The sequence below is a fragment of the Cnephaeus nilssonii genome, assembly GCF_951640355.1.
Source record: "Cnephaeus nilssonii genome assembly, chromosome: 20".
NCBI classification, from domain to species: Eukaryota; Metazoa; Chordata; class Mammalia; order Chiroptera; family Vespertilionidae; genus Cnephaeus; species Cnephaeus nilssonii.
Genome location: NC_137091.1, coordinates 48,631,711 through 48,696,369, shown reverse-complemented (window position 1 = coordinate 48,696,369; position 64,659 = coordinate 48,631,711). Strand labels below are relative to the sequence as shown.

The 64,659-nt window shown below is 55.3% G+C and overlaps 3 protein-coding genes across 5 annotated transcripts; 1 reads left to right on the top strand and 2 right to left on the bottom strand.

Annotated features, from left to right (window-relative positions):
• Nucleotides 1–2,878: 2,878 nt before the first annotated feature.
• Nucleotides 2,879–3,273, top strand: LOC307115951 (large ribosomal subunit protein eL30-like; the record flags this gene model as incomplete). Its single annotated transcript, XM_079799524.1, has 1 exon — nt 2,879–3,273. The coding sequence occupies exon 1, from the start codon at nt 2,926–2,928 to the stop codon at nt 3,271–3,273; it is 348 nt and encodes a 115-aa protein (XP_079655650.1). The 5' UTR covers nt 2,879–2,925.
• An 8,921-nt stretch (nt 3,274–12,194) lies between these two features.
• Nucleotides 12,195–23,348, bottom strand: CACNG6 (calcium voltage-gated channel auxiliary subunit gamma 6; the record flags this gene model as incomplete). 3 transcript variants are annotated; one of them, XM_079799512.1, is made up of 4 exons in its annotated part: nt 12,195–12,483; nt 17,179–17,316; nt 19,884–19,958; nt 23,024–23,348. In XM_079799512.1, 4 exons carry the CDS (start codon nt 23,346–23,348, stop codon nt 12,245–12,247), a joined length of 777 nt encoding a protein of 258 aa, XP_079655638.1. In that variant the 3' UTR covers nt 12,195–12,244. The 3 variants fall into 3 exon arrangements, with proteins under 3 accessions (XP_079655638.1, XP_079655639.1, XP_079655640.1); XM_079799513.1 differs by lacking the exon at nt 17,179–17,316 and having other exon boundaries at nt 23,024–23,345; XM_079799514.1 differs by lacking the exons at nt 17,179–17,316; nt 19,884–19,958 and having other exon boundaries at nt 23,024–23,345.
• An 8,723-nt stretch (nt 23,349–32,071) lies between these two features.
• Nucleotides 32,072–46,751, bottom strand: CACNG8 (calcium voltage-gated channel auxiliary subunit gamma 8; the record flags this gene model as incomplete). The annotated part of the gene is made up of 4 exons (XM_079799520.1): nt 46,487–46,751; nt 35,710–35,793; nt 34,443–34,583; nt 32,072–32,832 (listed from the first exon to the last, which is right to left on the bottom strand). The coding sequence occupies exons 1-4, from the start codon at nt 46,656–46,658 to the stop codon at nt 32,072–32,074; spliced, it is 1,158 nt and encodes a 385-aa protein (XP_079655646.1). The 5' UTR covers nt 46,659–46,751.
• Between the last annotated feature and the right edge of the window lie 17,908 nt (nt 46,752–64,659).

Below are 64,659 nucleotides of genomic sequence, written 5' to 3'. Positions count from 1 at the left end.
CTCTCCCCCCACCTCTCTCCCTGGCCGGCGTGGCTCAGTTAGTTGGAGCGTCCTGGTGTGCAACAAGGTCTCTGGTTTGATTCCTGGTCAGGGCACATGCCTAGGTCTCGGGTTCAGTCCTGAGTTGGGGCTCGTGTGGGAGGCAACCGATTGATGTTTCTCTCTCTCTCTCCCTCCCTCTCTGTCTCTCTCTCTCTCTCTCTCAATAAACATACCCTGGAATGAGGATTATTCTTTTAAAATCCACCCCCACCCCCGACCCTGCCGTGGGTGGGTGGGAGGTAATCAACCAGAGACCTTGTATGCATATATGCATTACCCATGGACACAGACAATAGCGGGGTGAAGGCCTGGGGCGGGGGGGGGGGGGGCGCTGGAGGGAGTCAATGGGGGTGGGGGGGCGTTTGTAATACTTTCAACAATAAAGATTTTTTTCAAAGCCTAAAAAATATAAAATAATACCCCCCCCCCCAAAAAAAAGGAACCGAATCATGTAACCAAATTAAGGAAAAACCAAGCTAGAGACAGCCTCAAACCACTGCCTCCAGCACTCAAACACCATTTAGCGTTTTCAGTCTCCTGTCTCCATTTATTTGCGTTATTATTGTTATGCAAACCAGCTGTGCCTCCGAGCCGGCCGGCAGCCGGTCCTGACAATTCCAGGCTTACCGGCTTGCTGAGCGCTAAGGGGGACGTTTCCATTTAGGAAAAGATAATAGCTTTGGAAGATGCTAGAAAGCCAACTCGGGGAAGGTTTAAACACAGAATCTCCCTCCCCCTCAAAATAAATCCAGTGTCTCTCCTGCCTTTCATTTATAACCCAGAGGACACCCGGATGGTTGAGGAGACTGTCTGCTCGTACCATTACGACAACAAACACACAAGAACAGTCCCACGCCCTGACTGGTCTGGCTCAGTGTACAGAGCGTCGGCCTGCGGACTGAAGGGTCCCAGGTTCGATTCCGGTCAAGGGCATGTGCCTTGGTTGTGGGCACATCCCCAGTAGGGGGTGTGCAGGAGGCAGCTGATCAATGTTTCTCTCTCATCGATGTTTCTAACTCTCTATCCCTCTCCCTTCCTCTCTGTAAAAAAAAAAAAAAAATCAATAAAATATATTTTTTTAAAAAAAGAACAGCCCCCAGGTCTTATCTTCCGCTAAAGCCTACCCATCTTATCAGGAATAATGACAGAGGATCTGGAACTCCTAGGGGAGGCAACCTATTGAAGTTTCTCTCTCTCTCTCTCTCTCTCTCTCTCTCTCTCTCTCTCTCTCTCTCTCTCTTTCTCTTTCAATAAACATAGCCTGGGGTGAGGATTATCCATCCTCGCAGAAATGACTAATACATGACAGACAAAACACCCAGAGAAATCAGAGAAGGGAAATCAGATGCTGTGAATCAAAGGAAATTAATTTTTTTTTAAGTCTTACCAATAACAGAGGCCGAGCCCACCTGAAACCCGGGCCTGCTGGCTCCTAGAGCAGAGCCGGGCACTTTTCCTGCAAAGGAGCAGAGAGGACCGCTTTCCCGCGTCTGTCGGCCTCAGATTCTCCTCGCCTCTGCGGCTGCAGCTGCGGCTGATGTGTGAACAAGTAGGTGCGGCTGTGTTCTAATAAAACTTTATTTACAGACACAAGTGGCGGGTGGTATTGGCTAACCCCTGCCCTAGAACAGTGCTTTGTTGAAATCTGCACGAATTGCCAGAATAAGAATTTCTTTTGAGAGCCAAATTTTTTAAACTTAAACTTCTTCTAATGCCACTTCTTCAAAATAGACTCACCCAGGCCGTGGTATTTTGTGGAAGAGCCACACTCAAGGGGCCAAAGAGCCGCATGTGGCTGTCAAGCCGCGGTTTGCCGACCACTGAATTAGAACATCATCCTGATACGCCAATGCTGCGGGTTCTGTCCCCGGTCAGGGTACATACAAGAATCAACCAATGGGCCTGGCCTGTGTGGCTCAATGGGTCATCCGAGGCACCAAAAGGTTGCCATATTGATTCCTGGTCAGGGCGTATACCCTGGCTGCAGGCTCAATCCCCAGTCAGGGTGTTACATTGTAAATCAGAAGATGCCTTCATCAATAAGCCAAATTTATGTGGAGTCCTGTTCATTTCGCTAGCGCTAGCAGGCCCAGAGGAAATCTTGCTTCTCAAATTCTGGGGCCCAATATGGTGAAAGTCTCCCTTATTTATATGTTGTTCAGCTCTTTGTTTTCCAAATTTGGAATGAGACTTCCGGACCTTCTGAGAAAAAGTCCTGTGTGCTGGGACAAGGCCGTGAAACCATATCTCAAAGCCTGGTTTGGCGCCAGCACTGACAGCTCTGTCTGGGGCATAGTTTATGGCCTCTCTGGAATGGGAGTAGTCTTATTTTCCCCTATTATTTAAGCAAGCAAACGTTTACAGAAGCCAGAATAGCAGGGTTAAACTTTTAAACAGCAGTTTTTACCCAAGATGGAGGTTACTATGCTTCACGGGGCGTGAGGAGGCATCCGATCGAGGTTTGGCTCTCACATCGATGTTTTTCTCCCTCTCCCTCTCCTTTCCTCTCTCTGTCTAAAAATCAATTTTAAAAAATCTTTTTTTAAAATATATTTTATTGATTTTTTACAGAGAGGAAGAGAGAGGGATAGAGAGTTAGAAACATCAATCAGCTGCCTCCTGCACACCTCCCACTGGGGAGGTGCCCGCAACCAAGGTACATGCCCTTGACCGGAATCGAACCTGGGTCCCTTGAGTCCGAAGGCCGATGCTCTATCCACTGAGCCAAACCGGTTTCGGCTAAAAAAATCTTTAAATAAATAAAATACAGGCGCAAAGATGACTGATGAAGAGCTTCAAAAGCGTGACCTTGGCTTTTCTCGTTCCCCGGCCACCTTGGCGGCTGCATCTGGTTGGGGGCCGTCCCGCACGTGAGGCAGGAAGATGTTGGCTGCAAAGAAGACGAAAAAGTCGTTGGAGCCGATCAACTCTAGGCTCCAGCTGGTTATGAAGAGTGGAAAGTACGTGCTGGGGTACAAGCAGACGCTGAAGATGATCCGACCAGGCAAAGCGAAGCTGGTCATCCTGGCCGACCACTGCCCAGCCTTGGGGAAATCTGAAATAGAGGACTATGCCATGTTGGCCAAGACGGGTGTCCATCACTACAGTGGCAATAATACTGAATTGGGCACAGCGTGTGGGAAATACCGCAGGGTATGCCCCCTGGCTACCATTGACCCAGGTGATTCTGATATCATTAGAAGCATGCCAGAACGGGCCGGTGAAAAGTAAATCATGGAAGATGTTTCTTTAATAAAATTGGCCAGGGCTTGGTTTAAAAAACAGCAAAAAAATAAAAGGAAAAAATAAAAGCGTGACCTTGGAGCACGAAGCCCCAAACACAGGGTCCCCCCTTCTGAGCGGGAGGTCCCATGTGCAGCGGGTGGGGGTGTCCAGGGACCTGGGGTGTTGGCACCCACTTCACCCAGAAGCTCCAGGAATCGCACCTCTGGGGGAGCATCCTCTCCTCACCAGTCCCGGGTTGGCAAGGTCACGTCGGGGAGCAGCAACGCGGGGGTGGAGTATCTCTCTGTTCCTCCTGCCGCGGAAGTCCTTCTCTCCGAAACGTGGGGGCTCCCGGGACCATCTGGCTCACCATGTGGAGGAAGCGGTCTTTCCTGAGAAACACGGAGATGACTCAGGCAGCATCCGGGAAGCGAGACCGGGGACAGCGCTGACAGCTTTTTTTTTTTGGATTTTTTGGATTTTTTTTTCTTGCTTCTAATTGCTTCCAAAACTCAGCCTCCCTTCCCTCCTTGCAGCTTTCTTGAGCCATCATTCCTGGCACCAGCTGGTCTGAGAAGGGATTTTGGTTCTTATCACGTCTCTGATGACTAAAATCGATGACTCCGGCCTGGCCATCGTGGCTCCGCGGTAGAGCGTCAATCTACGAACCAGGACAGTGGTCGGCAAACTGCGGCTCGCGAGCCACATGCGGCTCTTTGGCCCCTTGAGTTTTTAGCAAAGGCCAGCTTAGGAGTACCCCAATTAAGTTAATAACAATGTACCTACCTATATAGTTTAAGTTTAAAAATTTGGCTCTCAAAAGAAATTTCAATCGTTGTGCTGTTGATACTTGGCTCTGTTGACTAATGCGTTTGCCGACCACTGAACCAGGAGGTCACTGTTCCATTCCCGGTCAGGGCACATGCCTGGGTTGTGGGCTTGATCCCCAGTGTGGGGCGTGCAGGAGGCAGCCGACCCATGATTCTCTCTCCTCATGGATGTTTCTATCTCTCTCTCCCTCTCCTTTCCTCTTGAAATGAATAAAAGTATATATTCAAAAAATAAAATAGATGACTCTAATAGAAATCATGTATGGACATCCAGCCTCATATTCATCCTCCTTAAATCAGGATGCTAAGTCTTTGACTTTTTTTTTTTTAAACCTCACCCGAGGATATTTTCCCATTGATTGATTTTTAGAAAGAGTAAAAGAGAGGGAAAGAGAGAAAAATTGATGTGAGAGAAACACATCGATTGGTTACCTCCTGCCTGTAACCAGACCAGGGCCCAGGGTGGGAAGGAGCCTGCAACCGAGGTACATGCCCTTGACCAGAATCGAACCTGGGACCCTTGGGTCCGAAGGCCAACGCTCTATCCACTGAGCAAAACCGACTAGGGCCGTGGTCGGCAAACTCATTAGTCAACAGAGCCAAATATCCACAGCACAACGACTGAAATTTCTATTGAGAGCCAAATTTTTTAAACTTAAACTTCTTCTAACGCCACTTCTTCAAAATAGACTCGCCCAGGCCGTGGTATTTTGTGGAAGAGCCACACTCAAGGGGCCAAAGAGCCGCATGTGGCTCGCGAGCCGCAGTTTGCCGACCACTGGACTAGGGCAAGTCTTTGCTTTTAACACAGCAATTCCTGACGGTTTACTTTCTGAAATCACGAACACAGTAGCAAGCGGAGTCCAGGTTTGTTTTCTTTCCACACGGGGCATGGCGAGAAGAGGCCAGGAACCAGGGGAAGAGAGAGTGCTTGGTTTTTAGACGGTGTTGGATGTAAGTCCCGTGTTATGTGAACTTGGAAAGGTTTCTTTAAATCTCTGGAACTCCATGTCCTCGTGGTAGACAGACAGTAGCTAATAGTGTGGGAGGCAGCTAGACAGACGTGAGCAGAGCAAGGACGGTGGGCCAGGTGCAGAAGGTCACCTGGGTGGAAGGCCCCGGATGCCTAGCGACGGACAAGTGTAGGGTGGTGATAGGTCTGATCAAGCAATGGAATCGATACCCCCTCCCCTGGGAAACTGACCTGTAGATGATTTCACAACCGCCATCCCCTTTCGCTTAGACCACATTCCATTTGCTAAGACCAGTAACTTTCCCCTCCGGACTTGCCCAGGATCCGGATCCGCCCAGAGAATTCCCCGCTGAAAAGGCCCACCTAGAGTCCTTTAAAACCTCCGACTTTGGGGGCTCAGCCCCTCTGGTTTCCAGATGACCTAATCCTATACAATAAAAGCCTACTATGCTAAGTGTCCAGTTGTCCATTCAACCAATCAAAGTGTAATATGTTAATGATATGCTAAGGCCCCTCAACCACTCGCTATGACGTGCACTGACCACCAGGGGGCAGATGCTCCAACCAGTAGGTTAGCTTATTGTTGGGGTCTGGCCGATCAGGACTGAGCAAGCTGGTCTGGACACGCCCTGGAGCCCTCCTCGGTCTCTCCCCAGCCCCAATTGTGTCCCTCAGCCTGGCCTGGGCCCTCTCACAATCCAGGACCCCTCGGAGGATGTTGGAGAGCCAATTTCAACCCGATCCTGCAGGCCAGGCCGAGGGACCCCACTGGTGCACGAATTTGTGCACCAGGCCTCTAGTAAATGTACAATTCTTTACCACTTTCGGCCTCAGGCATACCTCCTTCGGTGACCCTAACTGGTGGAACCTCACCCCCAGGGTGACCTTCCCTCCCCTAGCATATGGCTGCTCCAGTGGTGTGGGCCCCTGACCTTTCCTTTGTAGAGACAACATCTAGGCCTCCATTGTGTTTCAGCTCCAAGACAGGAAAAGCAGCAAAACCAGACAAGCAACACCACCAGGGCTGACGTCAGGACCAGCTGCCCTGGATTAGCACCCCTGCCTGGCGCCAACCAGTCAATCAGTGGGGACCCCGACCCTGCGAGGACACACCTGGAAAGCTGCTGGGACCTCCCCTAGAATCTCCGCCCTTAGCACCCTTCGGAGGACCCAGCACGCACCACCCCCTCCCCCCCATCCCCCCTCCCCTTCCCCCTCTCCCCCCCCCCCCCCCCGCACCTCACCTTTACCTTCCTCACTGCTAAGCTTCCTTTGCCTCTGTACCTTGTTTCCTCAGCCCATTTCTTCTAGGAAGTACTTCTTCTACCTCTGCGGTTCTCCAAATCAATGTTCTCTTCTCCTTTGAGTCTCGGCTCTGATTCTTTCCCAGCCAGAACTCAAGCACCGAGGTGGCTGAACCCAGGTCTGGTCTGACCCCACCCCAGGCTCGGAGTCTCCATTGGTTGATTGGCCGGCACCAGGGCGGGAGGTCATTACCTAATGCAGCTGGTCCCGAGGGCAGCGTGGCATCGGCTGTCTGGTTTTGCTGCTTTCCCGGGCCTGGCGCTGGCCACACCTGGTGCCCTTCCCAGCACCGCCAACAACAGGGTTGCTGTGAGCAGCAGGACCAACTGTCCCGGGATTCCCAGCAGAGGGGAACGAGGAGTTTCCCGGGACATGGACATGTCAGGGCTAAACCCGAGCCGGTTCCAGGCCCCTGGGAATGAGCTGGTCACCCCGGTTGTAAGCATTTTCAGTGGTCGGCAAACTCATGAGTCAACAGAGCCAAATATCAACAGTACGACGATTGAAATTTCTTTTGAGAGCCAGATTGTTTAAACTTAAACTTCTTCTAACGCCACTTCTTCAAGATAGACTCGCCCAGGCCGTGGTATTTTGTGGAAGAGCCACACTCCAGGGGCCAAAGAGCCGCAGTTTGCTGACCACGGTCCATTGTAAAGATGTAGATAGGATCATTAAAGGGGATCGGAAAACCAGTTTCCTCTTCCCCCACCCCCATGGTCGGCAAACTGCGGCTCGAGAGCCACGTGCGGCTCTTTGGCCCCTTGAGTTTTTAGCAAAGGCCAGCTTAGGAGTACCCCAATTAAGTTAATAACAAGGTACCTACCTATATAGATTAAGTTTAAAAAACTTGGCTCTCAAAAGAAATTTCAATCGTTGAGCTGTTGATACTTGGCTCTGTTGACTAATGAGTTTGCCCACCACTAGGCTACCCCATCAGACCCACCCCACAGGTTTCCTTCTCTACCTGAGCCCCTGGGGACACCTAAGCCAAATCCCGAGTCCCTGAGGTGTAATGACCTACCAGCACTGTGGATTTCCTTTAGTCACAGCCCAGTCACTGAACTGCTTTTGGCTGGCAGCGAGGGGCTGGGTCAGCTTTGTCTCCATCTCCCCGCCGGGAGCCGCCCCGTTTCCGCCCCTGCGACCGGTTCTCCAGCCTGAAAATGCATGTCCCAGCCTTGGTCACCCAGGACCAAGGCTTCATTGGGCATCCGGAGGTGCAGTTCCGGCTTCTCCCTGCAGGGCTCACCTGCCGCCGCCAGGTGGCGCTCGTTGAAAGGCTGTAACAGCTGATTCATTCAACCACATTCTCTCTCTCTCTCTCTCTCTCTCTCTCTCTCTCTCTCTCTCTCTCTCTCTCTCTCTCCCTCTCTCTCTCTCTCTCTCTCTCCTCTTTCTCCCACAGTCCCTCCTCTCCTCTCTCTCCAACCTGTCCTTGAATGTCTTCACCGTTAGCCACAATATTGTTTTTTCTTCCCCACAATACTTAATGTTTTTATTAAATCTATTGGGACACAATCCTTTTTTAAAAAATACTTTTTATTGGTTTCAGAGAGGAAGGGAGAAAGAGAGAGAGAGAAACATCAATGATGAGAGAGAATCATTGATCAGCTGCCTCCTGCACGCCCCACACTGGGGATCGAGCCCACGACCCAAGCATGTGCTCTTGACCAGAATCGAACCATGACCTCCTGGTTCCTAGGTGGACGCTCAACCACTGAGCCACGCCGGCCGGGCTGGGACACAATCGTGATCCCTTAAGCTGTTTCAAGCACGAGCCAGACCCCGCGCTTCTCGGGGCCCTGCACCTCACCCCGTATTAGGTATGACCAGTCCCTTAGGGCTTTCCCCGCCCTTGGAGCTGGAGGTGAGAACCGGGCATCCTGGCCACACTCCCACGTTGATGAATCCGAGTGTAGAGTAGGTGGGTCTTCAGGGCACTGTTTTGAAATTATGTTCCAAAAAGTTTGAAAATGTATATGAAAAGGGTGGGAGGATAGATTTCAAGCATCTTTTATTTTAGTACAAATTGGCAGCTACAAAATAGTCATGGGGATGCAAAGTACAGCTCAGGGAACACAGTCAATAATTTATATATATAAAAGCCTAAGCGACCATCGCAACCGAACCGACGACCGAACAGGCTGTGTGGGCAACCAGGCTGGCAGGGGGGTTAGTGAGGGGCGACCAAACGACCAAGCAGCAGGCTTCGTGGGGCGACCAGGCCTGCGGGGGGGGGGGGGGGGGGGCGGGCCGTTGGGGGTGACCAGGCCAGCAGGAAGGGGGCAGTGAGGGGAGACCAGGCCAGCAGAGGGGGGCAGTGAGGGGTGACTAGACTGGTGGGCATCCCTCCAAGGGCTCCCAGACTGTGAGAGGGTGCAGGCTGGGCTAAGGGACCCCCCCACCAGTGCATGAATTTCATGCACTGGGCCTCTAGTAATGCTATAATATTTATATCATAGAATATGTGATAATATCAATATAATACAATAGATGGTAATATCTATGCAATATAATGTTATAATACTTAGGTAACATGTGTTGGAGTATAATATATAAATTTATGTTACGTGTTATATTATAAATATTATAACCTTTATTTAGTACAATGTTATATTGCATAAGTATGAAGTGACATGTCTGCAATATTATGAATGGTGAATATTTACATAATGATAGGATAGTGATATAATATCTTAGATAAAATTATAATATATAATGATATATTATAATTTCATATAATAATATAATTGTATTTATACTTTATAATTAAATATGGAAATGTTTATGAAAATATAATAATATTCATAATATTAATATGAGAATTCATTGACTATAATATAATTATATACTATATATAATGCTGGTATAATAGTATATATTATATATAATGTAATATAATTTATAATTAAATATAAACATTTAAGAGAATTGAACTCAGAATATGAATGTGATAACATATTACATAGATGTTATCACCTATTATATTACATTATATTTGTAAACAAGCACATATTCCGTATTTTAACTATTTTTCTTTTTTTAAAATATATTTTTTATTGATTTCAAAGAGGAAGGGAGAGGGAGAGATAGAAACATCCATGATGAGAGAGAATCATGGATCGGCTGCCTCCTGCATGTCCTCCACTGGGGATCAAGCCCACAACCCAGGCATGTGCCCTTGACTGGAATTGAACCAGGGACCCTTCAGTCTGTAGACCAGTGCTCTATCCACTGAGCCAAACCGGCCAGGGCTTTTTAAACTATTTTTCAATGTTTAGAGATGTTGCCTTCGGGAGGTAAGAGATGCGCTTCAGCGCTTCCTGTCTGGTGCAAGAATTCCAGCTGTGATTTCTGAGTTGAAATCCCCTCCCTGGTCCCCCGGGGAGGAGGCGGACTTTGGGCCTGAGGGAATCCAACACCTGACCCCCCTCTTCTCTCCCGGGGACTGCTGGTGCCGGCCTTATTCCGGCTCCTGCACATTCTGTTCGCACCCAGTGTGTTCCCTGAGGCGACAGACGCTCCCCACCTCTCCCCGCTTGCTTCCTCCCAGCGTTCGCTTTCTCAACGTATTCCCACCAGCAGTCTCCTCAAGGCTCGCTGGGCTTTTCTGTCCCGCGCCTCACAACTCTGGCAGCCCCTCCTGCGCCCCAATCCTAAAGCCGTGTCCACACTGTTTTTAATCCTCACCTGAGGATATTTTTCCCATTGATCTTTGAGAGAGAGACAGACAGACAGACAGAGACAGAGAGAGAGAGAGAGAGACAAAGAGAGAGAGAGAGACAGAGAGAGAGAGAGAGAGAAGCACGGATGTGAGAGAGACACAGCCATTGGTTGCCTCCTGCCCGTGCCCCGACCAGGGCAGGGATTGAACCTGCAACCCAGGTATGTGCCCTTGACCAGGAATCGAACCCATGGCCCTTTGATTGCGGGCTGACGCTCTAACCACTGAGCAACATCACCCAGGGCGTGTCCACGTGGCTTAGCTACTTGTTACGGTAGCATCCCATTTCTGGGAACTACAATCTGTGTTCGTCTAGTTCCGTGGTCCGCAAACTACGGCTCGCGAGCCACATGCGGCTCTTTGGCCCCTGGAGGGTGGCTCTTCCACAAAACACCACGGCCTGGGCGAGTCTATTTGGAAGAAGTGGCGTTAGAAGTTTAAGTTTAAAAAATTTGGCTCTCCAAAGAAATTTCAATCGTTGTCCTGTTGGTATTTGGCTCTGTTGACTAATGAGTTTGCCGACCACTGGGTTAGAGCATCGTCCAGATACACGAAAGTTGAGGGTTCAATCCCTGGTCAAGGCACACACAGGAATCAACCAATGCCCTGGCTGGTTTGGCTCAGTGAATAGAGCATCAGCCTGCGGACTGAAGGGTCCCGGGTTCTATTCCAGTCAAGGGCACATGCCAGAGTTGTGGACTCGGTCCCCAGGAGGGAGCGTGCAGGAAGCAGCCGATCAATGATTCTCTTTCATCATCGATGTTTCAATCTCTCTCTCCCTTTCCTTTCCTCTCTGAAATAAAAAAAAAAAAAAAAAAAAAATTTTTAAATCAACCAATGAATGCATAAATAAGTGGAACAAATCTCTCTCTCTTTCTCTTTCTCTCCCTTCCTCTCTCTAAAGTCAATAAATAAAAAATTTAAAAATAAACAGCCTAACTGGCATGGCTCAGTGGTTGAGCATCGACCTATGAACCAGGAGGTCACAGTTCAATTCCTGGTCAGGGCACATGCCCAGGTTTTGGGCTCCATCCCCAGTGGGGGGCGTGCAGGAGGCAGCCGATCCATGATTCTCTCTGATCATTGATGTTTCTAACTCTCTCTCCCTCTCCCTTCCTCCCTGAAATCAATAAATATTTAAAAACAAACAAACAAATAGGGTCACATCCCGAGGTCCAGGGGGTGAGGACCCCAACACATCCATTTGGAAAGGACACATTCAACCCATAGCAACGTTTGTGTTCTCAGTTTAGAATTTCCCATCAGCCTCGATGGGTCCACGGACATGTGGCTACCTGTGGCTTCGGGGCTGACAGCAGCGTGTAGTGTGTTTCTGGGGAGCAGAAGCACCCCTTTTCTCTGCCCCAGAGGCGCCATCCCCCCACAAACGGACTCCCATTCAGAGCTGTTCCATTTCCAAACCTTTAATCCCAAATCAGACCACAGTGAGGCCAGACCCAGACATTCCCACCCCCACCCCATGTCTCCAAACTCTGGATTCGTCAGAAGAAGGCTCTCCCACAAGTGAATGCCTCCAGGTCTCAGACATGAATAGGTCCCACTCCCTCCCCATACCCCCTGACCTCCTCTCCCACCCACCCCCATCCCTAGTGACCCCATCAGGTCCCCGCCAACCTCCCCTGGGGACCCTCGTTTGCAAAAAGCCTCTCCCCACCCCACCCCCAAGCGGCCCAGATTCAGCCACGGAGGAACACGTATGTACAGAGGAAAAGGCGAGGGCGCGAGACGGGTCTGTGCAGACAACCTGGACCCCGGAGCCAGGAGAACAGCTTCTCCAGGACGTGGGGCGAAAGATGCTGAGGGGCCCCGGCCGGTGTGGCTCAGCAGATAGAGCATCAGCCCGAGGACCGAAGGGTCCGGGGTTCGATTCAGGTCCAGGGCATGTCCCTCGGTTGCAGGCTCCTCCCCGGCCCCGGGCCCTGGTCGGGGTGCATGCAGGAGGCAACCCATCAATGTGTCTCTCTCACATCGATGTTTCTCTCTGCCTCTCCCTCTCCCTTCCACTCTCTCTAGGGGTCAGTGGAGAAATGTCCTCGGGCGAGGATTCACAACAACAACAAGGTTCTGAGGGGACAGAGGATCACGGAGGGTTTGCAAGGAGCTGGAGAAAGCGCAGGCGTGCCTCTAGGGGGCCGTGGGCGCCTGCTTGGGGCAGAGTGAGCCCCAGGGCCAGGGCGGCAGGGTGAGCAGGAGGAAGCAGCCGCCCCCCAGCAGCAGGACCAGGCTGGCCCCCACGCCGCAGCCCAGGGACCAGGAGTACTCGTAGGTCAGGGCCGGGGCCGGGGGCGGCTCTGGGCTGACCCTCTGGACCAGGGCTCGCACGGAATGCCGGAACACCTCCAGGCTGACCAGGAGCAGCAGGCCTGTGGGGAGAGGAGAGACGAGGTGCTCAGGCGCCGGGGAACCCCCAACTTCGGTCTCCGTATCTCCTCAATGCACCCCATCCCAGGCTCCTCAAACAAGAAACCTGAGGGGCCCCCAAGCACCCTCTCATTCATTCATTCATTCATTCATTCAACAACCACTTACTAAGCACCTATTACATAGCAGATGCGATTTTGGAAGCTGGAGAGAAAGAAGGAAGAATAAGTGTGAGAGGCAGAAAGTGGGTGCCTGGGGCCAGGGGGGCGGGCAGTGGGGGGCAGGAGCTGGAGCCGGTTTTTAAGGGGACAGAGTTTCAGCTGGGGAAGATTGAAAGGTTCTGGAGCAGCCCCTGGCTGGATGGCTCAGTGGGCTACAGCGTCATCCTGATACACCATTTCGGGTTCGATTCCCAGTCAGGGCACATACAAGAATCAGCCAATGGCCCTGGCGGGTTTGGTTCAGTGGATAGAGTGCCAGCCTGTGGACTGAAGGGTCCCAGGTTCGATTCCAGTCAAGGGCACATGCCCAAGTTGCAGGCTCGATCCCCTGTAGGGGGTGTGCAGGAGGCAGCTGACCAATGATTCTCTCTCATCATTGATGTTTCTCTCGCTCTCCCCCTCTCCTTTCCTCTCTAAAGTCAATAAAAATATATTTTTTTAAAAAAGAATCAACCAATGAATGCATAAATACATGGAACAACAAATCTCAATCTCTCTCTCTCTCTCTCTTTCTCTCTCTCTCTTTCTTTCCTCATCAGTCACACCCCAGTAAAGTTGAAAAAAAACAGTGATGGTCGCCCTAGCCCCGTGGTCGGCAAACTGCGGCTCGCGAGCCACATGCGGCTCTTTGGCCCCTTGAGTGTGGCTCTTCCACAAAATACCACGGCCTGGGCGAGTCTATTTTGAAGAAGTGGCGTTAGAAGAAGTTTAAGTTTAAAAAATGTGGCTCTCAGAAGAAATTTCAATGGTTGTACTGTTGATATTTGGCTCTGTTGACTAATGCGTTTGCCGACCACTGCCCTAGCAGTGGATAGAGCGTCAGCCTATGGACTGAAGGGTCCCGGGTTCGATTCCGGTCAAGGGCACATACCTCAGTTGCAGGCTCCACCCCAGCCTGGGCCCGGGTTGGAGCTCGTGCAGGAGGCAACCAATCAATGTGTTTCTCTCCCATCCATGTTTCTCTCTGTCTTTCCCTCTCGCTTCGACTCTCTCTAAAAATCAGTGGAAAAATATCCTCGGGTGAGGATTAAAAAAAAAATACCGTAGTGATGGTGAATCACAAAATGAAAAGAAAGGCAGTCAAGTTGTAATGCAATTTGATTTTAGAAAGGGGGGAGAAAAGGAACAAGACAGACAAAGACCCTGACCTCCTGGGGCTTATATTCTACTTGGAGGAGACAGGTAGTAAACAATGCTTGCAGGAGCCAGTGAGGACGTCAATAGATAAAGCAGCAGGCAGGTGTGGTGGGAACAGTGACAGGGCGACTGAAACCCAGCTCCCGCCCCCTGCAGCCCTTCACCTATCAGCCGCCTCCGGCATGCTCCTGCCTGGGGATCCGGCCTGCATCCCAGGCATGTGCCCAGACCTGGGATCGAACCTCCAACCTCCCAGTGCACGGGTCAACACCCAACCAACCGAGCCACACCAGCCAGGGCGAGAGGGAATGCTTAAATGATGATGATGGCTTTGATGGGAATTCACCCAACCTTGAACCACTGGCTCAGAGAAATCTTTACGCACTGCCCGCCCAGCAAGGCACATCCCGGGCCGGCCGTGGCCTGCCAGCTGCCACGCTGCAGCCTCCACGGTAAACACACCAGAAGACAAGATCATTTCAGAGAGTGAGGCATGCTGGGAAGGAGTTGAAAACAGGGTGAGGGGAAGGGGAGTGACATCCAGGGGGTGGAGTAAGGACTTTAAATAGTGTCGTCATCTCGGCTGAGACACGAATGAAGGATGACAGGAAGCCGGCCACGCGTGAAATGAAGCGAGGGCTCTTCCGAGCAGAAGGAGCAGCTGGGGCAAAGGCCCAGGGTGGGATGGGGCAGAGGGAGTTTGAGGAAAAGAGAGGACTCCGTGTGACCAGAACAAAGAGAGCGGGGAGGAGGAGAGTGGTGGGTAATGGGCGTGCAGAGGTGGGCAGGGGTCAGATCGCTTAGGACCATCTTTTTAAAAATATATATATTTCTATTGATTTCAGAGAGGAAGGGAGAGGGAGAGAGAGAGAAACATCCATGATGAGAGAGAATCATGGATCGGCTGCCTCCTGCACGCCCCCCACTGGGGATGGAGCCCACAACACCGGCCTGTGCCCTTGACTGGAATCGAACCCGGGATCCTTCAGACTGCAGGCCAATGCTCTATCCACTGAGCCACACCAGCTAGCCCAGTGGTCGGCAAACTCATTAGTCAACAGAGCCAAATACCAACAGTACAACGATTGAAATTTCTTTAGAGAGCCAAATTTTTTAAACTTAAACTTCTTCTAACGCCACTTCTTCAAAATAGACTCGCCCAGGCCGTGGTATTTTGTGGAAGAGCCACACTCAAGGGGCCAAAGAGCCGCATGTGGCTCGCGAGCCGCGGTTTGCCGACCACTGGGCTAGTTCCACGTAGGACCATCGGATGGTCATCCATGGTCATGGATCCCAGCTGCCAACCCTCTCAGATCCTGGAGCCTGGCCCCAACCTCAGTCCCTGACCCTCCTTCCTCTTGGACCTCTGCTTCTCCCAGTTTCTGCCATGTTTTTGTTTTGTTTTTAAATATATTGTTATTGATTTCAGAGAGGGAGAGATAGAAACATCAATGATGACACAGAATCATTCATCGGCTGCCTCCTGCATGCCCCCCAATGGGGATCAAGCCCACAACCTGGGCATGTGCCCTTGACCGGAATTGAACCTGGGACCCTTCAGTCCGCAGGCCGACAGTCTATCCACTGAGCCACACCAGCCAGGGTTCCCCCCTGGTTTTGAATCAGGGGCCTGGAGCATGCAGCCGGGAGTCTGTGCACCATGGTTCAGGGACCCCCCTGAGTCCTTCCCGGCCCCGCGCAGCTCAGCATGCGGGCGTTGAAGGTGGAAAAGCATCTGGACGAAGAGGAGACGCTGCCCAGTCCCCTTCACGCCTTTGCTAGTTCCTGCACCTTTCATTCATTCGACAGATCTTAACGGAGCTCTCGTTACGAAATATATACAGGAGACTAACAGAGGCTTCCCCGGAAGGAGAGATGGACAAGAACCAGGTAAATGTCCTGTGGTGGGCTGAGCCGCATCTTCTATTTGGTGGTGGGGCCTTTAAAGGAATAAGTTAAAATGAGGTCATTTGAGTGGGCTCCAATCCAGGGTGGCTGCTGCCTTTACAAGAAGAGATGAGGGCACAGACCGGCACAGAGGGATGACCACGTGAGGACACGTGGAGAAAAGGGCCATCTGCAGGCTGAGCAGAGGGGCCTCAGGACGGCCCAGCCCTGCTGACCCCGGGAGCCTGGACTTCCAGCCTCCAGGGCTGAGAGAAAATACATTTCTGTTGTCAAGCCACCCAAGGTCCAAATCCTTTTTTTTTTTTAATTATTAAATTTACTAGAGGCCTGCTGCACGATATTTGTGCAAGAATAGGCCTTCCTTCCCCTGGCTTCACTCCGCTCTCAGGCCTCCCGGGAGCCGGCAAGTCCTCGCTTCTGTCCGGAGCACCGCTCCTATAGCTCCCTCAGCTGCCCCCCTCCCCCTCATAGCAGGTGTCCCACCCCTCCAGCCTACTCCACACCTGCATATGCAAATTAGCCTGCCATCTTTGTTGGGTTAATTTGCATACTCACTCTGATTGGCTGCAGGCATAGCAGAGGTACGGTCAATTTACATGTTTGTCTATTATTAGGTAAGACTGGCGTGACATTGGTTAATAGGATCATATAGGTTTTAGGTGTGGATTTCCATGTTACAAGATCTGTATATTGCACTGTGTGCCACCCCACAAAGTCAAATCATCTTCTCTCACCATATAGTAGGCCCCCTTCACAGCCTCACACACCAGAGTGCTTGGAGACCCTCCAATTCCGAGCCAACAACGGGGCTTAGAGGTCTCATATCTGAGCCTACTACCAGCCCTTGTGCCTCCTGACATGCAACAGTGCTTGGAGACCTCTCAACTTCCCAAAATGCAACAGTGCTTGGGGACCCTGCCTCCTAGCGTTCAACAGTTCTTGGAGATCTTACCTCCCATTATGCAACCGACTTAGAGATCCCACCTCCCATCGTGCAACAGTGCTTGGAGATCCCACCTGCCAGCATGCACAGTTCTTGTAGACCATACCTCCCAGCATGCAACAGGGTTTAGAGATCCCCACCTCCCAGCAGGCAACAGTGGTTGGGGAATCCCACCTCCCATCATGCAACAGTGCTAGGAGATCCTACCTGCCAGCATGCACAGTTCTTGTAGACCATACCTCCCAGCATGCAACGGGGTTTAGAGATCCCACCTCCCAGCAGGCAACAGTGCTTGGGAAATCCCACCTCCCATCATGCAACAGTGCTTGGAGATCCTACCTGCCAGCATGCACAGTTCTTGTAGACCATACCTCCCAGCATGCAATGGGGTTTAGAGAACCCACCTCCCAGCAGGCAACAGTGCTTGGGGATCCCCCCACCTCCCAGCGTGCAGTGTCCTCAGTCTGCAGGCTCCCGCGGGCCCTCACCTGAGAGGCCGAAGCAGATGGCTCCCACTCGGACCAGGAACTCTGCGCCTTTGCTGAGCACCATGATGATGCAGAGGCACCCCAGGGCCATGACCGTCAAGCCGAGAACCGCTATCACCGCGGCTGCCAGATTCATCTCTGCGGGGGGACAGGGAGGAAAAGGAAGAACATGGGATGCAGGGAGTGGGCGAACCCCCCCACAGGGAGCCAGAGCCAGGGAAATGGGAGATTCGGGACTAGAGGAGAATGTGCCAGAATGTGCCAGTAGAAGCCCATCCAGTCCAATGGTTGACTTCTGCTGTTGAGGGAGCTGAGACCCTGACAGGACCTCAAGTCACACAGCAAAGACAGGACAGACCCGCACTAGAAGGAATGGGAAGGACCAATGATTACTTCCGGTCTGGTCACCGCCTGTTTACAGGTGAGGAGACTGAGGCAGTGGGCGTGGGGGGACCATGGAGGGGGTATGTTACCGTGGCCACTCCCTGGATGGAAAATTCTGGTAAAGTCACTGAACCTCTCAGCCTCAGTTTTCTCCTCTAGAAAATCAGGATCCGATTCCTTATTGGGACCGGCTTGCGTAGCTCAGTGGTTGAGCATAGATCCATGAACCAGGAGGTCAGGGCACATGCCCAAGCCAGGGGCTCCATCCCCAGTGGGGGGTGTGCAGGAGGCAGCCAATCAGTGATTCTCTCTCATCATTGATATTTCTCTCTCTCTCTCCCTTCCTCTCTGAAATATAATAAAAATATATTTTAAAAAATAACAGCCCTGCCCTAACTTGTTTGGCTCAGTGGATAGAGCATCGGCCTGCGGGCTGTAAGGTCCCAAGTTCGATTCTGGTCAAGGGCATGTACCTTGGTTGCGGTCACACCCCCAGTAGGAGGTGTGCAGGAGGCAGCTGATCGATGTTTCTAACTCTCTATCCCTCTCCCTTCCTCTCTGTAAAATATCAATAAAATATATATATTTTTTAATAAAATAAAATAAATAAAAATAAAAAATAACAGCCCTAGCCAGTTTGGCTCAGTGGTTAGAGCATTGGCCTGGGGACCAAAGGGTCCCAGGTTAGATTCTGATTAAGGGCACATGCCTGGGTTGTGGGCTTGATCCCCAGTGGGGGGCGTGCAAGAGGCAGCCAATCAATGATTCTCTCTCATCATTGATGGTTCTATCTCCCTCTCCCTCTCCCTTCTTCTTGGAAATCAATAAAAACACATATTTAAAAAATGGAAAAAATATCCTGGGTGAGGATGAACAACAGCAACCACCTGAGTTTCCCAGTCACACCCGCCACCCTCCAGGTGCTCAGCAGCCGCCGGGGCCCGGGGCTGCCACACTGGGCAGTACAGACACAGGACACGTCCAATCGCCCAGAATATTCTGTGGGAGAAGCTGCTGTGGAGCCTGAACCCTGCCTCTGCCTCTCCGCTTCCTGGGAAAACAAATTTAACCACTCACGCACATCCGTTTCCTCAGCTGGAAGGCTGAGATAAAGCCCCCGCCTGCAGGGCGGGCCAGGACGGTGCTCCTATAAATGGACCGCCCAGCACCGTGTCTAGCACGTGGTAGATGCACATTTGGAAGATGTTCAAGTATACCAGGCACAGCCCTGGCTGGCCGGTGTGGCTCAGTGGATAGCGCGTCAGCCTGTGGACTGAAGGGTCCTGAGTTCGATCCCAGTCAAGGGCACATGCTGAGTTGCAGGCTTGATCCCCAGTAAGGGGTGTGCAGGAGGCAGCCAGTCCATGATTCTCATCATTGACTAGAGGCCCGGTGCATGAATTCGTGCACGGGTGGGGTCCCCCTGGGTGGCCTGCAGGGATTGGGCTGAAACCCGCGGTCCAATGCTACCTGCAGCTCCTACCTGCCCCTCCCGCTCATCCCGGCCCCCTGTGCCTGCTGTGGGCTCGCGCCCAATCAGTCCCGATAGGGAGAGGCTCACGCTGCTGCGGCAGCGCTTTCCAGCCATGAGCCCTGTGTCTGGCGCCCTCCAAAGGGGAGTTGCCTATGGGATCGGGCTGAAACCAGCTCTCTGACATCCCCCAAGGGGTCCTGGATTGCAAGAGGGCACAGGCCAGGCTGAGGGACCCCACTGGTGCACAGTTGGGCCAGGGAGGAACCGTGGGAGGGCTCCAGGTCGTGTCTGGCCCATCTCTCTCAGTCCTGATCGGCAGGACCCCAGCAGCAAGCTAACCTACCGGTAGGAGCATCTGCCCCCTGGAGGTCAGTGCACGTCATAGCAACTGGTTGACCAGTTGACTGCCTGCCCCCTGGTGGTCAGTGCACATCATAGTGAGCGGTGGAGCAGCCTTAGCATATCATTAGCATATGACGCTTTGATTGGTTGGTCGGTTGTTCTGCCCTTTAGTCTATTTGCATATTACCCTTTTATTATATAGGATGTTTCTATCTCCCTCTCCCTTCCTCTCTGAAATCAATAAAAATATATTGGGGGGGGGGGGGGATAAAGTACCATGCACAGAGAGGGGCTGTGACTTGTGCAGAGTTGCACAGCAAAGGCAGAGCCGGGGTAGGAGTGTCGGGCACAGGGCCCTGCAGAACCATGACCCTCCTGCCACCACTCCCCTCAAAGTGGGACCTCCCCGGGACATAGGAGCTGAGCCCAAGCCTGCCAAGAACCCCTCCAATGCGGTCAGCATACCCCCACCCCCGACCCCCACCGCGGGGTGACAGGCTCTCACCTTTCTTTGTGGTTCTATGGAAGATGTGTGCGTTCTCCCCCGTGGTGAAGAATTTAAAGTAGGTGCAGTTGGTTTCTGTGGGAGCAAGGGAGAGAGAGAAATAAGGGAGGTGATGCCAGGGGGGACCATCGTGTATGTTCAGGGACTGGATAGTAAACCTAGCTCACAGTAGGTGGGAATATGACATGAGCATCACCAATAAAAATATGACAGAAGAGCCCTGGCCGGTTTGGCTCAGTGGTTAGAGCGTCGACCTGCGGACTGAAGGGTCCGGATTCGATTCCGGTCAAGGGCATGTACCTTGGTTGAGGGTGCATCCCCAGTGGGGGGTGTGCAGGAGGCAGCTGATGGCTGTTTCTCTCTCATCGATGTTTCTAACTCTCTATCCCTCTCCCTTCCTCGCTGTTAAAAATTAATAAAATATATTTAAAAAACACACACACAAAGAAACCATGTGCAGAGACATATATGTTTACAATAACAGGGAGTCCGAAGACTAACAGAAAGCAACCTACGAGATTTGAGAAATAAAAATAAAAATAGCCCGGCTGGCGTGGCACAGCGGTTGAGCGTTGACCTATGAACCAGGAGGTCAGGGTTCGGTTCCCGGTCGGGGCACATGCCCGGGTTGCGGGCTTGACCCCCAGTGTGGGGCGTGCAGGAGGCAGCTGATCCATGATTCTCTTTCATCATTCATATTTCTATCTCTCCCTCCCTCTCCCTTCCTCTCTGAGATCAATAAAAATATATTTTAAAAAAATAAAAATAAAACCCAGGACCCTGGCCAGGTAGCTCAGCTGGTTAGAGCATCGTCCAGATACACCAAGGCTGCAGGTTTGATTCTCGGTCCGGGCACACAACACACGAATCAACCAATGAATGCATCCGTAAGTGGAACAGCAAATCTCTCTCTCTCTCTCTCTCTCTCTCTCTCTCTCCCTCTCAAAATCAATCAATATTTTTTTTAAAAAAACACATTAAGAGCTGAGTCAGGAAGAAGTGAAATAAAAGAATAATAACATAAAATAGAGCACAAGAAGGATCTTGCAAAGGCTGATAATGACTTTGTGACATACCCCGGGGAGCATGATTCATCCAGCTCTGTGTACGGGAGGTCCAAAACCCTAAGCTTTAAGAACAAGCAAACCCACTCTCGCAACTGCGTTTTGAAGCCAGAGCTTCCTGCAGAATTCACTATTCCAACTTTCTTATGCTGCAGGCGGGGAAACCGAGGCACAGAACGGGAGGGGAGAGGTAGAGACTAGGAGTGGGGGGAGAGGCCGGAGGGGGGCCTGGCAGCCGGGGGAAATGGGAAGGGACTTTGCAGACTGAAGGGGGATGTGGAGGTGACACAAGCAGGAGCTGCTTCCATCGTGGTGACCATCGCCCCCGTTCTACAGGAGAGGAACACGAGGAGAGGTAAACTGAGTCAGGTGAGGTGGGACACGCCACCCGGTGGCCTGAGGGAAGGAGGGGGCGTGAGCTGTCCCATCGGGAGCAGTGGCGGGCGGTCCTCACGGCTCAGTGAGGACCCTATTGTCGCCGTCAATGGGGGGGACGGGGCCACACCCACGGGGGGACTGGGCCGTCCCATCTAGCCGGCGTGGTACATTGTTCCAGGACAGTGTGAGGGGTCTGGCACCCCGTTCACTAACCATCTAGGACATCTTGTCTCTGACCCCAAAGGATATGGCACATCCCATTTGGAAAAGAAAATCAATACATTTAAAAAAAAATGTTTTGAAAAGAGATGTGCCCAGCTGGTGTGGCTCAGTGGTTGAACCAGGAGGTCACGGTTTGATTCCCGGCCAGGGCACAGGCCCGGGTGGCAGGCTCGATCCCCAGTAGGGGGCGTGCAGGAGGCAGCCGATCCATGATTCTCTCTCATCATGGATGTCTCTCTCTCTGTCCCTCTCCCTTCCTCTCTGAAATCAATAAAATATGTATATGTGCTTTTAAAAGATAAGCATTGCTATAAAAATCAACACAGAGAGGGGAGGGACCCCATGGTATGCAGGAGGTGGGGGGCGGTGACATCTCCTCAGGACGGTGAAGGTAACATTTCCTGGGAAGCGGGGTGTCTGGGGGTTGGGAGAGGTGAGGTGAGAGCTCCGTTTGGGGGAATCAGTAGGTGGGAACAGGCATGATTCTACTTGGGTCAAGGCTGTCCGTCTCCCGGGCCCGCGGGGTGGGGTGCAGCTGTTCGGGTGGGGTGCAGCTGTCTGGGAGTGGGAAGAGCAAGCTGACACCAGGAACCCAGACGCTCTCGGGGCACAGGCTGTGTGTGGGCACGTGCACGGGGCACAGGCTGTCCCCGGGGTGCGGGTGTTTCTGGGGGACGCAGGCTGCTGAGGGCGCCAGCTGAGTGTGGAGTCACAGGCTGGGTGTCAGCCGAGGCCACGTGTGGAGGCACGGGCTCCCCTAGGCGCTGTGGGGGGACACAGGTGCCTGGATCACAGGCTGTCCCGAGGCACTGGGAGTCACAGGCTGGTCTGGGGGTACAGGCTGGTCTGGGGGTACATGGTGGTCTAGGGGTACAGGCTGGTCTGGGGTACGGGCTGGTCTGGGGGTACAGGCTGGTCTGGGGGCACAGGCTGGTCTGGAGGTAGAGGCTGGTCTGGGGGTACATGGTGGTCTAGGGGTACAGGCTGGTCTGGGGGTACAGGCTGGTCTGGGGGTACATGGTGGTCTAGGGGTACAGGCTGGTCTGGGGGTACAGGCTGGTCTGGAGGTAGAGGCTGGTCTGGAGGTACATGGTGGTCTGGGGGTAGAGGCTGGTCTGGGGGTACAGGCTGGCCTGAGGGAACAGGTGGGATTAAGGGTACAGGCTGGTCTGGGGTACAGGCTGGCCTGAGGGAACAGGTGGGATTAGGGGTACAGGCTGGTCTGGGGTACATAGTGGTCTAGGGTACAGGCTGGCCTGAGGGAACAGGTGGGTCTAGGGGTACAGGCTGGCCTGGGCACAAGCTATCTGGGGTACAGACTTTCTCTCCTACAAGGTTTGTGCCTGGAGCAAAGGCCATTGGGGAGCACGGGGAGGTGTGGGCTCGGGCTGTTGTGAGGGTGCAGGCTCCCTCCCCGGGCTCAGCTCCCTCCGGGGCACAGTGTCCTCCCGCCGCCGGGGGCCCCGGGCGCCTCACCTCCGGGCAGCTGGGCGGGGCCGCAGGTCCGGCGGGCGGCGGGCACGTCCTCCTGCCACAGGCGCTTCACGCACACCTTCCAGAGCCCCAGGTAGGCGGCGTCGCACACGGCGCTGTCGTTGGCCCGGAAGGTGTTGAGCTCCACCCAGAACTCGGTGCCCACGGCCAGCACGGCCAGCGTGGCGCCCACGGCCGTCAGCAGCAGCGCCAGCTTCACCTTGCCCTCGCGCTCCGGCGACAGCCCCGGCGGCCCCGCGCCCCGCCTGGCGGCCGCCCCCCGCCGCCGGTCCTCCTCTTGCATCAGGAAGTTGGACCACATCATCATCCCGGCGGCGGGCCGGGCGGCCGGGCTCGGGGCTGGGCTCGCGGGGAAGGGCTGGGCCGGGCGGGCTGGGGCGGGGCTGGGGGGCGGGGGGGGGGAGGAGAAGCCCTGGGGTCTCGCAGGCGCTGGGGGGTTGGGGGGGGGCTGTTTCCACGGGACTATAAAACACGGAACCCCTGAGTCTCCCCGGAACCTCACATGGGGGGCCAAGGGTGCCTCTGCGTCTCAGAAGAGAAAAAACAAGGCACCCCCCACCCCTCCCCCCCGCGCACACACACACCCTGGGGAACCCGCCGGGAAGGGCCTGCGTTGCCACAGAAACTCAGCAGAGACGGGGGACCCGGAGCAAGATCGGGGCGCCCAGGAGGGGGGGGGGGGCCCGCGGGCTCCGGGGGCAGGAGGGCTCCGAGGGGCTGCTCCGCCCCCGCCCCCTCGGCTCGGATTTTCGGGGTGCGCAGGAGAGGACGCTGAGCTCCCCGTGCGTTTGAAAGGGGGCGCCTGTTGGCTGCTCTTAGGCTCGGGGTCGGGGGAGGGAGGAGTCGGGTTCCCTCCGGGGTGTAGCGGGGAGGTCAGCCCTCCTTCTGGGTCTCAGAGAGGCAGCGGGGACCCCCCCCCCTCCCGCAACATTCACACAAGGGAGCCACAGAGTCCTGGCTGGGGTTCAGAAAAAAGGGGGACCTGCTGGAATCAGAGAACAGACTCCATCCGAGGTCGGCACGAGGGCGGAGGGCTCCCCGGGGGCTCAGAGGGGGCCCCCCCACGGGGAGGCTCAGATCCAGGGGGTGCGCCCCGCGCGGCGGCGCAGCAAACGGGGGCAGACGCTCCCCGCGGTGGAAGGACAGCGGGACCCGGAAGGGACTCGGCGTCCCCTCCGGCTCGCCGGGCTCCCCTCCCCCGGGCTCCCAGGGCCTGCCGGGCCGGGAAGGCTCCAGGCTCCGCTCCAGGCCGGGCGCCCCCCGCAGGCCTCCCGCCCCCGGCTCCCGGGCAGGGACCCCGCTCCTCGCCCTCCTGCCTGGGCGCCGCCCCAGCTCCGCGATCCTCCGCACCGTGCGCTCCGCACCGCCGCCCGCCCGGCCGCCGCACCCGCGCCGCTCGCCGCGGCCTCGCCCCCGGCCGCCCACCCCCACCCGCCCGGCTATTTCGGGCTCGACCCGTAAATAACACCCGCACCTGTCGCCGGGCGCCTGTTGCCATAGGGATCCCGGGTATTTTAAGGAGACGCGGGGCGGGGAGGGGCGGAGGCCGGGTCCTGACCCGGCTGGAGCCCGGAGGGACATCCATTCCCTTCAGGGGCGTGCGCGGGAGCCGAGGGTCCGATCTCCCCGGGGCGGGAGAGGGAGCAGGGCGGGGAGCCGGGATTTTCGATTTTTGGTCTGAACTGGGCGCAGCTGGGAACCTGAACTGCTGGCTCCGAGGGAGGAGGGGTTGGGGGCCTGGGCTCCTGGGTCTGAGGGAGGAGGGCTGGGGGCCTGGGCTCCTGGGTCTGAGGGAAGAGGGCTGGGGGCCTGGGCTCCTGGGTCTGAGGGAGGAGGGCTGGGGGCCTGGACTCCTGGGTCTGAGGGAAGAGGGCTGGGGGCCTGGACCCCTGGGTCTGAGGGAGGAGGGGCTGGGGGCCTGGACCCCTGGGTCTGAGGGAGGAGGGGCTGGGGGCCTGGACCCCTGGGTCTGAGGGAGGTGGGCTCCTGGGTCTGAGGGAGGAGGGCTGGGGGCCTGGACTCCTGGGTCTGAGGGAAGAGGGCTGGGGGCCTGGACCCCTGGGTCTGAGGGAGGAGGGGCTGGGGGCCTGGACCCCTGGGTCTGAGGGAGGGGCTGGGGGCCTGGACTCCTGGGTCTGAGGGAGGAGGGCTGGGGGCCTGGGCTCCTGGGTCTGAGGGAGGAGGGGCTGGGGGCCTGGGCTCCTGGGTCTGAGGGAGGAGGGGCTGGGGGCCTGGACTCCTGGGTCTGAGGGAGGAGGGGCTGGGGGCCTGGGCTCCTGGGTCTGAGGGAGGAGGGGCTGGGGGCCTGGACTCCTGGGTCTGAGGGAGGAGGGCTGGGGGCCTGGACTCCTGGGTCTGAGGGAGGAGGGGCTGGGGGCCTGGGCCCCTGGGTCTTAGGGAGGAGGGGCTGGGGGCCTGGGCTCCTGGGTCTGAGGGAGGAGGGGCTGGGGGCCTGGGCTCCTGGGTCTGAGGGAGGAGGGGCTGGGGGCCTGGACTCCTGGGTCTGAGGGAGGAGGGACTGGGGGCCTGGACTCCTGGGTCTGAGGGAGGAGGGGCTGGGGGCCTGGGCTCCTGGGTCTGAGGGAGGAGGGGCTGGGGGCCTGGGCTCCTGGGTCTGAGGGAGGAGGGGCTGGGGGCCTGGACTCCTGGGTCTGAGGGAGGAGGGACTGGGGGCCTGGACTCCTGGGTCTGAGGGAGGAGGGACTGGGGGCCTGGACTCCTGGGTCTTAGGGAGGAGGGGCTGGGGGATCCCAGATCCCAGGGTTTGAAGGGAGAAGGACAGAGGCCCATGCTGGGTCCTCAGCTCCCAGGAGGTAGAAGGGTCAGGGCCGGGGAGAGCTGGTTGCTGGGAGCACAGAATCAGAGCTGCAGTGGAGTTTATTAGCCGGGGCACCCCAGGACTTTCCATGCAGTTTGCTCCCCGGGGGCAGGGGCGGGGCAGCCCGTGGAATGGCCGCGGGGCCTGGTCTTCACCCTTTCACCCCCGCCCTCAGCCTGGGTGCGGACGGCCCAGGGGGGACCCACCTTCACCAACAGCTCTGCCTGCGGTTGGCTGCTCCAGCGGCAGGTGGGCCCGGCCTTCTCCGTGCACCTGCTCTGGACGCCACGGCGCCCTTTATCGCTTCAGGGGAGCACACATCGCCCTGGGGTGTGGCCCTGTGCGTCTGTGGGCTCCCCCAGCCTGCGGCCGGGCCTGGGTGCTCGGGGAACTCACCTCCTGGCCCTCAGCACAGCCCAGCCCAGGACACAAATGTGCATTAGGCCACGTGAATGAATGAATGAATGAATGAGCAAATGGATGAATGAATGAATGAATGAAGTGCGATGGGGACACACAGACATCCCCTCCCAGGCCTGGGAAAGGGCCCCCGTCAGACCACAGCCCCCTCTGCTCTGAGATGCAGGCCGGGCTGGGGGTGCCCGGAGGCCTCAGGAAATTGCTTAAATGAATGAGTGAAAGCTGTTTCTTCCCTCAGGTCCCGGGGTCTCCTGAGGCCTCCACGGGTGTGCTTGGTGCTGGCAGCAGCTCGGATGCATGGCGCAGGGCAGGGCAGCCCTGGGGCAGTTCGCCTGTCCCCCGAGTCCATGTCCCCTCCGGCCCTGGGCCTCCCCAAGTTTCTCAATCCATCTGCTGCAACAGCTCCCTCATTTCCGGGTGCACGCTGTCCCCCATCTCCCTGTCTCTCCTTTCACAGGAAGGGTACGCACTTTCTTTGGTATGGAAGTCCCTGTCACGTTCACACCAAAGGACGGCCTGGTCTCCTTGCCCCCTCCCTCTCTCCTCCCTCCTCCCTCCCTCCTCCCTCCCTCCCTCCCTCCCTCCCACCTTTGTGTGACAATGACCTCTTATTAAACCAAACGGTTGTTTTGGGGGGTTTCCTTGTTCTCAGCAGCTTGGCGGGGTTCCTCCTGGTCTCTGGTCACCCCTCTACCCTCTTCTGACCCGGATGTGGATGCCCGTGCCCCCCCCCTCCCGGCTGGGGTCACTTCTCTTGTCCGCATCCACCTCCTTCGTCACCTAACCCAGCCTCATGACATTCCGTGTCTCCTCTATGCTGACCTGTCCAAAATGTATATTTCTAGCCATGACCTGTCCCCCAGCTCACATGTCCCACTGGCGACCTGATAGGCCGGCTTGGGTTTCTCACAGGCGTCTCCACGGGATGCTCGGTTCCTCCACCCCAATCCCGACTCCTGCCCCGGTGGCCCCCCTGGTGTGCGCCCCGTGGAGGGTCCCTGTCCTCCCTCACTGGTCTCTCCCCGTCTCTGCAGCACCCAGTTCATTTACGATCAGTTCTGCCTCCAGAATCCCGTTCCTCTCCATCCTCGCCGACCCCTCAGGGGTCCCGGCCACCAGCAGCCTGGCCTGGACGGGGACCGCCGCCCCCTGACGCCTCACTGCCCCCTTCACTCCTACCTCCCCTCTCAGCATGACAACGTGGTTCTCTTATTTTGTTGTTCGTTTTTTAATTTTTTTTCTTTTTTTTATTTCCGAGAGGAAAGGAGAGGGAAAGATAGAAACATGATGAGAGAGAATCACTGACCGGCCGCCTCCTGCACGCCCCACGCTGGGAATCGAGCCCGCAACCTGGGCACGTGCCCTGCCTGGGGAATCGAACCGTGACCTCCTGGTTCAGAGGTTGACACTCAGACCATTGAGCCACACGGGCCGGGCTGTTATTTATTATTATTATTTTTATTTTTTTTAAATATAATCATGTGCCTGTGCTCGGCCCGTGGAGTCCAGACATCAGGTTCATCCTCCAGGGCTCAAAGGCCCTGCGGAAAGGGCCCCCACTCTGTTCTGACCTCACCCTCCTTAACCTGCCCCCCCCCCCCCCCCCCCGAGCGTCCCAGCCAGCCTGGAGTCCTCGGGGCTTTTCGCTGCCTTTGTCCCCATCCCTCTCCTTCTCCCAACCCCAGTCCCTGTTCCCAGGTGACCTCTGCAGGGGGTCCTCCTCTGGGGCCTGCTCCGTCACCGTCACCCACACCTCGTCCCGCTTGGCTTTGACAGCAGTTCCCTGTGGCTGACATTCTCGTGCGCCCCTCCTGTGAGTCCCAGGAGAGCAGGGCCTTGACCGACCGCACAGCCAGCACGTGCCTCGGGCCTCGCCTGAGTCTAGAACAGGACGGGGCTCGGCGAATACTTCCCGAACACGGGGAGGGAGCCGGCAGGAGACACGGCTCGGTCCGACGCCGTCCACGGCGCGCCTGCCTCTGAGTCCCCACATTTCCTCCCGGCAGATCTCAGGGCCTTTCTCTGTGACGCCACCTCCGTGTCTCTACGTTTTTGGTGTGTCTGAGCCGCCTCACTTCTGATTTGTGCATTTTTAACATTTTTATTTATTTTTTTTATTGATTTCAGAGAGGAAGGGAGAGAGGGAGATGGAAACATCCATGATGAGAGAGAATCATGGACCGGCTGCCTCCTGCACGCCCCCTACTGGGGATGGAGCCCGCAACCTGGACATGTGCCCTGCCGGGAATCGAACCCTGACCTCCTGGTTCATAGGTCGATGCGAAACCGCTGAGCCACGCCGGCGGGGCTGATTTGTGCATCTTTGTGTCCGTCTCTCCTCTCCCTTTCTCTGCCCTCTCTGGATCTCTTTCCTTTTTCTCTGTGTCTCGGTGACTCACTGGGTTTGGGTCTCTCGTCCTCATCCTTCCTCCCCCGTCTCCCCCCTCCCTACCCATCCCCCACCTCTTTCTTTCTTTTTTCACTATATTTTATTGATTTTTTACACAGAGGAAGGGAGAGGGATAGAGAGTTAGAAACATCGATGAGAGAGACATTGATCAGCTGCCTCCTGCACACTCCCCACTGGGGATGTGCCCGCAACCAGGGTACATGCCCTTGACCGGAATCGAACCCGGGACCCTTGAGTCCGCAGGCCGACGCTCTAGCCACTGAGCCAAACCGGTTAGGGCTCCCCCACCTCTTTCTTGCTCTCTGGCCTTTGGACCCTAGAGTCCACTACCCCCAACCAGTTCTGCCCCCTCCTGCACCAGAGCCCCCTCTCCCACCAAACTTGTCTCGAAACCCACCTCCCCCTGCCCCCCTTCTACTGGTCCCCCCTCCAGTCCAGGGTGGGGAACCTTTTTCCTGCCAAGGGCCTTTTGGATATTTATAACATCATCCACTTAATAGAATTCACTTAATACGTTTATGTTGCTATGAACAGAGCTCTTAGATTTATTGAATTTCAGACCCTGCCTGTGGTTGCCTTGTGCAGCCCGCAGGCCGGACGTCCCCACCCCTGCCCTACACCACGTCCTCCGGTCGCACTAGAGTGCATTCCTTTCCCCCTCGCTTTCTGTGTGTCTGACGCTAACCCCACAGCTGGCCTGCCTGGGTCCCCACCCTCCAGCCTCTCTCCCTCTTTCTAGTCCTTCCACACAGGCCCCCGAGGGAAGTCCCAACACCCAGCCCTGGTCCTGCCCTCCTCAGTCCCACCCTTTTCTTTTTTAAAATACACTGAGTGGCCAGATGATGATGATCTCTGAACGCGTAATAATCTGGCCACTCAGTGTATATCCTATATAATAAAAGGCTAATATGCAAATTATCCCCTCGACCAGGAGTTCGACCAGCAGGCAGGCCGGCCAACCGCCCATGTCCCCTCCCCCTGGCCAGGCTGGCGGGACCCCCACCCATGCACGAATTCATGCACCAGGCCTCTAATATATATGTACTGAGTGGCCAGATTATTATGCGTTCAGAGATCATCATAATCTGGCCACTCAGTGTATATTTTTATTGATTTCAGAGAGGAAGGGAGAGAATCATGGATTGGCTGCCTCCTACACGCCCCCTACTGGGGATCCTGTGGCAACACAGGCATGTGCCCTAATCTGAATGGAACTGTGACCTCCTGGTTCATAGGTCGAAGCTCAACCACTGAGCCACGCTGGCTGGACTGTCCCACCCTTTTTCTGCTGCTCCGTGTTACCCAGACAGAGGACCAGGAGCCCCGAGGGCAGGGCAGGGCCTGGTTACCTCAGTCCTCCCAGCAGGACTGAGAGCAGCAGGCCTGGCACCTGGGAGACCTCGGGAAACACTTGCTGAGCCAGTGAGGGGAGGCCACTAAGCACCGTGCCTTCCGTGTCCTCAGTGACTTTCAAACCCACCCTCCTGGCCCCACAGCCCTTGCCCAGCTCATCTGCCCTCCTGCCTCACCCTCCCACAGCACCCGCCACACCCCAGGGTCCTCTCCTAGCACCCACACTGACCCTGCCTTCTGCCTGCTCTAAGCTCCCCCACATTTTCCCGCCACCGTTAGAACAACACCCCAACCCCGGAGCCCAGAACTCCAGCTCCTTGGGCTCTGCCTTCTGGCTGTTTCTCTGGGCTGACCCCCCACCCCCACCTTGTCCTTCAGCGTCCCCAGATTATGAGCACTGTCCCCAGGCAGCACGCTGCTTCAGTCCTCCAGGGCTTTGCCCCAGAGCCTCCCTCCCCTGGCAGACTCCTACTCATCCGTTTGAGCCCCGGGGCTGGGCAGGGGGACCTTCCCCAGGAAGTTTCCCTAAGTGCTGCCCCCTCCTGGCAGCCGGTCACGCCACATTCTCTTTCAAGGTGCCCAAGGGGGGTCCCTGTCTGTCAAGGCACCCATCGCCCTGCCTGGATTGTGGTTTCTGCCGGCCTCACGTTTTCACCCCCAGGATCAATGAGAGAATGGCCGAGCGAGTGAATGAATGAGCGACGCGGATCCCCACGTCCCAGCGCCTCTCCCGCACATCAGACCCTGCTCCCTGTGCTTCGGGAAATGTGTGTAATTAACTGCTCTGCTCCCACGAGTGCGAGTTTCCAGAGCCAGCGCAGGTGTTTGATGCTGACTTCCAGCGTGTCTCTGCCTCTCATCTCCGAGTTCCTGCCTCCCCTTTGTACACCGTTCGCCCTGCTCTCCCGCCGAGCGCCCTTCATTCCTCGGCTCCCCGCGGCCCTCAGAAGGAAATCTAAACTCCCGGCCTGACCTACAAGTCCCTGGGAAGTCTGGCCCTGCCGATGCCTCCCTCCAGCCGCATCTTGTTCCGTCTGCTCACTCACGACACACGCTAGCCTTCCCTGGAAGCGCCTTCCTGCCCCAGGACCTTTGCACATGCTGTTCTCTGGCGGAAACACTCCCCCCCCCCCCCCCAGCGTCACCTGGCTGCTTCTGTCATCTTCTCCGTGTATGCAAAAATAGCCTTTCCTTTCAAACCGGTTCAGTCCCCCCCCTGACGGAGCCTACTGTACCATTTTGGGCTGTTCCCAGGCTCTAATTGTAATTTGCTGTTTGTGGACACCATTGCTCGATGGACGCACAAGCTGTTAACTCTATGAGGGTGCAGGGGACCCGGTCCGTTTTCCTCCCTTCCGTAGGCTCGGCGTTCAGCACAGTGCCTAGCGCTTCCGCACACGAATAAATTGCTGGCAAGGACGGAACAAGTCGCTCTCCGTGCCTGTTTATATCCTTCAGGGCGCCGCCCTGGTACACAGCAGGTGCTTAATAAACGCTGGCGGGATCGTGCACGGGAAAACGTCCACGCCCATGCCTCGTCACTCCGCCTTCCCGCGTCCCCTCTCTTTCCCTGTCTCTTTATAGAGAGCATATATATATATATATATATATATAGTTTGTAGGTAGAACTATATATTTGTGTGTTATGGGCCCCTCTCCAGGAGTTGGGCTGGGCTGGGAGTCCCTCCCTCCCCCCGCCCCCACATGCACACAGCAAAACATTAAAAAGAAAACATCTCAAAACTGCAAAAAACACCACGGCCCTCCCCCCCCCCCCCCCAATCCCGCAACAAAAATAAAACACGGCGCTCCCTCGCGCGGACCCTGCCCTTCCCTTCCCGGCCCCCTCCCTTGGGGTCCCTGATCCGAGGGTGGGGGGGGGCGATCCCCCACGCCTGGGGGGAGGGGGCGCGGGGGGAAGGCCCAGCAGTCTTCAGCGCGCTCCCGGGGAAGGAGGGGGCGCCCCGACCCCCGGCAGCCTCATTGCACGCGCGCCCGCGCACGCGCCCGGCGCCCCCCCCGCGCGCCCCTACACCGGCGTGGTCTTCCTGTTGAGCGTGTTGGTGTTGGAGGCGGCGGCCTCCTTGGCCAGGGTCCCGGGGGCGGGCGCCGAGGGCGCGGGCGGGGCGGGCGCGGGCGCGGCGGGCGGCCCGGTGACCGTGACCGTGACGCCGCCGCCCGCCTCCTTGGGGAAGGCGTTGTGCAGCGTGAGGAAGCCGGACGTCCCCCCGCGGTCCCGCTCGGCGCCCGCCCCGCCGCCGCCGCCGCCGCCGCCGCCGCCGCCCGCGCCCCCGGCCGCGCCGCCGAACGCGCCTCCGCCGCCGGCGCTCGCCAGCCCCGCGGCCACGCTGCCCTTGGACGGGTCGCGGCTGAGCGTGTACATGGAGATGTCCGTGGAGGTGAAGCCGGGGGCCCCGGCGCCGCCCGGAGACACGTCCCGCGACGGCGACGGCTCGCTGGAGCGGGAGCTAGAGCGGGAGCGGCGGCGGTAGCGGAAGCGGTAACTGGGCAGACGGAGGATGGCCGAGGGGCCGCTCCCGCCACTGCCGCCCGCGCCCCCGCCGGCCTTGAGCAGGTCCGAGCGGGACTGGCAGTGCGCCTCGCGGCTGCGCTCGATGTAGATGTTGACGGCCAGCACGCCGATCACCTCGGCCAGGATGAAGGACAGGCCGCCGAAGTAGAAGGACCAGCCGTACGAGTAGTGGTTCTTCTTCTCGTCGTCCCGCTTCGGGCCCGGCTCGCCCGCGTTGGCCGAGATGTACACGATGACCCCGATGATGTTGCTCAGGCCTGGGCGGGGACGGTCAGACGGGAGCCTCGAGGCCACCCCGGCCCCGCCCTAGGCCCCGCCCCCGCCCCTAGGCCCCGCCCCCGCAGGCCTAAACTCCTCCCCAGCTGGTTAGGCCCCGCCCCCAGGTAGCCTAGGACTCGCCCCAAGTGGTCCAGACCTCAACGCGTCAGGTCTAACCCCGCCCCCAGATAGCCTAAGTCCCACCCCCCAGAGAGCCAGGCCCCGCCCCGGCTGATCTAAACCCCACCCCCAGGTGGTCTAAGGCCACGCCCTTAATGGTTCAGACCCCGCCCCAGAATGGTTCAACTTCCATCCTAAACTCCGCCCCAGCTGGTCCAGGTCCCCTCCCTCAGATGGCCTAGGCCCCTACCCCCGGTAGCCTAGGCCACGCCTCACATGGTCCACCTGGGTGGTCCAGGCCCTCCTCTGATGGGTCTAATATCTCCATCATTTTAATACCCCTGGGTTTCCCCCGGACCCCACCCTCTGCTAGTTTAAACTCTTCATGGGATAATCCCGCTCTGACTCTAGGCCCTGACCTTGGCTGATCTAAAAACGCTTCCTTTCAGGATTACCATCCCAGGCTGGGCATCTCTTCTAGGCCCTCCCTTGCTGGTCTAAAAGTCCTCCTTCTTAGAGCAGGTCCTTTTTCTACTGGGCTCCTCCCCAGTCCCAGGTCAAGCAAGCCCCGCCCCCCCGCCGATCTCCACCCCTCCCCCGAAGCACCTGCTGTTCTTTATGCTAAATCCTCCCCATTCTCTGGGTTCCACCAGTTCAAAAAAGCTTTCCAGCACTTCGCAGCACAACTCATTTCGGGTAGAAAGGAAGTCTTGCTCTGGCCGGTTTTGCTCAGTGGATAGAGCGTTGGCTTGCGGACTGAAGGGTCCCGGGTTCAATTCCGGTCAAGGGCACATGCCCGGGTTGTGGGCTCCATCCCCAGTGTGGGGCGTGCAGGAGGCAGCCGATCCATGATTCTCTCTCATCATTGATGTTTCTGTCTCTCTCTCTCTCCCTCTCCCTTCCTCTCTGAAATCAAGTAAAATATAATAATTTTTAAAATTAATAAATAAATAAATAAAGGAGGTCTTACTCCTTAATGCGAGGCCTCACTCAGAGCAGTCTGGAGGGTTTCCCAGGACCAGCCTCTTTCCGGATCCCACAAGGCTCTATCCCTCACAGCAGGCTCCTCCCCACCTACAGCCGAATCACTCTCTCCCTCTGCGGCTTGACCTTCCACAGCCCAGCCCTGGCCCCCTAACTTCCAGACCCCAGTTATGTCTCCCGGCCCCAGCGCCTCCCTTCCGTGGACGGAACCCCGGGCTTCGGAACCTAAGCTCCCCGCATCCCTATTGGGCGCCAGACACCACAAAGGCGACACCCACCTTGCCCAGCGGGTGGCGATGGAGTTTGGAGAGAGCCCAGGCAGGCTCCGGGCCCCAGGGGGCGCTCGGGGCAGGGTGGCTTTGCGCGCGCGCGCGCGCGCGCACACACACGCACACACGCACACAACACACACACACACACACACACTCTCACACACACACACACACACACACACACACACACACGTGGCGACGTGGGTGGGCCGCCCCCTCTCCCTGCCTCTCACCTGCTGCCACGAACAGGATTCCTGCCCCCAGAACGATGTTCCTCTTGGACCTGTAGACCCGGGAGGCCGCCACGCACACGCCCCCCAGCAGCAGCAGGATGGCGCTGAGGATGGGGAAGATGCTGGAGGCCCGGACCACTCCTGCGAGGGAGAAAGGGGAGGAGGGGGAGAGGGAGGGAGTGAGCGCCAGGGCGGTGGGATGCGGCCGCCTGGGCGCCCCCCCTGCCTCCCCCCACCCACCCACCCCGCGCGCTGCGCCTCCGGCCCGTGTTTGCCTCCACCTGTCCCTCCCTAGTTCTCCAGTTTTCCCTCTACACCGTGTTCTGGTTATTTCATTCATTCTCCTTTTTCAACATTTCTCTACTTCTCGGTCTGCTTTCCCCTTTTTCTTCCTTCCTCGGTCTATTTTTCTCTCGCCTGGCATTTTTTCCCCCCTCGTTCACTCTCCATCTCTTTCTCTGAACTTCTCTCGTTCTCTGTGGACCCCTCCCTTTGTCTTTTCCCTTCTCGCACGCTCCTTCCCTTTCTGCGTACTTCTCTCTTTTCTCCAGATCCCTCTGTCACACCTGTTCATAGCTCTCTGCCTCCTCTCCCTTCTGCCTGGCTCCATCTCTCTGGGTTTCTCTTTCCCATTCTTCCTCTCTTCCTTCCTCTCTCCCTCTCCTTTCCTTCCTCCCCCACCCTCTACACCGGGCTTCACCTCTCTCTCTCTCTCCTCCCTCCCTCTTCTCTGCCACCCCCTTTCTGTCCGGCTTCCCTTATAGCTCTGGGGTTCTCTTCTTTCTCTCTCCCTCTCCCTCTGCAGTCCTTTCCACCCACCCCAAAACCCTAGGCTAACAGATTTTACGATTTCTGAGCGCTGCAGAAGCCACAGCCAATCACAATTCAGGATTTGCCGCGTTCTCGGGGCGGCTACCAATCGCATCCCAGGCTCACCCAGCCCGCTCCCGGGAGTGGCCAGTCTGCGCCCACAGCCCGCTTCACAGCCCAGGGAGCAGCAGCCAATCCGAGCCCAGAGAGCTACAACGCGGCGGCCAATCATCTCCCGGGATCTCCTCTCAGCCCGCCCCAAGGTGAGAGGAGGGGGCGGGGAAGGGACCGCTGGGCCAATCCGGGACCAGAAGATCTCAGTGTCTGGACTTGGATTCGCTAGCAGGCTCGTCTCAGCCTGTCGATCTAACTGCCGGCCCCGCCTCCTCCCCGTTCCCCGCCCCCTCTCCCCCCCCCCCCCCACAGTCCCCCACATCTGTCCGGGACCCCAACATACGGAGCAGATACTCCGCGCTGTCATGGTCGTAGTCAGTGTCCTCCGGGAAATGGTTGATCTTCACGCAGACACCTCTTTTCAACCCTAGGGGGGACAGAGGTGGTGATGTGTGGGGACTTAAGAGTTGGGGGACCCCACAGTTAGAGAAGACTCACCGCTTCCCCCATCTCTCTCTCTCTCTCTCTCTCTCTCTCTCTCTCTCTCTCTCTCTCTCTCTCTCTTCTCTCTCTCTCTTTCTCGGAAGACAAACTCCTGGCTCCTGAACCTTTCCCGGCATCTGGGACAAGCTGTCAACCTCTCTGGCCTCATTATCTGCACCAGTATTTTTATTTAATAAAGAAAAAAGAAACACACACACACACACACACACACACACACACACACACACACACAACATCCCAAACTCACTGAAAGGCCACAGGACCCCAGCCCTGAGCCCTGGGCTGGGACACAGCCTCCCTGGCCTTCCGTTTCCCTCTATAAGAAGGCGCTGGTTTCAGCAATGTCATTTGCTGAACTTGAGGAGTCTGCAAATGCGTGGGAAAACGAAGGAGGCTACGGAGGGGCAAAGGAGACTACATTTCCCATAAGGCCCTACGAAGTCCTGAGTCCAATTGTGGGGAGAGTAGCCTCGGTGATTCATGAGAGTTGTAGTCTCTTCAACCCTGCGCTTAAGGAGAGGATTGCCGGCGTCTTACCTGGAATCCGCTGGAAGGGGATGGAGCGATCGGAGCCAACAGAGGCACGTAAAGGGGTTATACCTCTAGGGGTCACTCAGCCTCACCCCCTTCGTCCACCCCAGAATGCTACCCTCAGATCCTGGACCTCACACCCTTTAGGAACCTAACATCCCATATTTGAGGACAGTTCCTGTTCTAACACATAGTTGGAGACTGGTATGTAAATTAGCATAAATATAAATACACGTTGTTTCCTTGATGCTCCAGGCTCCTTCCAAACTCCAGGCTTGAAACAGTCCACTCACATCGTCACTGATGAAAACTTACCCTGCAAGTGGCCAGCTCACGGGCGCCTCCACGAGGAAGCGGTCCCTGGGCTGCGCATGCGCGCACGCATTCACTCCTCCCACTCAAGTTGGGTCCAGTTCCTCCTCTGGGGTGCAGCGGCCCCCTGTGCTACTACCCCCTTTCTGGCAAGCATCGGGATGATTTATGAGTTTCTTCATGGGGCCTGATTCCTCCGTGTGTCTCTATCATTACCTGGTAAAGGGAGGCCTCAAGAAATGGGTGTCCAATGAATGAATGAATGAATGATAGCAGAAGGCGAAATTGGAGGCAGAAGATGAAAGGAAGGAATGGGGATAAAGAAAAGGACTGGCCCTAACCAGTTTGGCTCAGTGGATAGAGTGTCGGCCTGTGGACTCAAGGGTCCCAGGTTCCATTCCGGTCAAGGGCATGTACCTTGGGTGCAGGCACATACCCAGTAGGAGGTGTGCAGGAGGCAGCTGATCGATGTTTCTCTCTCATGGATGTTTCTAACTCTCTATCCCTCTCCCTTTCTCTCTGTAAAAAAACCAGTAAAATACATTTTTTTAAAAAAAAAGACAAGGACTGGGAGGGAGGAATATAACTAACATTGTTAAGTGGTGGATGGACTCATCGGAGCTCCCCAGAGCCCCATGAAATAGGTAATGTTATTGGTATCACGCAGCGGCCAGTCATTGGGAATCAGAGTCCCGCTGCTTGATAATGAAGCCCGACTCTGTCACGTCCTTAGCCGGTGACCTTGCTGGCGTTACTTAGGTCAATTTGCTTCAGCTCCTTGGCAGATAAAAAGTGGGAAATAAGACCTACCTCACGGGGTTGTTGTGAGGATTTAATTCAGGTAGAGATTTAGCGCTTTGCCTGAGTCACAACGAAGTGCTCAGCCCTGATCAGCCGACATGCCCATTGTCCGGATGAGGAAACAGAGGCACAGAAAGGGCTCATCAATTCACAGCTGATGGGCGGTGGGAACAGATCCAAACACACAGCAGTTTGCCTTACTGGAATGTAAGCATATGGGTGGTTCACCCCTCTGTCCCCAGCACCTACCTCGCACATAGTGAGTGCCTGGTGAATATTTTCATGAAAGAAGGATTGAATGGGCCAACAAGCACCTGAAAAGGTACTCAGCATCACTAATCATTAGGAAAATGCAGATCAAAACCACAATGAGATACCACCTCATACCCATTAGAACAGCGACTGGGGAAACACACACACACACACACACACACACACACACACACACACAATAACAAGAGTTGGCAAGGATGTGGAGAGACTGGGACCCCTGTTGGTGGGAATGTAAAATGGTGGAGTTGCTAAGGAAAATAGTATAGAGTTCCCCTCAAAAAATTAAAAACACAATTACGATGTGATCTAACAATTCTCCTTTGGGGTATATACTCAAAATAATTAAAAGCAGGGTCTCTAAAAAATGGCACGCCCATTTTCCTAACAGCATTATTCACAAGCCAAAAGCAACAGGAGTGTCCAGCACTGGATAAATGGGTAAAATCTGGTATATACCTTATTATGGGATGTATTATTCCATTATACAGCCAATGGAATATTATTCAGTTCTGAAAAGGAAGGGACTTCTGACTTATGCTACAACAAGGATGTACCTTGAGGATATTATGCCAAGTAAAATATGCCAAACTCAGAAAGACAAAAACTGTATGATTCCCCTTCTAGGAGGTACCCAGAGCAGACACATTCAGAGACAGTGGCTCGGGGAGAGGAAATGGGGAGTTATTGTTTAATGGGGACAGAGTTCCAGTTTTACAAAATAGTAAGAGTTCTGTGGATGGATGGTGGTGATGGTTGCACAACAATGTGAATGTACTTACCACTAAACTGTATAGTTAAAAACGGTTAAAATGGCCCTGCTGGTGTTGCTCAGTGGTTAGAGCATCCGCCCATGCACCAAAGGGTCATGGGTTCCATTCCCGGTCAAGGGCATGTACTTGGGTCATGGGTTCGATTCCTGGTCAAGGGCATGCACCTGGGTCATGGGTTCGATTCCTGGTCAAGGGCATGTACCTGGGTTGCAGGTTTGATCCCCAGCCCTGGTTGGGATGCATGGAGGCAACCAATCAATGTGACTCACAATGTTTCTCTCTCTCTTTTTCTCTCCCTCTCCCTCTCCCCTCCTTTCCACTCTCTAAAAAAAAAAAAAATCAATGGAAAAGATATCCTCAGGTGAGGATTAACAACAACCAAAAAATGGTTAAAATGATCAATTGTATATTCCGTGTATTTTGCAATTTTTAAAAAAATGATTGACTAGAGTCTAGTCACTAGATGAATGAATACACACTCTCAAGAGCAGACTCTTACCCGTCCGCACGTCCATGAGGTGTGGTAGGTGAGGTTGGGGGTTCAAGTCCCCCCCTTTCCTGAATGGGGTCACAGTGCTTCTCTCACGTGAAGGACCGTGCAGTGAGGCTGAGCGCGGAGAGCCGGGGGCGTGGACTCTCAGCAGGACAGTGGTGGCAGCGTCAGGACATCTGTCCTTCCTGAGGGCGAACCTCACGCCAGGCCCTGCTCCGGGCCGTGCCAGGCAGTACCTCACTCAGTGCTCATGCCGAACCGCAGGGTGCGAGGCAACAACGGTCCCCCTGCTCTACAGATGGGGAAACTGAGGCACGGAGCTGAGGTCCCGCGTGGATGGTAAGCCACGGGGGAAGAGGGGGGCGCGGTCGGTGGGAGATGCGGGGGCAGCTGGGCCTCAGAGGCCGGCATATCGGGGCAGGGGAGCCCAGGCTCAGAACCCACATGCTGTGTGGCTGAGGGACTTGGACACCAGAGCCTCAGGGTCCTCACTTCAAAAGTGAGGACGAGGCCCCCTGGCGTAGCTCAGTGGTTGGGCATCGACCCACGCACGAACCAGGAGGTCACGTTTCGATTCCCGGTCAGGGCACAAGCCTGGGGTGACAGGCTTGATCCCCAGTGTGGGGCGTGCAGGAGGCAGCCCAGCAATGATTCTCTCACATTTGATGTTTCTATTTCTCTCCCTCTCCCTTCCTCTCTCTGAGATCAATAAAAACACATCTGTAGCCCTGGCCAGTTTGGCCCAGTGGACAGAGCGTAGGCCTGCGGACTGAAGGGTCCCAGGTTCGATTCCGGCCAAGGGCACATGCCCGGGTTGTGGGCTCGATCCCCAATGGGGGGGGGGGTGCAGAAGGCAGCTGATCAATGATTCTCTCTCATCATTGATATTTCTCTCTCTCCTTCTTCCTTTCTCTCTGAAATCAATATAAAAATATATTAAAAACACAAAAAAACAAAATGCAGAATAGCCCTGGCCTGGTGGCTCGGTCGGCCTGATATGCCAAGGTGGTGGGTTCGATCCCCGGTCAGGGCACATACTAGAATCAATCCATGGGTGGGCGGATGAGTGGAGTAACACATTGATGTCTCTCTCTGTCTCCTCTCTCTCCTTTCTCTCTCCCCTCCTCTCTCTCTCTATAAAATCAATCAATAAATTTAATAAATGTTAAGTGACAATGATGGTAACAATAAAGCCGCCTACAGGTACCCCCCCACCCCCCATAAAACACTTAAGTCCCGCCTTTGGCTGCCAGGACACCCACTTACTTCATTTCCCCCAAACCTCTGTGCTCACTCCTTCCTCGTCTCCCTTCCTGGATTCTTGGTGTTTCTCTGATTACTTTTTTTTTTTTTTAAATAGGTTTTTATTGATTTGAGAGGGAGAGAGGAAGGGAGAGGGAGAAACATCAGTTGGCTGCCTCCTGCATGCCCCCTGCTGGGGATCAAGCCTGCAACCCAGGCCACACGGACCAGGGCTCTGATTGCCTTTTATAAAAATATATTTTATTGATTTTTTTTTTTTTTTTTTTTTACAGAGAGGAAAGGAGAGGGATAGAGAGTTAGAAACATCGATGAGAGCCCTAGCGGGTTTGCTCAGTGGATAGAGCATCGGCCTGCGGACTAAAGGGTCCCGGGTTCAATTCCGGTCAAGGGCACATGCCCGGGTTGCAGGCTCAGTCCCCAAAGGAAGGTATGCGGGAGGCAACCAATCTGTGATTCTCTCTCATCATTGATGTTTCTCTCTCTTCCTTTCCCTTCCTCTCTGAAATCAATAAAAAAATATATTTTTTTTAAAAGATTACTTGTTAAAAAAAAAAAGAAGAAACATTGATGAGAGAGAAACACCGATCAGCTGCCTCCTGCACACCTCCTACTGGGGATGTGCCCGCAACCAAGGTACATGCCCTTGACCTGAATTGAACCTGGGACCCTTCAGTCCACAGGCCACGACGTTCTACCACTGATCCAAACCGGTTAGGGTACCTTTTTTAAAAAATATATATTTTTATTGATTTCAGAGAAGAAGGGAGAAACATCAATGATCAGAGAAAATTAGTGATCAGCTGCCTCCTGCACGCCCCACACCGGGGATTACGCCTGAAACCGGGCATGTGCCCTGACCAGGAATTGAACTGTGACCTCCTGGTTCATGGGTTGACGCTCAACCACTGAGCCACACTGGCCGGGGGCTATGGGTGCCTTTTAATAGTGGACTAGCTCAGGAGGCAGCCCTGCAGCGAATCTTTTGGTCTCTGTCTCTTCTCATTCTCTCTAGGTGGCCTTTTATCTGTTCCTAAGCCATGACGCCCAGTTTGCGTCTCGGGCCCCGACTCTGCGCTGAGCCCCGGCCTCATCATATTGCCGACCGCCCAGATCAGACGGGGCCAACGCCGGCCAAGAGTGGGTTTTCCAAAATCTTCTCAGTGACCGAGGAGATCAAAGGAGACTCCTTTGTGGCACGTGGGAAGGCCTGAGGCTCAGGTGTCCGTGTCCAGGAGCGGCTGGGTTAGGTGGCAGCTCCGCCATTCACGCACGCGTTGTCTCCGGTGGTTCCCAGGGGTGGCTGTGACGGAGACCACCCACCACGCAGCCTGGAATGCTGACTGTATGGCAGCTACGGGGTTTTTTACATGCTGACCCCTGTCCTAGAGGAGAGCTCTGATAGGCAGGTTACGTTTAACCTGTCCAGCCCTGGCCGGGCTGCTCAGCTGTTAGAGCATCGTTGCCTCAGGCTGAGGTTCCGGGTTCGATCCCTGGTCAGGGCACATACAAGGAGCAGCCAACGAGTGCATCAATACGTGGAACAACAAATCAATGTTTCTCTCTCTCTCTTTCTCTCTCTCTCTCTCTCTCTCACTTTGTCTCTTTCTCTTCCTCTCTCTCAAATAATAAATAAATTTAATTTAATTTAACATGTTCAAAACTGAAATCATGATAACCCTCCTTAGGGACCTGGAGAGTATCATGCTCAGTGAAATAAGCCAGTCAGAGAAAGACAAGTATCCCATGCCCTAACCCAGTGGTCGGCAAACTCATTAGTCAACAGAGCCAAATATCAACAGTACAACGGTTGAAATTTCTTTGGAGAGCCAAATTTTTTAAACGTAAACTTCTTCTAATGCCACTTCTTCAAAATAGACTCGCCCAGGCCGGGGTATTTTGTGGAAGAGCCACACTCAAGGGGCCAAAGAGCCGCATGTGGCTCGAGAGCCGCAGTTTGCTGACCACAGCCCTAACCAATTTGGCTCAGTAGATAGAGCGTCGGCCTGCGGATGGAAGGGTCCCAGGTTCGATTCCGGTCAAGGGCATGTACCTTGGTTGCGGGCACATCCCCAGTAGGGAGTGTGCAGGAGGCGGCTGATCAATGTTTCTAACTCTCTATCCCTCTCCCTTCCTCTCTGTAAAAAGTCAATAAAATATATTTTTTAAAAAATACAAGTATCCCATGATCGCACTCATATGTGGACTCTAAGTCACAAAATGAGGTGATGAATGGAGTGGACCCAGAGACATGGAAGCATGGAACAGAGGGCGGAATCTCAGAGGGAAGGCGGGGGAGGGTGGGTGGGTGGGAGGTAATCAACCAAGGACCTTGTGTGCATATATGCATGGCCCATGGACGGGGAGGGCCTGGGGTGGGGGCTGGAGGAGGGTCCATGGGGGGAAAAGGGACCTATGTAATCCTTTCAACAACAGAGATTTTTAAAAAAATGATAACCCTCCTTATAACACACTAGATGACAGGAACAAAAAGAAATAAAATAAAATCCCTGCTGCTTCACCTTCTGCACACTTCCCCCTCCCGCCCCCCTTCTCGGGTGCTCAGGCCACAGCCTCGGAGCGGGGCGCTCACCCAGGGTCCCTGTCCTCCTCGTCTAGAGACAGCTGACCGTGTGGGGTGTCCCGGCTGGGAGGTGCCCCTGGCATTTGGAAGGCGGAGGCCAGAGGCCAGGATGCTGGTAACCAGGCCACCACATGCAGGACGGCCCCCAAGGCACAGAATTATTTCTCCCCACATGTCAGCAGCTCTGAGGCTGAGAAACGCAGCTTCAGAGACACCCCGACTCTCCTCTCTCAGCTCCCACCACCGCCCCCACCCCTCCCGCCAGGAACTCCTGCCCCTTGTAGCTCCAGACTCCGATCTGAATGAAACCACTGCCCACACTCTAACGCTCCACCCAGACACGCCCCCTCCTGCTGTCACTCCCGCCTTCGGCGTAGTGACCAATGCAGCAGCAAGAGCCCTCCTGTTAAAACTGAAGTCAGGCCTGGCCGGTGTGGCTCAGTGGTTGAGCGTCGACCTATGAACCAGGAGGTCACGGTTCGATTCGCAGTCAGGGCACATGCCCAGGTCGCAGGCTCGATCCCCAGTGGGGAGCCGTGCAGGAGGCAGCTGATCAATGACTCTTTTTAAAAATATATATATTTTATTGATTTTTTACAGAGAGGAAGGGAGAGGGAGAGAGAGTTAGAAACATTGATGAGAGAGAAACATCAATCAATCCCCTACTGGGGATGTGCCCGCAACCAAGGTACATGCCCTTGACCGGAATCGAACCTGGGACCCTTCAGTCCGCAGGCCGACGCTCTATCCACTGAGCCAAACAGGCTAGGGCTGATTAATGACTCTTATCATTGATGTTTCTATCTCCCTCTCCCTTCCTCTCTGAAATCAATAAAAAAAAATATATTTTATTAAAAAAAATAGTTTCTGGCAACCCTGACTGGGTAGCTCAGTTGGTTACAGTGTCTTCCCAATATGACAAGATTATGGGTTCGATCCCATCAGGACACATACAGGAATCAACCAATCCCATATAATAAAAGGCTGATATACAAATTGATCCAACGGTTGAACGACAGGTCGCTATGCTGTGCACTGACCACCAGGGGGCAGACACTCAATGCAGGAGCTGCCCCCTGGTGGTCAATGCGCTCCACAGGGGGTGTGCCGATCAGCCAGAAGCCGGGCTCATGGCTGGCGAGCACAGCAGTGGTGGAGCGGGCCTAAGCCGTCAGTAGGAACTTCCCCCAAGTGTTCCAGGGCTGCGAGAGGGCATAGGCTGAGGGCCCCCCCCCCCAGTGCACGAATTTTGTGCACCGGGCCTCTAGTGAATACATAAATAAGTGGAACAACACATGGATGTTCCTCGCTCCCCCTTCCTCTCTCTAAAATAAATAAGTAAATAAATAAATAAATACTACTTTTTATTTTAGAAAAAGAATAGTTCCTGGCATGTAGTATAAACTCAATAATACCAGTGGTTGAATGAATGAATGAATGAATGAATGAATGGCATTCCTACTCTACAACCTACGCTGTCCTAGGGGTTTCAGGATGCAAGACCACCCGCTTGGCTCTGTGCCTGCTGCTCAGTCAGACCAGTGAGTGAACCTGAGGTCAAATGCCCACAGGAGGGAGAGAGTTACTGATGAGAGAACTGGGCAGGATGTGAGGCAATAGGGAGTGGAGGCGACTGTGGCGAAACAGACACACACACGCACACGCACACACACGCACACCTGCCCAGGTCTCAGCCACGGAAACAGCTGCCACTCAGACCCGGTCCATCGTGACCAGGGCAGACCCCTGTGTTGTCAGTCTTCGGCGAGTTCAAAAGAAGCCAGAAACTGGGTTTTCGATGTGAAATCTCCCTGATTTTAAATGTTGGTGACCGATTCACCGATCCAGACTTTGGTTTCCGGAAGTTTTGAACACCCCCCCCCCCCTGCCAAACCACGCGTATCTGCAAACCCCACCCGTCAGGCCTGAGTTCTCTTGGCTCTGTCCCATCCGCGGCTGGGCGACCTTGGGCGAGTGACTTAACCTCTCTGAGCCTCAGTTTCCTCATTCCCGACAGGAGGGTGGCGCCCGGCTCATAGGACGAAACCAGATGACAATATTCTCAAGTGCTCACCCCAAGTGCTCAGCCCGAGGAGGAAAGGATGGAGAACAGAGAGGGATGGAGAAGAGAAGAGGAGGAATCGCACAGGGAGCCGTGGGCTTCATGTTGTAGCCGGGCTGTGAGGCCCCGAGGTGAGCCCCGAGGAGGAAAGATAGTCACATGGGGGGGTGGGGAGGAGGAGGGACAGGTGCAGAGGGACCTCGAGGAGGGCGGCCTGGAGAGGGAGGGAGGGCAGGACCGAGGGGGGAAACAGACGTGGAGATGAGAGGCGGTGGGTGGGCTGGAAGAGAAGTGAGGTCTGGGGGGAGGAGGAGGAGAAGGTAGGCTTGAGCGGGGCGGGGACAATGAAACAGCCACGAGGAGGACAGGGAGGGCCAGGACCCCGTGGGAGGCTGGAAGAAACCCCGGTGGGGAGAGGCAGGCCAGGAGAGGAGGAGCCCACTGGCGTGGCTCAGTGGTTGAGCATCGACCTATGAACCAGGAGGTCATGCCACGGTTCCATTCCCGGTCAGGGCGCATGCCTGAGTTGCAGGTGTGGGCTCGATCCCCAGTGTGGGGCGTGCAGGAGGCAGCCGATCAATGATTCTCTCTCATCATGGATGTTTCTATCTCCCTCTCCCTTCCTCTCTCTGAAATCAAAATTAAAATTAAAAGAGCCCTAGCCGGTGTGGCTCAGTGGATAGAACGTCGGCCTGGGGACTGAAGGGTCCCAGGTTTGATTCCTGGTCAGGGGCACAGGCCCGGGTTGTGGGCTCGATCCCCAGTAGGGGGCGTGCAGGAAGCCGCCCATCAACGATTCTCTCTCATCATTGATGTTTCTATCTCTCTCTCTCTTCCTCTCTAAAATCAATAAAAATATATTTTTTAGCCCTAACCGGTTTGGCTCAGTGGATAGAGCGTCGGCCTGCAGACTGAAGGGTCCCAGGTTCGATTCTGGTCAAGGGCATTTACCATGGGTGCGGGCACATCCCCAGTGGGGGTGTGTGTGTGGGGGGGTGGTGCAGGATGCAGCTGATTGATGTTTCTCACTCTCTCTCCCTCTCCCTTCCTCTCTGTAAAAAATCAATAAAATATATATTTTTTAAAAAGTTAGTGAATATATATATATATATATATATATATATATTCTTTTTTTAATTAAAAGAGAATTTAAAATAAAAAAAAAAGAAAAGAAGAAGAGGAAAAGTGACAGGCGAGATCAGCAGGGAGGGCATGCGCGCAGCCAGCAGGGCACAGGGTGCCGAAGGGGAGACACAGCCCAAGGGAGGAAAGAGAGGGAGGAGAGGAGCGGGGGCTGAGTGAGGGGCGCTCAGAGGACTGGGCAGGATGTGGGGGGGAGAAGACGCTGAGGGTGCACCCCGGTGGGCGGGGTTCAGAGGGGGCAGAGGGGTTGGAAGGCCGGACGGGAAGGGGTGGCAGGGCGGGCAGAGGGCGGACCAGCGGCGGAGGCAGGACCACCCACCGAGACCGCCCGGGGGGTCCCGGGGCCGCGGGGGGCGGGGCTCCGGGGGGCGCGGCGGCCCCGCCTACCTTCCAGGCAGCAGATCCGCCAGAGGCCCGAGTGCGTGAGGCCGCCCGGGTCCTTCTTCTCGGCGGGGGCGCCGCGGTGGGGCGGCCCGTCGTCGCCCGCCGTGAGGTTGGTGGTGTTGCAGATGAAGGCGCGCGTGTACAGCCAGTAGTCGGTGCTGATGGCGATGGTCATGAGGCCGAAGGCGGCGAAGGCGCCCACCGTGGTCACCAGCACCTGCACCCCCTTCTCGCACCACAGCCCCCGCTCCTCGTTCCAGCGCTTCAGCGACTCCAGCTTGACCGCGGGCAGCCGGGGGGCCGCGGGCCACCACCGGGGCAGCGGGGGCGGGGCCGTGCCGGCGGCTGGGGGGGCTCACGGCGCGGGCAGAAGAGGGGGGGCCTGGGCCCCGCGGGGTTTGGGGGGCGGGGACGGGGGCGGCGAGGACGAGGCTGGGCCGGGAGGGGTCAGAGGGCGGCCATGGTCGGCAGCTGGTGGAGAGCAGGGAGCGAGAGATGAAAGGTTAGGGGGCGCCAGGACCTCCCCAGCCCCCCTGGCCCTCCACCCCCCCAAAAAAACAACCCCACCAGGTGCCCCGTTGGGACACACTCCTTCCACGGTGCTTCCCGCGGCCTCCCTGGCTGTGAGGGAAGGGGGCTCTGCCAGGGAAAGCCTTCCCGCCGCCCTAGCCGGTGTGGCTCAGTGGGTAGAGCCCCGGCCTGCGGACTGAAGGGTCCCGGGTTCGATTCCCGTCAAGGGCACATGCCTGGTCAGGGGCGCCTGCAGGAGGCAACCAGTCCATGTGTTTCTCTCACATCTATGTTTGTCTGTCTTTCTCTCTCTCTTCTACTCCCTCTAAAACCAATGGGAAAATCCTCTGGTGAGGATTTTTTTAAAAAGCAAGTCTTCCCACCAATCCCACCGAGGAGATGCCCTCACCATCCTGACACCAGGACCCCCGCTCACTGTCCTCCTGGGGAAGGGCATCCCTCACCCCAGCCCCGGGGCCTCCTCACCCCAAGGAACCCCGTCCTCTTCCTCCGTCCCTCCCAGACCCCCAGCACCACCATCCTTCTCAGACAGCTACGTCCTCTCTCCCCACAGTCCCCCCTCTTCACCCACGGCGTCTTCCCCTCAAGGAACATAAACCTCCCAAGCTGCTCTCGGCTTCCAACAATCTTCCCAGTGAACTCCCGCTGTCCGCGCGACTCAGAAGAATCACGCGGTTTGCCACGAACACCTGCCCCCTAAACGTAGGCCCCTCCACCTGGGAACCCCCTTCCCCACACAGAACCCCCCTCTCTCTGGACCCAGGTGTCCACCCTCCAACGACGCACCTCGGGAAGGTCCCCAGAGCACCTCTGAGAACTGACACCCGAGTCCCACCAGGGAGATGGGGATTCTGCTGGTCTGCGCTGGTGCAGGCCAGGGCGTCTCAGCCCTCAAAGCTCCCGGGTCCTGAGGGGCAGCCAACACCACCTTAGCCCCACGGGTTGACAAGGACGCCCCCATCTCCACCCCATCCCTTCCGGCAGCTCCTCCTGTGTCTTTGACTCAAAAAACCCCCACAAAAACCCACTTTTTCCTTGGCTTAAAGGAGTCTTTCGAGCCCTAACCGGTTCGGCTCAGTGGATAGAGCGTCGGTCTTCGGACTGAAAGGTCCCAGGTTTGATTCCAGTTAAGGGCACGTACCTTGGTGGTGGGCACCTCCCCAGTTAGGAGGTGTGCAGGAGGCAGCTGGTCGATGTTTCTAACTCTCTATCCCTCTCCCTTCTTCTCTGTAAAAAAATCAATAAAATATATTTAAAAGAAAAAGAAAAAGTCTTTCGAGCCTGGCCTGGCTCAGTGGCTGAGCGTTGACCTACGAACCAGGAGGTCACGGTTCGATTCCCGGTCAGGGCACAGGCCCGGATCGCGGGCTCGGTCCCCAGCGTGGGGTGTGCAGGAGGCAGCTGATCCGTGATTCTCTCTCATCGTTGACGTTTCTGTCTCTCTCTCCCTCTCCCTTCCTCTCTGAAATGAATTTTTTAAATATATATTTTTTAAAGTCTTCGGAATCCGGCCCCCACCACCTCTACAACTTAGACAAACTCCTCACGACCATCGCGCTCTCCTTCTCCATTAAGAAAAATTTCCTCCACGGGCTCCGGGCTCCGCGGCGTTTCCCACTCACTGGAGTCCCTTCCTGCTGGACCCCCAATTCCTCTCCCTTCAGAACTCCCAAGCTCCGACCTGCAAGCCCACTGCTGTCCAAGGAGGGCCCCACCCCACAACCACTCCATGCCCCAGCCCTCCCGCCCCCTCCAACCCCCCACCCCAGGGTAGCCCTTATTATCACATCACACAAGATGAACCCCCAACTCCAGATCGCCCCAACTCCCCTGGACCTCCCACTCCCTCTAGTTCCTAGAACCTTCCCCACCCCCCGCCCTTCTCTTACATCATGAAGAGTCTCTCTCCTTCCCTCGGGCCCTCTTCCCCCACCCACTCTACTCCCAGCATCTCCTCCACTCAGGGAACCCCCTTCGTGTCCCTTCAGACTTCCCTTCGTGGGGAACCCCCCAGAACCCCGCTACGGTGTCACCTGTGAGGACCATACACTGCACACGCATTTTCTCCCCTCTGCGGACAGTGCCCCTGAGAAGAATTCGATGTACAGGACCCCAACTCTCCTTCAGCTAGGAACGATGTCCCCCTTCCCGCCCCCCACCCCCAGGGTCCCCCCACCACGCCCCCAGCCCTGCCTCCTCCACCTCACCCGTCCCGTACCTGCCTCCACTGCTCCTCTTCCCCAGACCCCCTCCCCGAGCCCCTGGGGGAGTTGGGAGCCTGGAGGCCACCGAGGAGGGGAACCCACGCTGGGTCCCGGCACCCGCTGACCTTGGCCTCCGCCGCCCCCACCGGCCGGCCCCCACCGGGTCTGCTCCCAGGGGTGGCTGAGAAAGGTTGTCAAGGGGGGGTGTCTCCATGGCAACCGGGCCCAGTGACCCACACACACGTGTTCCCTCCCCCACCCCGGCTCCTGCCTGCCCACACGCAGCCCCTGGCCTGCCCATTCATGGGGCACTGGGCTCGGACACCCCCGCCCCCTGTCCCAGGCGCTGCCCCCTCCTCTCCCTCTGCAGGCACATGCCCGGCTCCCTCTCCTCCATCTCTGGGCCTCCTCTCCCCCATCCGGGCCGGCACCTCCACCTCCACTGTCCAGGCACCTTCCTGCTCCCACCTGGGGGAGCCTGTGGCCCCAGGATGTCCCCCCTCCTCCTGCTGGGCCCCCTACGACCCGGGACCAGGAAGGGAGGGGAACGGGGTCCAGGAGGGACACTCTCCATCCCCAAAAAGATCTGAAGACATTTCCTCGTATCGATTACGGGGGGGGGAGGGGGGCGATCTGTTTGGCTTGAGGGACTGCTCCTTCAGTCCATCTGTCAGCGGCCGCCCAGGAGGAGGGAGCAGGGGACCCCCGGTCTAAAGCTTCCGGATACGACAGGGGCTACCTCCTCTCTCCCTGGGAAGGGGACCGGCTCCTTCCTCCAGAATTTAGGGGGGATCGCAGAACCTTCCTTCCACATCCACCCACCTCCGATGAAGAGAAAGATCTGGCTCACCTCGGTCAGCGACAGGTCAACTCGCCGGAGGAGCACGGAGGAGGGGACGCGGAGCCCCGTCCTGTGGGCACCCCCCCAGAGACACCCCCGTGCTTCCCAGCTCTCACGGCGCGCCCTCCCCCAGCAGCGAGGGACCCAGGCGTCCGACCCGGCTGGGGGTGGCGATGAGGGGGCGTAGGGCAAAGGGGGTGTTGAGGTGGCGGCGGGGGGGGGAGGCTGAGGAGCAGCTCAGAGCTCGGGCCCCAGGCAGTGGTGGGGGGGGGTCGAGATGGGGGGGAAAAAAGGTGAGGAGACAATTTGGTTCTCGTGTGTCGCTGGGTAAAGTGCGGAGCTGGAGGACGAGAGAGGGAGGGAGGAGGGAGGAGAGGGAGGGGGGCCGCTGAGGATGGGGGAGCCACGGAGAGGAGGTGGGGGAGGGAACGACTCGGGGGGGGGGGCAGGGTCTGGGTGGCAGAAGGAAGCTGGGGGGAAAGAGAGAGACCTGGAGAGAGAGAGGGAGGGAGAGAGGAGAGACGCGGCAAGAGAGAGACTTGGAGACTGGGAAACGGGGATGGGGGAGGGAGGGATTTGGGGGAGGCAGCGGCTGGTGGCAGAAGGAAGTTGGAGAGAGAGAGAGACACACACACACACACAGAGAGAAATATCCAGAGAAAGAAGGGGACAGGGACAGAGACCCAAAGAGGGAAACCAAAGAGATGGGGGAAGGTGAGGGAGGGAGGGGGGGCTGGGGTGAAGGAGGGGAAGGGGGGCAGGGCCTGGGTAACAGAAGGGAAGAAGAGACTCAGAGAGAGTCATCCAGAGAGGGGGAGGAGAGACAGATGGGAGAGACAGGGAGAGACAGAGGGGATGGGGGAGAGAGAAAGGCAGGGGTGGGGGAGCCTGGGGCGAGGGCAAGGTCTTAACAGAGAAAAGAAGGAGAGAGAGAGAGAGAGGGAGAGAGAGAGAGAGAGAATGAGAATGAATGAGGGAAATTTAGGGGACTGAGGTCTGCAGGTGCAGAAGGAAAGAGCGGGGCCCAGAGGGAGAGGCAGATGGAGCGAGCGTGTGCCTGGGCCAGGCAGAGACCCCAGGACCGAGACACAGACGCCGAGAGCGAGGAGGCATCCGGAGGAAGGTGGAGGGAGCTGGCAGAGGGGCCAGGCGGGGAGCCCCGGAGGAGGAGGAGGAGGTCAGAGAGGAGGGACACCCCTGCCCCCTGCCCCTCCCGCACCCCCGGCCCCGGGTCCCTACCCCCATCCCCAATTCGAAGCCACCGCCCCCACCCCCACTAGCCTCCATCTCTCCACAGCATCGCCTGCCGCCGCCACCGCCTCTTCCTGTCGTCATAGCAACGGGATCCAGGCGCCCAGCCAAGGCTGGCAGCGGCGGCCGGAAATGAGGGGAGGGCCTTTGCAAAGGGACCCCAGGAGCTCGCCCCTTTCCCAAAATCGGGGGGCAACGCTCAGCCTCCCTGGGTCTCCCCATCACCACCACCACCACACACACACACACCCCGCAAGTGGCAAGGGACAGAGATCCCCTGAAAATAAAATCATATTCAATGCACAAGGTTTGCAAGCCTTTTGAATGGCACCAGCAAAATATTTTCTTCATACCCCCTACCCACCCGTAACTCAGAGAGTTTGATTTCCACAAGGTGGGGGTGGGCGTGAGGCGCAAAAAAAAAAAAGTAGGATGCAAGGAGCGTGGGTGGGAAGCCGTCGGAAAGACATGTGTCTGGGGCTGGGTGGGTTTGGGGGCCCGGCCACAGTTTGGAGAAGGAGGAGGACTCGCCGGTGGGTAGGGAGTGAGCTAAGGCGAGGGGGGGACTCAGAGGAGAGCAGAAAGTTTGGTCTCGGGTGCAGACCTCCGAGAGGCCCCTGTGGGTGACCTTGGGCAAAACATCTCCTCCCTGCCAGTTAGAAGGGCCCCCCATTCCATGGAAACAGCGGTGCCAAAAGGTCTTTGCAGGCAGCCCTAGGGCCTAGGCCAGTGATGGCGAACCTACGACACGCGTGTCAGCACCGACACACGTAGCCATTTCTGATGACACGCGGCCGCATGCCGGGGATGAAACATTTGCTGCTCCTGAGGATGAAACATGTGCGACTAGAGTCTTGGAGTTAGTTTTTTCCTCAAAGTGACACACTACCCGAGTTATGCTCCGTTTTTTGGCGAAGTTTGACACACCAAGCTCAAAAGGTTGCCCATCACTGGCCTAGGCCAACCATGCTTTCAGGGCTGTGTCCTCACGCTGCTAACAGGCTCGAACCCAGCAGGCACCATCTCACCCCAGAAGCTGGCCAGCAGGGGCCGGGCCTCGGGCGGGCCAGGCAGTGTGCATGCTTCCTGGTCTCACGGAGTTCTCACGGAACCCCTTGCACAGGGTCACGGCTGTTCCCATTTTACAGACGGGCAGACGGAGGCTCCGGAGGTGGGAACTGACTTGCCCACATCACCCAGGGAATAAAAGGCAGCGCTGGGACCGGCCGGTGTGGCTCCGTGGTTGAGCGTCGAGGCCTAGGAACCAGGAGATAAAGGATCGATTCCCGGTCAGGGCACAAGCCATGTTGTGGGCTCGATCCCCAGCCAATTGATGATCCTCTCTCCTCATTGATGTCTCTCCCTCTCCCTTCCTCTCTGAAATCAATAAAAAAAATATTACAGCTGAGCTGGCGTGGCTCCGTGGTTGAGTGTTGACCTATAAACCAGGAGGTCATGGTTGGATTCCCCGTCAGAGCACATGCCTGGGTTGTGGGCTTGATCCCCAGTAGGGGGCATGAAAGAGGCAGCCGATCAATGATTCTCTCTCCTCATTGATGTTTCTATCTCCCTCTCCCTCACCCTTCCTCTGTGAATCAATATCTATACTAATAAAAGGGTAATATGCTAATTAGACCGGGAGACCTTCCAGGAGACCGGCAGGGGAGGGCAATTGGGGGCCATGAGGCCGGCAGGGGAGGGCAGTTGGGGGTGATCAGGCCGGCAGGCAGAGTGGTTAGGGGCGATCGGGCAGGCAGGCAGGTGAGCGGTTAGGAGCCAGCGGTCCCAGATTGGAGAGGGTGCAGGCCGGGCTGAGGGACACCCCCCTCCCTGTGCACGAATTTCATGCACCGGGCCTCTAGTCTATATATAAAAAGGCAGAGCTGGGATGAAGCAGGCTCTTGGCGGAGGTTGCCAGGGGTGAGCAGCCATGGGTGAACTTCAGAGCCACTTAGCTAACCATTCCGGGCCAGCTCCTCCGTTTGGGGGGCGGGCAGAAGACAGAGATGACCTGTGTCCCCCGCATATCCGATCACCTCCCCGGAAGAGCTCCGATCCCACAGGGAAGGAGTTCGGAGAAGCCTCGGGGCACCCCAGCGTTAGAAGCGAAGGGAGGAAGAGAGAAACGCCCGCCTGGGAGAAGGGGCCTGGGACCCACTGGCCTGCGAAACGTTGGCTCTGCCCCTGCTCGGCCCGGAGAGGAGCACAGCCGTGGACAAGCCGGGAGCCGATGCAGAGTCAGGGCCGCTGTCACAGACGGAGGGGTCGGCGGCGGCGCCGTGGGAATGCGCGTGGAGACCGACCGCTTCTCTGTCCTCCGCGGGGAGGGGGCTGTTTACATCCTCAGTGAGAAGACTGAGAAGGAACAACAACAACCAAAGACACCTTCGCCCCGGCTGGTGTGGCTCAGTGGATAGAGCGTCGGCCTGCGGACTGAAGGGTCCCGGGCTTGATTCTGGTCAAGGGCACATGCTCGGGTTGTGGGCTCGATCCCCAGTAGGGGGCGTGTAGAAGGCAGCCGATCAATGATTCTCTCTCATCATTGATATTTCTCTCTCTCTCTCTTCCTCTCCTTTCCTCTCTGAAATCAATTTTTTAAAAATATATACTCATGCCGAAACCGGTTTGGCTCAGTGGATAGAGCGTCGGCCTGGGGACTGACAGGTCCCAGGTTCAATTCCGGTCAAGGGCATGTACCTTGGTTGTGGGCACATCCCCAGTAGGAGGTGTGCAGGAGGCAGTTGATTAATGTTTCTCTTTCATCGATGTTTCTAACTCTTTATTTCTCTCCTTCTCCCTTCCTCTCTGTAAAAAAATCAATAAAATATATTTAAAAAAACAAAACAAAACCCAGACACCTTCACAGGGTGAAAACAGCCTGGCTGGTGTGGCTCAGTGGGTTGAGCATCGTCCTATGGACCAAGAGGTCCGGGGTTTGATTCCTGGGTCAGGGCACTTGCCCAGGTTGCCGGCTCGATCCCCAGCAGGGGGCGTGCAGGAGGCAGCTGCTCGATGTGTTTCTCTCATCGATGTTTCTATCTCTCCTTCTCCCTTCCTCTCTGTCTAAAAGAATCAATGAAAACATGAAAAAGAAAAACAACAACAGGTGAAAACAACTACAAGGCACTAAAGCCAGGCACTGGGGCTGGATCATCCTCAGTGGTGCGGGCCGGCCTGTGCATTGTGGGAGCTAGACCAGCCTTCCTGGTCTGCACCCACTGGGTGCCAGGAGGGAGGGGTTGTAATAAAGGGAATCCGGTCTGTTCCACCTCAAATCCTGTTCCTTGTTTTATTAATCTCCCCCCAAGGACCTGCTCTTGTTGATTTGAGAGGAGGAGGAAGGGAGAGAGTGAGATAGAGAGAGAAATATCGGGTTGAACGAGGACCCTCAATTAGCTCTGCTTCCCATAGAAGCCCAGGGCAAGGATTGACCCTGGAACCTAGGTGTGGACCTGTGGAGAGCGGCCACAGCGTTCGGACAGGTTCAAGCCTCGGGCTAGTGAGAGGGCACAGTCCTCTCGTGGCCACGAGCCAGTCCCAGCGTGGAGGGCAGAGCCCTCCCCGCACAATCATAGCCAACAGCACAATCAGTGGTGGTAAGCTTGAACCTATGGTCCGAACACGTGGCCCCACGTGCCTGAGTGACGTGGGCTTGATAGAGTTCAGGTGCATGTAGTTGAGTAGGCTCGAAACCCAGGAGAATGTTGTAAACACCTTGACCACGCCCTTCCTTTGCCTTGTGGCATCTGCTGTAAAATAAAGACGTGGCTTGTAGTCCGTGGCGCTGTCGCTAGCTCTCCATCAGAGAGGGCAGCGTCCCACCAGGACCCAGCTTTCATTCTCTTGTCTGTCTTTTCTCATCCTTCACCGCCCCCACTCAGGCTCACCCTTGGCCATGCTGGCGAGGCACATGTACCCTCACCCGGAATCGAACCCGCCACCTTTGGTGTAGGGCAGTGGTCGGCAAACTCATGAGTCAACAGAGCCAAATTTCAACAGGACAACAATTGAAATTTCTTTTGAGAGCCAAATTTTTTAAACTTAAACTTCTTCTAACGCCACTTCTTCCAAATAGACTCGCCCAGGCCGTGGTATTTTGTGGAAGAGCCACACTCAAGGGGCCAAAGAACCGCATGTGGCTTGCGAGCCGCCGTTTGCCGGCCACGGGTGTAGGGGATGATGTTTCAACCCAGTGGTCGGCAAACTCATTAGTCAACAGAGGCAAATATAAACTGTACAATGATTGAAATTTCTTTTGAGAGCCAAATTTTTTTAAAAATATATTTTATTGATTTTTTTACAGAGAGGAAGGGAGAGGGATAGAGAGCTAGAAACATCGATGAGAGAGAAACATCGACCAGCTGCCTCCTGCACACCTCCTACTGGGGATGTGCCCGCAACCAAAGTACATGCCCTTGACCGGAATCGAACCTGGGACCCTTCAGTCCGCAGGCTGACGCTCTACCCACTGAGGCAAACTGGTTTCGGCAAGAGAGAGAGCCAAATTTTTTAAACTTAAACTATATAGGTAGGTACATTGTTATTAACTTAATTAGGGTACTCCTAAGCTGGCCTTTGCTAAAAACTCAAGGGGTTGCCGAAACAGGTTTGCCTCAGTGGATAGAGCGTCGGCCTGCGGACTGAAGGGTCCCAGGTTCGATTCCGGTCAGGGGCATGTACCTTGGTTGCGGGCACATCCCCAGTAGGGGGTGTGCAAGAGGCAGCTGATCAATGTTTCTCTCTCATCGATATTTCTAACTCTCTATCCCTCTCTCTTCCTCTCTGTAAAAAATCAATAAAATATATTAAAAAAAAAAAAAAAACTCAAGGGGCCAAAGAGCCGCATGTGGCTCTCGAGCCGCAGTTTGCCGACCACGGCTCCAACCAACCGAGCCACACCAGCCAGGGCAGAAAGCTTTTTTTTTTTTTGCAGAGAGAGAAACATTGATTTGTTTTCCACTGATGTATGCGTTCACTGGATTCTAGGGGGTGCCCTGATGGGGGCTTGAACCCATCCCCTGGGTGGTATGGGGATGCTGCTCTGACCAACGAGCTACTCCGCCAGGGCCTGGCAAGGCGTTTCCGTGTGTGTAGCTGTTTCCTCTCCTACTTGCCTTTCCATCCATCCCTACGTCATTATCTCCCGGATGCATTGGTCTTAGGGCTGTTTCTCCCTCTGATAGATCAGGACCTACCTCATCCCGACCTCCTTCCCCCTCTGTTCCTCCCCATGTACATATTTTTAGTGCTTCCGTTGGCTCGCGTGGCGACACGGAGCAGCAGACTTTTGTCAGGCTCTCTTGTTTCTGGAAGCGTCTCTCTGCTTTTTCTGTAACAGCTTCACCAGGATGGAATCCACATGCCGCACGACTCACCCGCTCCAAGTGCACATTCCACGGCGTCTAGCTATCAGCACGGAGTCGTGCAACCGGCAGCTTTCAGACCCTGTCAGCGCGTTTTCGTGAGCCCAAGGAGACACCACGCGCCCCGGAGCCAGCCATCGCGCCCAGTCTCCCACACTCCCAGCCCAGGGCCGCCACGAACCTACTTCCTGTCCGTATGGATTCGCCTACAGACACTTTGTATGAACAGAAGGTGCGTTAGCGACGGGCTCCTCTCACTTAGAGGTGCCTTCGAGGTCCACCCAGGTTGTAGCAGGACTCCGAACTTCATTTCCTTTTATTATTGCCAAACTAGAGGCCCGGTGCATGAAAATTCATGCACTGGATTTGGGGGGGGGTCCCCATAGCTCGGCCTGCCCCCTCTCACAGTCCAGGAGCCCTCAGAGGCAGGAGGTGACCCCAAGATCAGGGGAAGGCGACGCCCCATCACACCTCTGCTGCTGCTGCCACTGCCGGCAGCACAAGCCTCGGCCGGCCCTCATTACCTGAGCCTCGGGCAGCCCTGGGCAGCTGGGCAGCTGCCATCCAAGGCTTGCCTGCACCTCGGGCCGGCCCTGGTGGGCTGAAGGGACTGGGGGACTCTGGAGGCAGGTGCACTGAGCGCCGGGCCCGCCCCCAGGCAGGGCTGAGGGGACTGGGCGCCATCATCTTGTGGCTGTCGGTGCCGCCATCTTTGAGGGTGTGACAGTCAATTAGCATATCCCCTCCTTATTGGCTGTGGGTGCCGCCATCTTTGTGACAGCATGAGGGTCAATTAGCATATTCCCTCTTTCTTAGATTGGCTAATATTCCATTGCATGAATAAGTCACGTTTTCTTTATCTACTGGGTATTTGGTTTTTTTCCCCCATTTGGGCTATTGTGAATAATGTTGCCATGAACATTTGTGTACGAGTTCTTTTTTTTGTGTTTTTTTTTTTTTAAGTACATATTTTTATTGATTTCTGAGAGTAAGGGAGAGGGAGACAGAAACATCAGTGAGAGAGAATCATGGATCAGCTGCCTCCTGCATGGCCCCTACTGGGCATGAACTCACAACCCAGGCATGTGCCCTGACCCGGAATCGAACCATGACCTCCTGGTTCAGAGGTTGATGCTTAACCACTGACCCACACTGGCTGGGCTGTGCTTTGTTTTGTTTTATTCAACCTCACCCGAGGATGTTTTTTTTTCCCGTTGATTTTTAGAGACAGTGGAAGGGAGGGAGGGGGGAGAGAAAGAGAGAGAGAAACATCGATGTGAGAGAGACACATCAATTGGTTGCACCTGGATTGGGGGGCTGGATCGAACCTGCAACCCAGGTAGGTGCCCTTGACTGGGAATCAAACCCTCAACCCTTCGGTGTGCAGGCTGATGCTCTAACCACTGAGCCACACGGGCCAGGGCTGTGGACAAGTTTTCACGTGAACATACGTGTCCATGTCTCTTGGGCATATACCTGGGGGCACTTCCTGGATCCCAGGCTGAGAAATGAGGTCGCATCGCTGCACCTCATTTTGTAAGATGGAAATATTAGACCCTCTGGCCACCCCATCAGCTCAGGGAAGAACCCTTCAGAAGGGGTGTCACAGACGATGCGGGGGCTCGGCCCCTCAGACCTCATTCCCAAATTTGCCTGTCAACTCATCTCACTTGAGTCGAAGTCTCCAACGGGCGTGACCCAAAGACCTAAAGACTGTAGACTCACCTAACCGGTTTGGCTCAGTGGATAGAGCGTCGGCCTGTGGACTGAAAGGTCCCAGGTCCGATTCCAGTCAAGGGCATGTACCTTGGTTGCAGGCACATCCCCAGTAGGAGGTGTCCAGGAGGCAGCTGATGTTTCTCTCTCATCGATGTTTCTAACTCTCTCTCCCTCTCTGTAAAAAATCAATAATATATATATATATATATTTTTAAAAAAACAATTCCTGTCCTTAAAAAAAAAGGGGGGGGGGGGGTCAAGAAGCCCTAGCCGGTTTGGTTCAGTGGATAGACTGAAGGTCCCCGGGTGGATTCCAGTCAAGGGCACATGCCCAGGTTGCGGGCCAGATCGCCAGTGGGAGGCAGCTGATCCATGATTCTCTCTCATCATTGATGTTTCTCTCTCTCTCTCTCCCTCTCCCTTCCTCTCTGAAATCAATAAAAAAAAATACATATATATTTTAAAAAGATTGCTAGTCATGCCCTATGCCACTCTCCCCACTGCCGTCTCCTGCAAACTGGACACCCCACCCAGCACCTTCATGGTTTTGCCTTGCTGGAGCCCCCTTCCATCTCTCAGGCACAGGACAAACCCTCTCCCTTCTCATGAAGATTCCACGTATGTGCTTCTTCCTCCAGGAAGCCCTCCCTGACCTTCCAAGGCTGCATCAGGGTCACAGCTGTGCTGGCCATTACCGCCCCCATCAGAGCATAGTCACCCTGCATTGTGCCTCAGTCTCCCCCGCAGAGCAGGGGTTGTTCAAGGACAGGCACAGGTCTGGTTCACAGGGGGGTCCCCAGAGCCTCTGTCCACAGGTGAGGGAGGGAGGGAGGGAGGGAGGGAGGAAGGAAGGAAGGAAGGAAGGAAGGAAGGAAGGAAGGAAGGAAGGAAGGAAGGAAGGAAGGAAGGAAGGAAGGAAGGAAGGAAGGAAGGAAGGACTCAGAGGCAGATGGGGGGATACAGACTCCAGGGTTCCACCCTCCACAGCCCGTGTCCCCGCCCAACCCCGCTCCGCCTCGCTTCCTGCGCGTCTCCCAGGTGCGGAGTGTTTGTCATCAACACCAGCTGGGCCTTTGTGCTTTCTCAAGAGGAACGGAGTGGTGGCGGCGCTCGCTGTTCCAGGAAGAGAAGATCAGCGCTTCTGGAGCGTCCTCATTCAGGGTGAAGTGGAAACAGCCCGGCGCCGGGGCCAGGCGGCCTGGGTTCCCGTCCTGGTCCCCCAGGACCCAGCAGAGACCCCTGTTCTCTCCCCACCTCCGTCCGGTGGTCCAGAAAAGGGGACTGCAGCCCTGGCTGGTGTGGCTCAGTGGATAGAGCATCGGCCTGTGCACGGAAGGGTCCCGGGTTCGATTCCGGTCAAGGGCACATGCCTGGGCTGTGGGCTCCATCCCCAGTAGGGGGGCCTGCAGGAGGCAGCGGATCAATAGGCAGTGGGTCAACAGGCACCCCATCAATGATTCTCATCATTGATGTGTCTCTCTCTCCCTCTCCCTTCCTCCCTGAAATCAATAAAAATATATATTTAAAAAATTTTTTTAGCTTGACCGGTTTGGTTCAGTGGATAGAGCATCGGTCTGCGGACTGAAGGGTCCCAGGTTCAATTCCGGTCAAGGGCATGTACCTTGGTTGCGGGCACATCCCCAGTGGGGGGTGTGCAGGAGGCAGCTGATCAATGTTTCTCTCTCATCGATGTTTCTAACTCTCTACCCCTCTCCTTTCCTCTCTGTAAAAAATAAATAAAATATATTTTTAAAAAAATTTTTTTTGAGAGAATTGCAGTTAGTGCTCCCCTCTGGGTGGGATATTCTGGGGCTGTGACTCAAAGTCGGGTGGCCCAGGAATTCGGGTGGGACTTTCCGGAAACCCCTGGGATGGTGTCCCAGATCTTGTGAGCATGGCTATTCTTTCCTGGGGGCTCCATAGCTTAGATCCGTTTCACAAAGGGGGACCCCTCATCCGCTAAAGCTAAGAGTCACTGCTTATAAATCCGTCTAGCAAAATCTCATTTCCCTTCATCAGGATAAAGGCAGAGCCGGCTGTGGCTGGCGTGGCTCAGTGAATCTAGGAACCAGGAAGTCACGGGTCAGCTCCTGGTCAGGGCACATGCCCGGGTTGCAGGCTCCATCCTCAGACCATCCATGATTCCCTCTCATCGCTGATGTTTCTATCTCTCTCTCCCTCTCCCTTCCTCTCTGAAATCCATAAAAATATATTTTGAAAAATAAAGGCAGACCCCCTGGCGATGGGCACGGAGACACCTGATTGGTGGTGTTGCTCTTACATCAGTCAGGGGCAAAGCAGACGTACAGTCCTCCGGTCATCCTGGCTTGATGCCTGTGTTGGTGGCCAGAGCTGTTTCATGCCTGAGGCACATAAAAAAATGAACAGCCCTGGCTGGTGTGGCTCAGTGGATAGAGTGTCTGCCTGCAGACTGAAGGGTCCCAGATTCGATTCTGGCCAAGGGCACATGCCCGGGTTGTGGGCTTGATCCCCAGTAGGGGGCGTGCAGGAGGCAACCAATCAATGATTCTCTCTCATCATTGATGTTTTTATCTCTCTCTCTCTCTCCCTTCTTCTCTGATATCAATAAAAAATATATTTTAAAAATAAATGAATGGATGAATAAAAATAAATAAAGACAGAAATAATGAACAAGGGCCGAAACCGGGTTGCTCAGTGGGTAGAGCGTTGGCCTGCGGACTGAAAGGTCCCGGGTTCGATTCCAGTCAAGGGCATGTACCTTGGTTGCGGGCACATCCCCAGTGGGGGGTGTGCAGGAGGCAGCTGATCGATGTTTCTCTCTTATCGATGTTTCTAGCTCTCTATCCCTCTCCCATCCTCTCTGTAAAAAATCAATAAAATATATTTAAAATAAAATAAAATATATTTTAAAAAAATAATGAACAAGGGAGTTTATATAAATGCATAATATCAGGTTTTTCTCAGCCTCTGCACTAGTCACATGTAGACCAGATTATTCTTTTATTTTTAAAGAAGTAGTTTTTTAAAAAATATATATTTTATTGATTTTTTACAGAGAGGAAGGGAGAGGGAAAGTTAGAAACATCGATGAGAGAGAAACATTGATCAGCTGCCTCCTGCACACTCCCTACTGGGGATGTGCCCGCAACCAAGGTACATGCCCTTGACCGGAATCGAACCTGGGACCCTTGAGTCCACAGGCCGATGCGCTATCCACTGAGCAAACCGGTTAGGGCCATTCTTTTGTGTGTATGCTTTTTTAAGGAAACTTTAAATAAAAGGAGAGAGAGAGGAGGGAAGAGAGAGAGAAACAGCAGTCTGTTGTTTCACCTATCTATGCATTTATTGGTTAATTCTTGCATGCGCCCTGGCCAGGGATCGAACCTGCAATCCTTGATGTATTGGGACAATGTTCTAACCAACTGAGCTACCCGGCCAGGGCCCTACCTAAGATCATTCTTTGTGGGGGGAACCATCCTGTGCATTGGAGGGTGTTTAACAGCATCCCTGACCCCCTAGGTGCCAAGAGCAGCCCCCCCCACACACCAGTTGTAACATCCAAAATGTTCCCAGATATAGCTCTGTGTCCCCGGGGGGCATACCTACCCCCCCCCCCCCCCCGTGGAGAAATATCTACAAGGAGAAACAGACAGCAATCCTTTCCTCTGGGAAATGAGAAGAAGGAGAAGAAAACCAGTTACTTTCTCTTCCTACCCTTACTCAGCTGCTTACATGTGAAAATCGTGACTAACTTTATCGTAAAAGCGAGCTCACGGTGAACGTAAATCGGAGTGGTCACCCCCGTATCCGCGGTTCTGCTCTCCCCTGTCACCTGGGGTCCACCTCTGTTCGAAAATACGAAATGGAAAATTCCAGAAATAGACAATCTGCAAATGTCCACGTCTGCGTTCTCCCGAATAGCAGGAGGAAATCTCAGCGCCCAGCTCCCTCTGCCCAGGAGGTGAATCATCCCTTTTGTCCGCGTCTCTGCGCAGCATCCGCTGCCCACACTCAGTAGCCTCTCCGTGCTGAGAGGGAATGACTTGGTATCACAGTGCTTCTGTTCAAGGAACCGGAATTTTATTTAATGGCCCCAAAGAGCGAGAGGAAGGGTCCCGGAGGTTCGGAGTTGCCAAAGAGAAGTTGTCGTGCTTCATCTAAGTGAAAAAGTGAGGGTTCATGTCCGGGTTGCAGGCTCGATCCTCAGTCGGGGGGGTGCACAGGAGGCAGCCAATCAATGATTCTCATCGTGGAAGTTTCTATCTCCCTCTCCCTTCCTCTCTGGAATCATTAAATATTTATCCTATATAATAAAAGCCTAATATGCTAAGTGTCCGGTCGTCCGGTCATCCGGTCTTCCTTTCAACCAAAGTGTAATATGCTAATGATATGCTAAGGCCGCTCAATCGCTCGCTATGACGTGCACTGACCACCAGGGGGCAGACACTCAATGCCGGAGCTTCCCCTTGGTGGTCAGTGCACTGCCTCAGGGGGAGCACCGCTCAGCCAGAAGCCGGGCTCACAGCTGGCGAGCGCAGTGGTGGTGGCAGGAGCCTCTCCCGCCTCCGCAGCAGCGCTAAGGATGTCCCATGGGGAGCGGGCCTAAGCCGGCAATCAGACATCCCCTGAGGGCTCCTAGACTGCAAGAGGGTGCAGGCCGGGCTGAGGGACCCCCACCCCAAGTGCACAAATTTCGTGCACCGGGCCTCTAATATATCTATACCAATAAAAGGGTAATATGCTAATTAGACCAGACATCTTCCGGATGTCCTTCCGGACAAAGCCTCTGTGGTGGGGGTCAAGGCAGAGGTGGTCAGGGGTGATCAGGCCAGCAGGGGAGAGCAGTTAGGGGTGAACAGGCCAGCAGGGGGGAGCAGTTAGGGGTGAACAGGCCAGCAGGGGGGGAGCAGTTAGGGGCGATCAGGCCAGTAAGGAGAGCAGTTAGGGGGCGATCAGGCCAGCATGGGGGAGCAGGTAGGGGCGATCCTGCCCTCAGGCAGAGGAGGTTAGGGGCGATCAGGCAGGCAGGCAGGCAAGTGGTTAGCAGCCAGTGGTCCCGGATATCCCCCAAGGGCCCCTGTATTGGAGAGGGTGCAGGCTAGGCTGAAGGACTCCCTACCTCCATGCATGAATTTCATGCACCAGGCCTCTAGTATATATATATATTTTAAAGCATACTATCTATAGGACTCAGGACTACCCGAGGTATCAGGCATCCAATGGGGGCCTTGGAGCATATACCCTGTGGGTAAAGGGGGAACTTCTAGACCTCCATTCAACGGACCACTACAAAGCCATTGAAAAATGAGAGAAATCTTTACATGGTATTTTGCCTCCATGTAACGTGCCTCCATGCAAGCATTGCATACAGCAGCAACGCTTAATCCTTTTGGTCTCAGGACCTCTGTATCCACTTAAAATTTTTATTCTATTATTATTTAACATATATTTTTATTTATTTCAGAGAGGAAGGGAGAGGGAGAGACAGAAACATCAATGATGAGAGAGAAACATTGATCAGCTGCCTCCTGCACACCCCCTACTGGGGATCAGGCCACAACCCGGGCATGTGCCCCTGACCGGAATTGAACCCGGGACCCTTCAGTCCCCAGGCCGATGCTCCATCCACTGAGCCAAACTGGTTAGGGCTCCACTTAAAATTTTTAGAGGATCCCAAAGAGCTTTTGTTTATGTGTGTTATGTCTATCAATATTCAACATGTTCAAAATTCAAAAGGAGATTTAAAAATATATAATCAAGCCCTGGCCGGGCCAATATGCCACAATTGTGGGTTCAATCCCTCGTGAGGGCACCCACAAGATCAACCAAGGGTCCTGGCTGGTGTGGCTCAGTTGGCTGAGCATCATCCGAATCACCAACAGGTCGCCAGTTTGATTCCCAGGTCACATACCCGGGTTGCGGCTCCATCTCCAGTGGAGGGTGTGCAGGAGGCAACTAATAGATGTTTTTTTTTCTCTCTCTCCCTTTCCCTTCCTCTCTCACTCTATAAAAAGAAAAGAATAAAAAATAAAAAAAGAATAAGAATCAACCAATGAATGCATACATAAGTGGAACAACAAAAATTGATGTTTCTCTCTCCCCCTTCCTCTCTTTCTCTAAAATCAATAAATTAAAAATTTTAAAATATGTATTCATTTTAGTAAAATAAAATCATTAAATGTTTACATAAACAACTAATTTCAGTGAAAAATAACTATATTTTCCTAAACAAAAAAAATATATAGTGACAGTGGTTTACATAGTTTTTAATTTTTTTCACAAGTT